This window comes from Dinoponera quadriceps, unplaced genomic scaffold (assembly GCF_001313825.1).
Source record: "Dinoponera quadriceps isolate SergipeBrazil2010 unplaced genomic scaffold, ASM131382v1 scaffold2364, whole genome shotgun sequence".
NCBI lineage: Eukaryota > Metazoa > Arthropoda > Insecta > Hymenoptera > Formicidae > Dinoponera > Dinoponera quadriceps.
This window is the reverse complement of record NW_014556401.1, coordinates 1-69,146: the sequence shown is the minus strand read 5'-3', so window position 1 is coordinate 69,146 and position 69,146 is coordinate 1. Positions and strand designations below refer to the sequence as shown.

General features: G+C 43.8%; 2 protein-coding genes across 2 annotated transcripts; one reads left to right on the top strand and one right to left on the bottom strand.

The window, feature by feature from the left end:
• Positions 1-11,416: 11,416 nt before the first annotated feature.
• On the bottom strand, positions 11,417-62,785 carry LOC106747298. The gene is made up of 5 exons (XM_014624693.1): positions 61,835-62,785; positions 42,638-42,825; positions 15,995-16,203; positions 15,516-15,710; positions 11,417-13,834 (listed from the first exon to the last, which is right to left on the bottom strand). Exons 2-5 carry the CDS (start codon positions 42,733-42,735, stop codon positions 11,568-11,570), a joined length of 2,769 nt encoding a protein of 922 aa, XP_014480179.1. The 5' UTR covers positions 42,736-42,825; positions 61,835-62,785; the 3' UTR covers positions 11,417-11,567.
• Positions 31,040-69,142, top strand: LOC106747296 (acyl-CoA Delta(11) desaturase-like; the record flags this gene model as incomplete). The annotated part of the gene is made up of 6 exons (XM_014624691.1): positions 31,040-31,195; positions 67,431-67,684; positions 67,784-67,914; positions 68,305-68,510; positions 68,714-68,896; positions 69,079-69,142. Coding segments are annotated over exons 2-6 (828 nt in total), but the record flags the coding sequence as incomplete, so codon positions are not given.
• Positions 69,143-69,146: the final 4 nt, after the last annotated feature.

Here is a 69,146-nt window from a genome sequence, read left to right as displayed (position 1 = left end):
GTTCTCGAATTCGCAAGCCGTACAATCGACGTGATGCTCTATTCGATCGCTAAATTTTAATATTAACAAATTAAAAGTAAAATTTATTTGAAATTTTAATACCATTATTTGTTACGCGCCGCTTTCCCGCGCGAAGAGATGGATTTTTATCGGAGGTGGATGTATGTTTGTCCCATCTGTTCGCTCAAATTGCCGGAAGAAAGTTTAAACGGTGCGTGTGCGAGTCTCTTAAAGCGCAATGTAGTAAATCGTAATTCACTCGGACGTATCGAGAGCGGTATCATTTTTAGACGAGATTATTACACCTGTGTAAAATTCGGAGCTTGCAGCTTTAGATGAGCTGAGTAAAGAAGCGCCTTTCTTGTCAGCTCGTTATATTCGCATCCAGACGTCCAAACTTATCTGAAAATAGAGAAATATTTCTCTCACGTACGACCGAACTTCACATCGAGATATCTCATCGCGCAATACAAAGATCTCCGGGAAATTTTTTATAGACACTTTGAAACAGAGAGAGAGAGAGAGAGAGAGAGAGAGAGAGAGAGAAATAGAGAGACGATGGTGAACGCTGCCTGATCACTTATACAAATCTGTAAAACTACTGAATATTCCGACAGGCGTATTAACGATAAATGTGGAGAAGTACGGCACTTATCAATTTCTCGGATTGGTATTTTGAACGAGACGGGACGAATAAATTCAATTGGTCTGTTGCGGCACGAAGGAATGATAGTGAGATTGAAAGCAAATAATTATATAACTTATATAAATTATAATTATAATTATATAAATAATATAACTTTTAATCGCCAACTAAAGTCAAATGAGCTTCAACAAGCTTGATCGATAATTTATTGATGATTTATTGATGATTTATTCATTTATTTATTAAGGTAATACCATTCATGGAATAAAGATCGCGAAAGAGCGAATAAATATTAATGATGTGAATACTGAATAACATCCGCTTTACTCGCTTATCAAAACCAGTATTGTTCGTTATTTATTTACTTGCGCGTGATTGGAGCTCTTAGAGAACGTAAACTTGCGGGAGCAAATTTTTGCTCAGCGAAATCATCCGGAAAATTTCAACTGGAGAGAAAATTATTCTAGTCCGACAGTACCGCTCGTCGTGTTTCCCGCGACTTCGTGTTACAAATAAAATGATCGCGCTTGATAAAATTGTTATATGTAAATATATATACAGGGTGTGCCAGACTAACAGGGTGTTTCAGACTAACAGAGATAAATTTCGTGAGAATGTAAAATAGATTGAGATGAACAAATAAGTCTTTTACCATTTTGCAAATAACACGCAAAATTTATTTTATTTATATAACACGCAAAATTTTGAGTTATTAATTATTGAAAATGGCCATGTATAGAGACTTTTTTGAATAATTTAAATTATCTAGCGACAAGTTCAAGATTCGATATACTAGTGTTTGCTGCTAGATACAACTCTCATACTTATAGATTAGGCCATTCTAAATAAAATGTTTTTTACTATTTTGTAAATTTTGAGTTATTAAAGAAGTCTCTATACACGGTCATTTTTAATAATTAATTACTTGAAGTTTTGGGTGTTGTTTGTAAAATGGTACAGGACTTTTTTGTTCACTTTAATCTATTTTAGATCCTCACGAAGTTTGTCTCTGTTAATCTGCGACATCCTGTATATATTCATTAATTGGTATAGACGTATGAAATATTTCGTTATCTTCCGATTTCATTGATTGCGTTAAATCCATCCTGCTTATTTACTCGTCACGCGCGCTACGTTTTTTCCGTACCTTCCGTAATGAAACGTTATCTGCGCGATAAATTCCATAATTTTTATAGACATAACGTTGCAAAAATTTCATTTTAAGCGGATTACAGAGACATACAGCAGGACGCTTCCATTATCGGCCATTGTTAACTGCATTTTACCTTCGTTAACTTTTTTCCTCGACGTAATATGATGAATAATGTGCCACTCAATAGACCGTCGGAAGAGATTTTTCACAGTTTTCACTTCCATCCTTGCTTAAGGTTCGGAGCTGTTATTGCAACCTGACAACGCCTACGGAAACGATTTCGCTCGAAAAAAGCGCGAAAAAAATGAAGTTAATATTTTCACAAAGCAGTTACAACAGTAAACGTTACAACAATTTGCGACTTTACGATGACACGGTGTGCTGTATGCGATTACGTATGGAGAATTATTTAACATTGTATTATTTATTTTCTCACGTCGAACATGACTGTGTAAATTTCCAAGTCGTGTAGAAATAACACATACCTTTCCCTGGAGTCGGAACACATCCATTTGCGCATATATAATGCATTGTTATTCACCAGACCCTTGGCATAGCCCCATATGTTTGTTAGGATGCCGTCTGTCTGTGATAAAATATCGTCGTTTCTTAATTATCGTACGGATCTCTTCGTGCCGCTGGTGCTGAGCAAGGGACGAAAGAGTTACGAGCAATGGGCGGAAAGAAAGTTTATTTTCGAAATTAGTCGGTCGCGCAGCCAAACACTTTTGAGGTGAATAGAAAGCATTTGAAGGTCCATTATCTTTGAATGCACACCGCTTGCGGGGAAAGTTATGTATTATTAGGGCGCAATCGATTATACAACTATTGAAGGGAACGAAATAGCGGTGGGTATAAATTTAAGATGATTGATCGAACATGATTAAAGAGAGGAGTAGAAGGACTATGACGACGACTCGACGGTCGTTGAAGGGTATGAACAATCTCGCATTTTTCGTTGCGAAATGTACGAAATATCTCAGAACGCGTGTAATAGATTTTGTTGAGTTTTACAGCTCTTACTTCGGGTTTCGTTATTTTATTCGTGGAAACAATGCACATTGCACCGAAGTTGCAATAAGAGCACAGCTTCATCCAAACTCAGATTAAACGCCGGTTTAACTTGACGGCGATCTTAGATAAATCGCAAGTTTAAATCAAGTTGTCACATTCTAAAATGTATAACTGGAACGTGCTTTGCCTTCTTATCATCTTGAGAACTTGTGGCGTTAGCATCACAAACCTGATGGTTCACTTGTCATTTTCTTTATTACATTCTATAATTATTTCAATTAAAATGTAAAGATAGGTAAATGTAGGATCAGAAAAAAAGAGAGATTTTTTAAAATAGATTTATATATATAATAAAATGTTGATATATATTAAGTATTAGAACATTAAATTTAACATAATATGTAAATTATTATTATATTAAATTTAATATGTCGGTATTAACATTCCGTTGGTCGCAATATCCATGAGATACATTTTCTAATTTCAAAATAGCGCTGCAGTCAAACAGCAAGCAGTTGAATTATGCCTCTTCTATTAATCCCCCTCTCTTAACCTATTTTATCTTTCAATACTGTTACGACTTCGACGTGGCGTATCTTCCGGACGGCTATTTGTATCTTACAGATGCTGCGCGCCCACATAAGTTTCATAATTTATTCCTTTCTCAATTTTTACTTTAATTGATTAAACTTAAATTTTTCATTTTTAAATATTCAAAAATGTATCCTTCTGATCATGGAAAGAAACTGTGCAAACCATAATTCAATTAACACTCCGACGGTCACAATCGAAAAGTCACGCCAATAGTCGCATGTATCTTTCAAATACTATTATATTCTAACCGAACTATTAATTTTAGAAGTTATATATTTAGAGGAATACTGCTACGGTATATCGTAGTGCCAAGTTGGGAGATTTGCGGTGACCGCAACATGAAATCTCACTTGAATTTGGCCCTTTACATGGGTTCTCTTTTCCTCATCTTGCAGTTGCCATTCATTTCGCGGCACGTAACATCGGACACGTACCACGTGTAATTAGACTGATGTTTAATTAAATTATTTTACCATTGATTCTGGTTACGAGCTTTCACACACAAATATTATAATTAGTTACAAATACGAGGCCACGTAATTTGTTGGGCCGACGTGAGAGAGATGCCGCTTTGCATTTCAAGAGCCCATTGAAAAGCTTGCATAATTACTGACCAATATAAATCGTTTCATGTATTACTGATATTAGAAATCATCATATAATTTTGTATATAAATTATGTTGATAATTATTCGTGAATTAATATTTCTCGCTGAATTCAAGATGCGGCAGCGTGAAAATTACTCGTTGAATACTTTGTACTTGCGTGCTTCTACCGGAAGATATATTTCATCAAGGCTTGGTTATGAAGTAACCTGAGTTATCGATTAGAATTTAACAACAGCGACGATACGAGAAGCGCAGCAGTTATTTACTAGTTCCACGGAGATTCACACCCTCGGCGAATACCTCGGGTAAGGGTTGCGGGGTGAACTCGTTCTTTCATCGTTACCGACTGAATTGCTCACTGAACTATCTAAAACTTATCGCGAGAAATTACGTCTCGTTAATTCGCTACAAATCTCAATAGCACGCGAAAGATAAATCGGCTTTTTCTTAAATCTCAATACTTGTTAATAACTTCTTCGCTCGACTTTCTTTATAGACTTATCTGTCGAGCAATTTTTATTCCGACACCAGTCTCCGTCGAAAACAAATCCGTAGACGAGTTTTGCCGGAGTTTTCAAGTGCTCGCTTTTCTTTCATTCTCTCTCTCTCCCTCTCCTCGTGTTTTCTCCCAGATTTGATACGCCGATTTTTTCCAATGGATATTTAACGCTTGCTCAACAATCCTTGTTGCACCCAAAACTTCCTTATTGATGCCAGAAAAATTGAATTTGCGAATGATTATAAAGCACGGAAATGCAGAGACATAACGAAAGATTGTAAAATTTATTTAACTGACTGTCGACATGCGACCTATTACGTGAACCTGGTCCGCTAGTTAATCGATATCTCCCTCAAGCGCGTACCGACTGATATATCCGGCGTATCCTACGTAGATACCAATCCTCAAGAGGAATAGGAGGAGGAGAGTACATTGCGGTATCAGGTGAAGTTTCGACGGAATATGACATCTCCGTTCTGGCGAACTATCGCAACAGCGATATACGCTGCGCCGCTATGCGGGCCGCATAAGTCCCGTTAATCAGCATTCTGCTCGAGATCTCGTCGAGTTATCGAAATGCAGATATAACTTCATCGCAAGCGGGTTAATGCCGTCCCTGGCATTGCAGATGTCGCTACTCTTACCGCTTCCTGTCTGCCCTCGAAGCTTTAGATATCGGAATCTTATCGCGCTCAAACACCGCCACTATCTACGACACATCATATTTCAGTTAGACTTTATCCGCCGATGTTGGTCGAGTGACGTAAATGAAATTTCTGAAAATATCGACACGTTGCGTTCATTTGCGCAACTCGGCGGTTAATGAGAGGGTGCCTTGCTTCGATGATCTTCCCTCTCGTTTTCAACGGGTAACACGAATGCGATGCGCGGAAGATGGGGTAGTTTTGATCGTGAACATCGTCAGCGTCTGATGTTTCAGTTTATTGTAGTCGCTTTTACTTACAGGTCCAGTAATTACGGTTATATCTATACTTATCCTGAAGCGCATCGTCAGGTTTATGCACGGCTCGCACAGATGCAATATGCCTAAAAACTGATTGCTACTCGATAACATCTATGTCACGACGCTTCTTCATTCGAGAGCTCATCTCATTCGCATTAACTTCAATGAAAGTCCGCAGGGAACGTTTGAACTTCACACGCGTGGCGGACGCATCAAATTTAAATATCGGTCTTGTTCGGAGAATGTCGCGTTATTCTCTCGGCTAGATTACAAAGCATTCTTGTGGTTCGCAGAGAACATGTACCATATAGTTTACAAACACTATATACTGTCCGATTTTTACAACGAAAATACCGGTAATCTTTTGCGATGTGTATTAATGCGATAAGAGATCAATCTCGCGAATTTGTCGCGAATAAAATCCGATCGATTTTCTCGGATTCGAAATGTCGGCGAAATAGATCTGCAAGTACGCAAATGTGGGAATTATTTTTTTTTATTTCTCGTTGAACGAAAACATATATAGTTGAAATGATATTTTCAGAGCTAAATGTAACATACACTGCATGGAATTGTATGTATACGATATCTCGTGTGTGTGTGTGTGTGTGTGTGTGTGTGTGTGTGTGTGTGTAGTATCAGATTTATTTATTACATTCTTCCCCCCGTTTTTCATTCTTAAAAAGCTAACTCAGATCTATCAAAGAAATAATTCGTAATCCTTCTATACAACGTTTCGTTTTTCGTACAATACAATGGCGAGTATCGGAAAAGGAATAGAGTCGCGAGAAGTGACACGATAAATAGAAAATAGAATGCGCACGTAGATGAACTCATAGTGAAACGTTATCTTTTCAGGATTCGTAGAAATCACGATTGTCGGACGAGCAAAGTGTGTTGCCCCCGATTCAATACAGCCTGTATTCCTTTATCTCGCGCTATGCAGCCCCCCGTTTAGAAAGCTGTTTACGAAACAATATCACGCAATTATCAAATCAGTTGTCCGCTTACTTTACGTATCATGCACGCTACGAGATATCGCGAGCGGTATCTCGCCGGCAAATACAAATACAAACGTTCCAGTTACTCGAGAGTCCGCCCCGTCTATTGACTTCCATCGTTTTCTCCGTCAGCGTCCCGGTGTGTCGTTCGATCTCGGCGAAATGATGATATACCGCGAAACCCGTCCGCGGAATTGCACGATTTGGGAGACGTGTCCCGATACGTTATATTCGCGGCGATCAAGCGCGAATCAAAGGGAATTATCATCTCGCACCGTGCGCGAGTTGATCGCGCGAGGCAGCGAGACGGCGAAAACCTCCACGACACAATTAAATCGCGATCCATCGGGCATCAAATATGCATCGATCGCGAGAGTTTTTTTTTTCCACTGCGACTTGCCGGCCACAATTTTCACCGTCCGTCCCGGCCGATTTACGACGAACAATCTACCTACGATACAGAAGCTCGGCCGCGGGAGGATAAATTGCAACGACGCGCATTTTCACCGCGATCGCGGATCTAGACAATACGCGCATCACGCGGCTCCATATAGGCTTCATGCGGCTATTTTTGTTACCTGCGCTTCTTTTAACCACGCTATCGCCTAGAACTAATTATACTTATTCGCTAGATATTGCATCGTCTACCGGCTCCTCGTTCTCCTCTTTTTCAGCCGCTACTGCCTTTACCTGTCTACCGATCACGCTATGTATATACATGCGTTTATGTATATATGTATACATCGCTACACGACACAAATGCCCGCTTGACAACTTCGTTATGTTCCCCTACAAAGTATATTATCTCTGTACAATAAGCGCACCGCGATTTGTACTCGCACACACACACACACTCGCACGCGCACACACTTTCTCTCCATTCATTCTCTCTCTTTTTTTCCTTTTTCTCTCTTATCGTTTATTGAAATCTAGATTAAATATTGTACAGAGAATTTCGCTATGTCAACTGCGACCGTGTCGTTTCCTTCTCGACCAGTTAGGCTGATCTTCGGGCTTACGTTCTAAGCGAAGTATCGTACATCGACATTATGTTATCGCGCCGATCGTGTCGAGGAGTGCGACGTTCGCAGAAACGTTTGCGAGACGCAACTCGATCGCCTACGAAGCACAATAATCACATTTACGCTGTTCGATCTTATTACTAAATCGTAATCGGCGCCATCACCGCGTTCCGGATATTCATCCAAGGATTCACAGAAGCCCGTACCGCGAAACGATTCTCCCCGGTATTCGATTGTTATCGACAACAAATTCCGCACCCCTTCTCGTTCTCTCACGTCCGCTCGTGTTTCCTCGCGAGAAATCGTTACCGTGTATCGCCCTGCTCTATCGCGTCACCGTTTGCAAAATCAAGAGCGATGGTAAAAATACGGTCGGTTTAGCGACGAATATCGCACTCGGAAATTTATTAGGAAAGCTCATTTTCGCCAGTGTAATCGTCACCGTAAGTCACGTTGGCGCGTGTATCTTGCGCGAGCGAACGAGATCCGCAACATCAGGAGCATAAATATTCGGTATCGAGACGCTCAATTAGCGAAAGACAGACAGAGAGAGAGAGAGAGAGAGAGAGACCGGATGAATAGGATATTTCGGTCAGGTCTGCGATGTCAAAGCGATCTCAGCGGCTGTCGCGCACGTAGCTCGTGATATTTACAAGCATGACGAAGAGACAGGATAACTCTCACCGTTGGCAGTGAATTTCGGAAGATACCCAAGGTGCCAAAATGTTCCCCGCGGCGAGAACTCCCAAATTCGGAGCGCTCGCACGGCGCGAATACAAAATATCGTCTCGCGCTCGAAAAGCGGGACGCTCTGTACTTTTTCATGGAAGAACATGAGGCGCTTTTAGCGGCGAGATGCTGCGGCGAGAATATCGGATGAGGTTCGCGAGCGAGGCGAATTACGTACGTACGTGCGAATCGATATCAAGGTAGAAAAGTGCACGACACGATCGGAGGAGCGCAATAAAAAGTTCGATTGCGACTATTCCCGCGTGGTCGCTCGCTGATTTGCGAGACAGATTAATATACAAGATAAATACACAATTTCGAACTTTTCGAAACAAAAGATTACCGCGAACTGTATGCTGACTTGTCCGCGTGTTATCAAGCTGATGCACTCGGAGATACACGGAAAAAATTAGTCTTAAATCAATGATACACGGGAAAAAAGTTATATTGACCAGAAAGGAAAGAACCAAATGCATTTTGGTTGAAGGAAACAGGATTTCTGATTATAAAAACCTCGATTAAGTCATAAGAACCAGCTTCCTGAAAATCCCGCCTCGTTCAACCAGAACACATCTGATTGGGGCGATCGGATTTGTTTTCCGTGTAAATATTCTCATATATATAAGTAAAAATATTATAATTTTCTTCGAAGACTTTTAATCTTGATTCGATTGAATTTGTATTGATGCGTTATTTGCGCTCAATTCAAGACTAAACATCTAAGAATATCATAATATTCTTGTACATGAAAATATCTATCGCTGATTTGAGATTATTTTTATTCTGTGCGCGAATATCGTTCTCCTTTCTTTCTTGGAAGATTTTTCAAACCGAGTGAACGAACAAAAACAAATACCCCGGAGTGGGTTACTTATTTTACGAATAATTGAGATGATTAAGTTGAAGTAGCAAAGGTGATACTTGGTTGGTTTGGGATGAATACTCCTCCTAATCACACGCGAATATTCACGAAGCGCAGAAATGCAAATGCGGCGGATGGAAGGAAAGCGCGTCTCACGAGAGTCGAACCGACATGGGCTCAAAGTCGACGCGACGCGCTCGATCGCGCACACCTTCCCTGTTCGCTTAACTTTTCGTCGTACAACCGGCGCGGTATAACGCTAAAGTTAAAACTGTTCAGGCTGATGAAGTACCTGAATTCGATTTAAGCGGCGTTTTATCGAAAAAAGCTGCGCTTAACGTATATAACCCGATGCCCGACTTTTAATATTTCTCCTATCTCAAATGTACATTCGAATGACGATTCAAGAGCAACTCGGTAAAGGAGATGTGTGTCACTCGATCCACTCGCTCGGTCGACTATCAATTGTAATCCAACGCGATCCGTGAAATGCAGACGTGTGAAGTATTCGAACATAACTCAACTATTTGTCATTTCTCTCTCGCGACGTTTAGAGACGTTACAACCTAGTCTTCGTTGCACGCACGTTTCTTTTTCTTTTTTTCGATAAATCGCTTCTAATAGTGATCATTTCAATCTGCCGAAATCGTTCGACTCAATCGCGTTTTGGATGCGACGCTAACGCAGCGCTTCTGCGCGCGTGTTGAAATCTGACGACGTACGAGAGCGTGGAATTTTCGCTACCGGCTTGTCGAATTTCGTTCTTCCGACGATCTGCAGTAATCGCGAGATACACACGTGTGCGTTTGCTGTAAAGTGGAATAAAAAAATTAGGCATCGCTGGTACCTTGAGAAATAAGCGATATTGAAATACATCGCCGGCCTTCGGACGCCGTGATTCATCACAGTCTGCTGCTAAACTTGAACTAATTGCTCACGCCGACGATACAATATAATTATTGCAATAAGTTTTTCTTCCTTTTAATAGCAAAAATCGCGCAAATATACCGAACGGTCAACGTCGTGCGAGAAACTTATAATACCTATAATACAAATACATTAATAATTTAGAATAATACAAATAATATACGAAGTAAAAGCGACGTTGTGTGATTATCCAGACGGAGACGTCTGGCCGACGCGTCGCACGCCGAATGATCGTTTTCAAATATCCATTGAACCGGAGAGCCTTTTTCCCTTTTCCTTATCTTTCTTTCACCGCACGAAACGCGACATCGATCGGACATCGACGGGAGCTCGTTAGCGGGGCATGAGTACCGAGTGTCGCAAAATTCGAAGAGAAGAGACCTTTGTTTTAGGCCATCTCAAGGCAGTGTACATTACGATCCACGATCGAGCCGTAGGTGAAACGTCAATTGTCCAATCGCTTCCACGAGGCGAGCTACCTCGAGCTGATTCGTTGCTCGTAAAAAAAAGGGAGTAACGCATTATTACTTAATATGTCCGAGACATACACACACACACGCACACACACATAATGGCGCACGTTATAATAAGCAGCGCGAGAAACGCTCCGCGATTATCGCGCGATTACACGCTAAAGGTGAGGAAGGGGACGCGCTCCTCTCTAATCGCAAAGCGCGGCAGAGTAGACTTTATGCGACATTACAGCGCGCTTGGTTTATACCTATGTATACACGTATATATATATATATATATATATATATATATATCTCGAGGTACCTTACACACCTAATATCTTCACTTTACGTCTTTCGTGCAACGAATCGATCGATCGATCGTCTCGTTCGAGGTTTACTACGGTAAGGCTTAACGGCAAAACGACGCTGTTACGAACACGACGCGGCGCTCCACGTGGCGTTATTTAACAACGTGACGAATGAATTAATAGTAACGCAACTATTAATAGACCCCGCGAGAGCCCTCCACGTACGTGGAGCTCTCTACGGACCGTTCCCGTTCGCGAATCGCTGCTTAGGATTAGGAATTGTCGGCATCGGTCCGGCAACGCGTCCGTCACCGTGGTACACATGATCGGCCTAAGACTCCCTACACGCACATACATTGCTGCCTACCTAAACCTACCCTAGCTACGCGTCCTAAGCACGTTTACACGAGGGATAACAAACATATTCACACGTGTGTACAGCATGTTATATACATACGCGCTGGCTCGAGCGCGCTGCGCCGATGATTGAATCACGGTTGATCGTGTGTTACTATGTATGTACAAAAAGCGCGTAACGCCGGGCGTCTCGCCGGCGCGTGTCTTAAAATATGATTCTCATTTGATTATTGTCCGAGTTCACCANGAGGGGGCGGGGGGAGGGAGAGAGAGAGACGCGAGTAAGTATATAATTCGGCAATTAAGTATGGAAGGCCATCTTATCCGCGCAAAGAAGCGAGTCCGCGTCGTCTAGAAGCTCTAGAAGCCTGGACGCTCAGCTCTACGAGGTGTCATCGAAAACGGCTATCCTTCGCTGTCTTCCTCTCTTACGTCATGTGCAAGTCGCCCCTCAGTATCCTGGTGAAGGTCTTCTTGAACTGCTGATTCGCCAATGCGTAGCAGAAGGGATTCATGGGGCTGTTGGCGTAACACAGGAAGTACGAGAACATGAAGAGGTGCTCGTTCGTGCAGGGCGGGTTCGCGCAGAAACCCTCGACGAGGGCGAGTATGTGGTAGGGCGTCCAACAGGCGACGAAGGCGCCCAGGATGAAGGATATCGTGCGGAAAGCCTTGCGCGCCCGGTTCTCCGTCCGCGACTTCTGCCGGCCTATCGTGAAGTCCTTCTTCTGCGTCTTCGCCTTGAGCCGCTTGCCGATGGACTTGACGAAGTCCCGCCTCGAGCCGCTCTGCTCCGCGTCGGACTGCGCGTCCTTCTTCTTGGACGACTGCCGCTTCACCTCCTGGCTGTTCGTGGTGGCCGACGCGGTCGGCACCGCGCTGCTTGACGACGAATTCTGCGCGGGGTTGCTCACCTTGACGAACTGGTCGGAGACGCGGTCGGTCGTGCTGTTGGACGACTCCATCGTCACGACGATCGTCGCCGGCGTCGCCGTCGCCTGCGGGCTCGCAACCACCGTCGTCACCGGCTGCCGTTTCTTCGCGCCCTCCGCGCTCACGGACACCTCGGTGTGCACCTTGCTGACTGTGGGCGACGTCTGCGACGCCGCGTTCGACTGATGAGTGATGAAGACGCGCGGCGGGTGCGTCTGGCTGGACGCGTTCGACATGGCGGGCTGCTTGCTCTGTACGACCGTCAGCTGACCGCTGCCAGCCTGCTGCGCGGTCGCCCTGATCAGAGCGGTCTGCAGCAGGCTGGTGCTGCCGGTAATCGCCGCGTTGCCCAGGATCGGCGAGGACGGTGCCGTCGAGAGCGGGTTCGCCAGGCTGCAGGAGAAGGAAGACGGTGGGCTCTCGTAAGAGGGACTCGGCACGATGATCGAGCTCTCGTCCATGTAGCGCAGGTCGCCGCCGTCCAGGCCGGTGAGGATGTCGTAGGTGCCTTGGCCGTGGGAGCAGACGATCAGCGACTTCGGCCGGTCGGTCGACGACGACGTGGCGGGGCTCTCCGAGACCAGCGGGCTGCTCTGGAACTGCGTCGGCGGCGGGATGATGTTCTGCTGAACGCTGTTGATCGACGCGTGCTTCGTCGTCTCGGCCGACTGTTGATTAGCCTCGCTCGATCTCAGAGACTGCTCCGGCGTCAGCGTCCGGCTGTTGTTGTCCGGCTCGACGGGATTGTCGGTGTCCAGGAGACTGAGCTCTTGGATCTTCGGCAGTGTTTGGGCCCGTTGCGTCGCCGTGCCGACGTCGCGCGTGGGACTGGCGGGCAGTAGTTTCCGCGCGGTCGGCACGCTCAGCTCCACCTTGACCGGCACGATGCCGTTGAGGCGGCCATTGGTGGCGAACACCTGCAGGGCGCCGGACTGGGCCATCAGACCCGCCAGCGACGAGCGTTTGCGGATGTTGCTCTGCTGCTGGCTGGTGCCCACAGTGCTCTCCTCGTCGGAGTCGAAGGCCGGGCTGCTCGACCGCTCGGACTTCTCGGTCTCGAGCACCGTCGCGTTCGCCGCGACGTTCTTGCACTCGGACACCGCGGTCGTCGAGTCGGCGCTCTTGGCGACGCTCTTCTGCGGGACGCTCGCGTCCGTGCCGCCTTCCTCCGCGGCCCCGCCGCTGACCTTCGGCTTGTCCTGGCTCAACAGGGTGCTCTGGGTCTTGGAAATGCCGATGCCGGCGGCGCGGCCGGCCATGCCGGACATCGCCCCGGCGCTCAGCGCGACCATCGACTGCATCTTCCGCTGCTTCGCCTCGCTCTTCTTCTGCATGTCGTACGCGGTCTTGTATATGCCGCCGTAGAGGATGAACAGTACGATCAGCGTCGTCCAGTAGTAACCGATGATCAGCGCGGTGTTGAACACCGGGTCCTTGAGGAACTGCACCGCGCACTGGCCCGGGTTCAAGTCCCTGTAGCCGATGAAGTGCTCCCAGCCGAAGATGCTGATGAAGAAGAGCAGCGCCGGTATGATCCAGGTGATGGTCACCATCCAGATCACCCGCTGCTTCGTCCGCCAGCTGCGGTACTGCGCGGCTATCTTCACCGAGCAGAAGCGGTCGATCGTGATCAGCAGCACGGTGTACTGGGACACCAGGCACACCGTGTAGTCCACCGACAGCCATAGATCGCAGAGCAGCGGGCCCAGGTTCCAATAGCCCATCAGCACGTAGACCGTGTAGAACGGCATCGACACGGTGCCTGCGCAACAATTACGTCGTTACTGCGTACCACCGATTTCCATTGACGCGCGTATTTCATTGTGCTCGCGCGCGCGCGTAATCTCGGACAACAACGCGCTGATCAAATAGCGTCCCCCCGCGCGATATCAGCATCCTTTCGCGATATTATAACGGATTTGCATTAGAAATACCACCGGTCCCGCGGCCGCGGATCGTCGCGCTAAACGTCGAGGGGCGTGAATCGTGTGTCGCGAATGTCGAGTTCAGTCGACGAGCGGCGGAAACCGGTTGAAACCGCCGTGACATTTTAATATTCCGTTCGTCGGAGTTGCGGTTAATCGCGGGAGGCATTAACATGCTCCGTAATAATTGATGACGGCGCGAGCGAAATCCATGCGAAGTCGCGTAAATGGTCGAAGTCGCGTCTAGAATGATTGCCTTCGTCGAGTGACTTCCATGAGTTACGAAGACTATGAGGCTTCTGAAAGCTTCTTTGTGAAAAGTTGAGAAAAGTTGCGAGATCACGTAGGATACCGGTGCTTCGCAATGGTATTTACATCTATCCGATATTGTTGAGAGGCCATTCAACAATTACATCACATTACGAGAGGAGGAGGGCTATTATTAGCTTACGTGATGGTCTGTGATGATGGAGTGGAGGGCAGCAAAGGCCATTGAATGTCACATTAGATGACATAATTTGCAAATATGGATGCGCGTGGTTATACATTTTGTTCGCATCCGTGATTTAGTTTCATTTAATGGACATTTTTCAATGTTTCTACACGATTTTGTGCTAATAATCAAAATGTGAATTTTTAAATATTTGTTTTTCCAAAAACGCAAATTTTATTAATCAATATTATAAAATAATCAACTTGCTATTATATGCCTAAAAATTATATGTATTTTGGGAAAAAAGAGTAGCACGTAGTGTAATCATTATTATCGACTGGTTATAAGCTATTGTTTTTATTCTATGTGTCGGTGGGGAGGGGGGTGGGTAATTCCACGCGTCACGTAATACTGGAAGGGAGCAAATACTTTGTGAGGAAGAAAGGAGGATGGAAAATACTCAAATTTAGCGTGACGTAATTGTTGAATAGCCCCTAGGTCGATGCAAAAGGTCGTGTTTGCTAAATGAAACAGAAGACGGAATTATCCACTTTTGAAGGACTAATCATTCTCGGTATTTCTTCAGACATCTAACGAGGACTTTCTGTTTTCCTTTCGATAGCCAAACTTCCGATGAGAATTTAACATGTTGACTGTCGCGTCACTCAGATATGAGTGACGGTTTTACTTTGTGACAAGGAAGGATTTTAAATTCTTAGAAGAATGTTTTTAATAGTACGAAGCGTCGCGCGAATATAAATTTTAACCCCGCAGGACTCGTGGCCAATTTAAGCGGGGCAGTCAACACGTTAATAGAAAAATGACGAATCTCTCGCACCGACCTCGAATACTTTACAAAATTAATTTACCTAATCCTCGAAAATGAGTCTTCCATCTTCGGAGACGCGCTTTACGAAGATACTCATAAAAGTATTCTCCGCCGGTGCAGGGCTGCTTACGATTTAACGGGGATGGATTTAGATTCCCGATAAAATGCCGTGTGTATCATTTTCTGCGCGACGTAACGCGACACTCGTCATCGTGGGTGCGAGGAAAGCGAAAGGCGGAAGCGGTGTGGGACTTACCGATAAGCATATCAGTGGCGGCTAATGATGCGATGAAGTAGTTACTCGGTTGCCTGATGGCCCTATCTACGATGAATGCCAGAAGAACGAGGATGTTACCGCCGACGGTTAACAGTATGCATATCGCCAGACAGATAGCGATCAGTACCGTCTGCCAGAGCGCGAACGGTGGCAAAACGGGCGTCAGAGATTCATCTGTTCGATGGACGTAAAGTTTTTATCAGCAAATGCCGCTTAAATCGTCAGTCAATGGCGACGTGACGGTTAAGATGGCTTCGACTATGGACGGCGCGATATTTCGCTGAATTCGCCCGCGCATTCTGCGGCATTCTGACTCGAAAGAAGCGATATGCGCTGGAAACCAAAAAAGAAGAAAGAAAGAGGGGGGAACGGGGGAGAGAAAGAAAAAGTGAGAAAACGATTTACGGTGGAAAGCTGTCCGGGGCGTCGCGGCTATAGCTTAATTTCAATTACATTACCCAACGTCGACGAAGTCGTCGCGTTTCCGAAAGTCGAGCTGTTCGTCGCGTTTGTTGGAAACCAGTCGGGCAGAAGTTCCGCGTATTCACCGCTGCTCCAGCGCGGGTCATCCGGGTCAGGCCATGTTCCATTTAACTGGGTACATTCCGCCGTCAAAATCTGGTTGTACACGAATCGACATAGGCGCTCCCGTTGTCTCTTCAGCTTCCTAGAAACGAAAGAGGTTTTCTCTTTTTGTTTACTGTTAGATGCGGAATGCGCGGAATGCAATCGTTCTGTGCACCGACACCGGTATGGAAAACATATGAAAAGCCGGCCCAACTCTTTCGTCGAGGTCGGTACAAAATTACAAAAATAAAAAAAGCAACAGAAAGAAACGAGATAAATCCTATCTCGTTCATCACCATCAATCGCTCTCGCTCGAAACCCGGCGAGATAATTCGACCTAACGAGACGGCCGAAATCCCAGCTAATAATAACACCCGACCGAAAATAGAGCACCAAGCGCGCTCGCGTAATTGCAGATCAAACGAAATTGCGAATCGGGTCTGCCTCCCCTCACCCCCCCTGCGTCATCGGATTAATTCCATTTACATTTGATGACTCTTCACCGCGCTGCGCACGTGTAAATTACATTTTACGACGGCGAGGGAAGTTCGATAGTTCGGTAAATCACAATGTTCCTATTCCTTCGTCGTGGCTGCGTGTTTCTGTTACCATCGAAGAAAATGTGACACCGGTATTTCCTGATTCTGTACACAGCGACATACACGGCCCTACTATCCTTCTCTCTCCCTCTCTCTCTTTCTCTCTGTTTCTCTCCTTCTCTCTCTCCCTCTCGCTCTCGCGGGAATGTTGCTGCAGTGGCAACACGAGAAGCGACTCAAAGGCTGAATACACCGGGCGCACAATGAGCTTGAAATAAGCATGAATGGAACCACATCCAACCCCCGCCGCCAGTCTCATCGCCGGTAGGCAAGAAACGACAGGGCACGCCTTAAAGAGGGTGAGCCCGTTTTTAAATCATTCAAGCGGTCGATCGGGATGCCGCGCAGTCGTGAAAATCGCGCGCGACGGCAACTCGCCTTCGCCGTAATTCGCGACAAAAGACCCACTTCGCGAATCACGGCCATCGGGTTTGCTATTCTTATCATACGTTCCGCCGCTTCACAAAGAAAAGCGCGCGTCCTTTCTCCGTCTCGCGCGCATCCGGAATACGATCGATTTACCATTTACCTATCAACATCGCGGATATTTACGCGAAAAAATCGAATGCCGAGCAGAAAGAAGCATGTGGCTGCTCGGAAGAAAAGCAGCACTTTGACCAAACGCAGTAATCGCCACTCGACGAAAATATTAACACGGTACCTGAGTCGAAATTTCAGTTCTACGTTAAATTTTCAAAAGTCTTCTATCGTATTCCCTTTGATGCTGCAATTGCAAAGTGATTTCCGTTTTTTCTACTTAAAGACTTATTGTAGAATTTAAAACTTCCCCCCGGTAGGTTTAAGTTCACTTTGTAGCATCAATGGAGCACTATTAGTGGGAAGTTATTTCTGTTTTCTCCACTTAAAGACTTGATATAGAACGAAATAGACTTCCCGTAGAACTAAAATTTCGATTCGGGAAGGACGTGACGATGAGGATTGACGCCGGCGGGAAATGGACGAGATTTCAAATCTTTCGACGCGCTGGTCTCACTTGGCGGCTCTGTCACAGTCTGATTATTTGCATAATGTTTCATAAATGTGCCCACGCATGCGTTTTAACTTGACACCGGGAAGTAAAGTAATGCAAACATTTCACGCATAAGGGCTGCCAATGCAGTTCCGGATACTTGCCAACCCCTTGTCACGTTATTACGAGGCTGAATGGAAGCTCCAACTCCGGCTTAGCGCGCCCGTTTCAGTGGGAATAGATAGATTATCGCGCCTGAAGTTCGACTGAATCGCGAGTTCTTGCGCGGGATAAAGCCGTTTGAGTATTCGACCCGCGATACGACCGCGATTCCGCCTGCTTTCTTCAGTGTCAGAGGTAAATCCTCCTTATTCAACGCCGACGAGCATTATGGGACCGTCAATGTGTAGCGCATTGGCACAATGGGCGAATGATTTTTCGCCAAGTCCCGGACATTTCCGGCTGCGAGTACCTTTGACTGCACGATGTTGCGATCTCTACTCGACGAATACGCGAACGGACCTGAAATGAAATTATATGCGCGTTCGCGTGTCTCGAAACGAGACGAATTATCGCCGTGCCAATCGAACTGTATTTCTGCTTTATTAATTTTATTAATACGAGAGAGAAAGAGAGAGAGAGAAAGAGAGATTTTCCAACATCGAATATAGCCACGTCAATCTGAGCGTTGTGCAGATGTGTGTTTCTCGAATTTATTTTCAGTTCCGTAAATATGTAATTTTACAACAATCGCGGCTCTCAATTTCCGCCGTGTATTAGTTGCCGTTCTCGGTAAACTTTATCAATTGACGAATTTCATGTTAACATTATAGCGACGGGTACCGGAGCGCGAGTGCCTGGACAAACTGCGAGAATAAAGAATGAAGCATGAGATCCTTTGTTTCAGCGTTCCCTAGAGTAAATACTTGCCCTCATTATTCGTGAGCATCCTCATTCTATAGCTCTACCGTAAAATCACTCGTAAATACTTGTCCTCGTTATTGTTGTACTTCTACTTTCGCGAGGCTATTGTGAAACTGTCCATGAAAGAGAACCGACTACCCGTAATTATCTGAGAATTCAATCATTCCGTTCGCGTGAAGAGAATCGGGTAAAAAAGCGACCAATTACCAGCGGCGAGCGAAATCTCCGCGAAATCATTCGATTGACATCTCCGTCGCGTCTCTTGGCGACATGCGAGACGGAGTGATTTCACATTTGATACGTAATACGCTCCTTCGATCGGTGTATTTTTCAAGCGTATGAGTTTCTTAAGAAAAAATTATTCATTTCAGTGCGAGGTATCGAGACCATTTTAATCTTCGAGTTATAAGTAATTGAAAGCCAAGAGCATCTCGAAAATTAAATTCAGGGATACGAAAAATAGCGAAATTTTTTAATGAGATGTTATTATCGTTTATTACTATATATCGCACGCTATTATTGTAGTATATTATCAATGCACACACAGTCGAATTTCTTGTTCTCAGAAAAAAAATTAATCCATTTAGTTAATAATTTAAACATCTTAATAAAAATAAGAGATTTAATTGCACCGGACAAAATTACAAAATACTTTACCGGCTTGAATTGGGCGATGCAAAGGAAAGACTTGTAACATGACGTGCACCACATTCATGGTCTACTCCTGTCTACAACGAGCTAACTCGACCTCGTGAAAATGACGTAAACTACCGTAGGAGCTTTAACGGCGGCAACTACTTCCTGTCATTTGCGCTAGCAAGGTGTCAGCATTTCAAAAAGAAATCTCCCCCTCCCCCCTTTTTATTACAGTAACAGAGAAAAACAACAAGAAAAAGGCAAAGGCTTCTGCAAATTGAGATATGTATAGGTGGAGGGTAAGACGTGGAGGGATGAAAAAAAAATGTGAAAGAAATCAGCTCGCTAGGAGGGTATGCCTCTTGAATCTTGGTATATGTAAGAGCTTCGCTATTAATGCTAAAATTATTATGTGTTTTGCTGACAATAGTACGCGATTGATACACAGTATTTTATAAAAGATGCATTTCAANATATATATATATATATATATTACACGCGTGCGGAAATTTGAAGACTCGCTTAAAACCAAATTTAAAATACACACAGAAATAAAGTGTTAAATTCAAGTAAATAATTACTTTAATTCTTCTTAGCAAATTTTTGCTTGGATTGAATAAGTTTTATTTTGCTTGGATTGAATAAATTTTATTTGGTATCAAGTAAATATATTTTGTATAGTTCGTTTGAAAAACATTTTACTTGGATCAAATAAAGATTACGTGGTGCAAGTAAAAATTTGCTAAGGAGTATTTGAGTAATTATTTAGTTGAATCTAGCCTCATTTTAGCACTTTTTTATCTCACCTCAACCCAGCACTTTCTGTAGATTAAAATATAACAATACATATTAAAATAGAAACAAAACGTCTGCCGCGTTGAAAAATTGTCGAGCCCAACGGAGATCGAAGTTCATAGAACGAAGAGAAACACTCGACGATAATTCGCACGCATGATTCTGAACGATTTCGGAGGATGTCGCGAGATCAAGATGCACAAGTCAGACTTCATGCGCGTGGTTCCCTCGCCGCGAATATTTCCCGGCGGAAAACAGCAAGACGACTCGTCCAAACAGCGCGCGAGCGAACACCTCGATGTTTTTACGTACTCTCGTATTCCCCGGGTGTCTGTATTTCGATAAACAAAAACAGAGAAGCATTCGTTCCATTTTGTTCGTGCGATTCATTGTCCCACGCGACATTCGTCGGTGTGACTTGTCAGCCGTACCGGCTACAAGCTAGTACCTTGCCAGTCCAATGGACACACCGAGCGGGTGTATCGAATCGCATGGACATTCGTTAACACCGTGGCGCAATAACGCCGCCGACGGCACAATGTGTGTACATGTCCCTTTTAAGGTGTGCAAGCGCGGGCGCCGCACTGTCGGTGTACGGTGAGAAAGAGAGAGGGTGGCGCAGGGTGGTGGAGGCTGTATAAGCCCTAGTGAGCAGAGGATCATCGCCGTGGAATGGCATGATCATACGGACGGATGGAAGGGCTGCTCCGGAGGGAGGCAGGCTGAGAGGGCGGGCAGGAAGAGAGGAGAGTGAATAAAAAGTTGGACCGACCGTGCAAGCGAGGAAAAATCGCGAGGAAGGAGACTGCGGAGCAGGCGGAATATGGAATGACGAGCTGTGGCAACAAGTACCGCCCGGCCCCGTTCCAGCGCGTCATAAATATCCGTTGGCGAGCCGAGGAACGCCGATGCGACGAACGAGACGAGGTTGTCAGGCCGAGACGACCCGCTGATAATATTTGAAAATTGCCACGATTTCGCCGGAGATTACGCGCGAGACGTTCGTGACGTTTTATAAACGTAGCTCTGGGGTGACGGGTAAACCGTCGGGGTCGTTCGGCTATTACTCCCATTCGATGAATCGCCGGAATCTGAAAATAATTCTTTCCGCTCATGAAAAATTAATTAGTATCAAGATTCAAGACTCGTATTCTCATATATAAGTAAGTGTGAATTTTTTATTTAGTCTAGTTGTATGACTTGTGTATATGATAATTTGTGATCGATACCAAGCGTATTTTACCGCAGCGTAACGCTGATTGGAAATATAATTACTAAAAAAGATTGTAAAAAAGATTGACTCGTAAAGAGGGAACAACGATCGGTGAGATTTTCATCGGGATCGAGCCCGGGACCATTCCGTAGAGCTTGGCGCGTCCTCGCGCTACCGTAATTTTCCTGAAAATTATTCCCCGGTCGGCGGGATCGTTACTTTCTTTCGCTCACGCGATTCCCAATTCGCTATTGACAATTCAAGCCGGGGAATCGACGAAACCGCCGCGATTTGTCGTGTCACGCCTGTAGCCATTCTTCACCGCACGTTCGCGATCCCCTCCGGGGGAAGCTTATTTTTATTTTCTGGCCCAGTTGCTGGATAGAACCTTTCAAAAGGCACCCTCCACCCGTCGTGCGCGAAATACGTAACCCATAGCCGCCGGCTGATATTGAGGCAGCCAGCATCGTTCCTTCTCGGCGATGCATCTTCGGGTGACATGGTTTCCCTTAAATTCCCTTATACGTCCTCTTCGGCGCTGAGACAGCCGAAAATCGACTTTGACGGCAGCAAGTCGACGTCTACGGGGATAAAATCGCGTGTTACGCACGGTACATAAAAAGGATGATCATCAGACGCACTCGAAGGAGACGTTAATCCGCCTGTACATCGCGTTTCTTTCCTTCTCCCTCGAGGAAACATTTTCTCACCTCTTTCCCCTCTCAAAAGTCGCGATCTCTTCCCACGTACATCCTACTCGCGTGTCTGTGAAAGTGTACAACTCGCGGGGTTAAATTGAAGAATAAAAGTTTCGTTCTTCCGTGCGGACGCAATCGCATTACATTATCTGTGTCGCGTAACGAAAACTAGACCGCCGAGCATAATTTATAGCGGCGAAAACATTCACGTCATTAAGAAAATTATCCGCCCTCCTGCCGTCGCTCATCCTTCTCGCGCTCCCTCGTAATTTTTAAGACACGTGCACTCGCACGATATAATATCTCCCGCAATATCGCGGAATTCATCTTCGTGCGCGCGTCTATCTCTTATTTTTTCCCCATTTCGTCCTCCCTTGCACTCTACTTTCTCGTCACCCCGCGGTAACAGAAGGCACCGTATCCAAGTTCGCGGATTAAAGTGCTGGAAGTGCCGGTGTGTACAGCTCGGCCGAAATTACGCTTCGCGGCGGCGGGGAAAAGCAGATCTTCAAGAGGTGCCGCGGCGAAGAACTCGTCGCGCAAACTTTCGTAATACGCAGATAAACGAAACTTCTGACAGAACGCGCCGCGTACGACGCGATAAGGATTCACTCTCGAGGGCGTGAAGAGTCTCGGGGATTCGAGTGTCTGAAATATCGACGACCATGGGACAGATAAATCTCATGATCGTTCCGGAATCATCCCTTAAAGTCGTATCATCCCACCGCGAGCGTACCGTTCAACTTTTACAGTCCACCGTCGCGCATCGAGCCAGACAAAGATGAGACACCGGGTTCGTGGGTCGTGGCCGCCGCTCGATCATCGTCGAGGGACGATGACAGGGCTCGCTTAGCTTAATATAGGTAGTAGAGATCAAATCGGATTTGCACTTTCGCGGAGAGGGCGAACATAAATATACACGGCTCCATAAATATAAACGGGATCCGCGTTACGGTGCGGAAACGGAGAGGAGACGACGGGGAGGGTCGTTGTCGCGAGGGATGAGAGACGTAAAGGCCCACGAAAAGGGAGAATCTCGATCGCCGCGGGGGAATTGTGAACGAATCTATTTAATAACTTGGCTGACGTACGATCGCCCTCGGCGTGACACTGAAACCATCCGGCGGGTAACCCGACTCGACCCAACCCAGATCAACTCGACGCGTCTCCAGAGCGAATTGCGGTTACACCGCCGCAGCAACGATCGCGCTTACATGACGGCACTTACAAATATTGCTTGTATGGAGTCAAGTGTAATTTCGTGCCGGGTGAAAACGCGATTGCTCTCGTCTCACGTGATACTCATGACGCCGGTTCCAATGAAGCGGACGTTGACTATTAATACGGAGCGTAAGCTTCGAATTTCGTCCGTGATGACGATTATGAATGAAACACGAGCGGTGCGAGGTCTCTTAAACGATTTCAGAGGCGAGCTTCGTCTTACGACGAAGTTGCTCGAAATGCTAGCAGCAGCTCGTTTCCCGAGTCCCGCTCCGATGAATCTCATCGCTCTATCTACACCGGCTAGATAAACAAAGGACGCCATTACCTACATAATAGGATTCTGATAAGAACTTTAATACGCTGGTATTATGAACTACCGGAGCCTGTAAAATGCGGACTACGACGACGACGGTGGAATAAAACGGTAGGGCAGGGACGACGGACATTGGGCAGAGCGGCAGGAGACGACCGAGGGGGTCGTGGGTTTAAGCAGGCACGACCTTGGGCCGGTTTCGAAACGCTACATCTAGATCGAGCCTTCTATCTAGGGTCATCTCATCTACCTCCGATAGGATCGTTACACGGGCCATATTAATCGCGTTTGCATACATTTCGATGGCGAATCTTTACTGCCTGCACGATGACACGAAACCCGGCGCACACGTTCGCGAAAATCGACCGGGGCGAAAGGTCAGCCTCGCGGAGGGAGCTCTTCCCGAGTATTTGCCGAAGGGAGAGCTGTAACAAAGACATATCCTTTAAGTTGTATCTTCTCTATTATTAATCGGCAAAAAAAAGCTAAGTTCACATGTGGCATCAAGTGGTTCCACGTGTTTAATTTTGTAATGATTAATATTAATAAAATTTAAAGTTTCAAAAGTTATTTGAGCAGAAAGACAGTGAGGATTTATGTTACAATTGACACCAACGCGGTGAACGGGTGTCAAATCAATTTTAGCTCTTGCCAATCATTCAAAAAGCAATATCACATAAAGTTAAATGATTGAAACAAGACTCTCGGGCCGAGTCTAATAAGTATTCCATATCGTGCGTTTGCCTCTTTTATACGAGTTAAAGGAAATCTTTGTGATTAAATGCGAATTTTCTGATGTGCATTATGATCAACGTTGGTCACAATTGATGAGCAGTTTCCGGTCATGGCGCAACGTTAATATGTCGTTTGCCGACTTGACGATATCAACGGTCGGGTTCCGCCAATTTTCCAAAATTTACGGACGCAGCTAACGGATCCCCTCGACTTTCACTGCGACGTGAAGCGTAATTGACCGCCGTACGTACAAAGACGTTTCCGGGAAGCGATATTACGACGCTACGTTGCTAAGGTGTGCCGCGTCGCGTTTCATCGATACACGCAGCAAGTACGCTTTACAAGGCCGATGAGACGTACAAGGGAGTGTGTATCAATTTCCACCAATTACACGCCACCCGGTCAGTCTCGTCCCTTCAGATGGAGGATCGCAAGGTGCGTTCGACTGTACGCCACCGTCGACACGCACGAGAATTTTCAAGCCGCCCTGCCGGACTCCCGGAGCTACGCGTCGAGAATTATACTTGCCGCTAATCTCCAGTCGTGTATCCGTCGTTCTTTTTCCGCCCCGATTTTTTTCTCGATTCGGAATCTGTAGATAAGAAATTATACAACTCTTAAATGCGATTCGTCACGCGATCGAATGTGTTATCTGGATGAGGCCGCGATAACTCGAAGTGAGTTAATACATCATCGTCGACGCGATGTACATTTTCAGAACACAATAGGGGAGAAATGGTCAGCCTGGAGGAGTACATAAAAAAAATCAAGTGACATCAGCCCGTCGGACGTGCATTCGACATCCTCTTCAGCGTGATTGATAAGGTCGATGGGAGGCAGAATTGGCTGCGCGGTGCAAAGGGATCGCAAAATATTTATCGTACTTGAATTATCTATATATATATAGCTCGAGTTATATTTATATTCCGAAGAAAGAGACGTCTCTTCGACACACTCGAGATTGGAATCTGTAAAAAGAATTATTGCAATAAGAAGCTATACTAACATATGGATAATGAATATTTTTTATTGCAGCTACCGAATTTGTATATATGTTTTTGATAAGAGCCACGTTTAGAGATGCATTAAATATAATCATGTTACGTTCTGGAAGAGGATGTACGCAACAAACATCGCATATTCGCGCACTCGCGAGGCCTAAACCGGCAGACCGGAGAGGCCCATTTACTCCGACTACGCAGTACGTTAGGTGGTCCTTTATTCAGGTCAAAGAACTTAATTTCTTTACCTGGGATAGGACCATATGAGAGTGTTGAAAGGGGAATTCTGATTGAAGCAATTGAAAGGAAATGAATGAATAAATATAACAACTTAGTTAAATTTAGGGCATTTTGAATAAAACAGTTTATTAATTATACTAATAACATAATTTGGTTCTCATATGGATTAATAATAGTGACAAATTGATGAGAAAAGTCATTGTAAAAGATACAATATTTAAAAGATGAAACAGTTAGCTAAAATTAAACAATGAGATGGCTTAACATTAAACAAACTTTTATAAATCAGCATTATTGGAATAATGCAAATAAAAGATGAAGATTAAAGTAAGATTATATGAAAAGTAATCCGTGTAACTTAATGTAATACAATCGGATTTAACGTGACAAGAATGTTTAACATCGGTATGGCGAGAAAACCAACATTATATAATATTAGGTTGGTGCGTATGAAATGTCGCATTCTCTTTACATGCGGACGTTTTCCTCCTTGTTTTCGTTATACTTTTGTATTTGGCATAACCTCATTCATACTCGTATTGTCCATTGCCAGAGACTCATTTCAACAAAATAGGTTTTCTCGAAGGTCTTCCCTTTTTTATTTCTTTTGAGTTTATTACCGATATGAATTCTGCCGACATTCGCGTCATTTTCTTATATGAGTACAAACTTGGTAATAGTGCTGCAAAAGCTGCACGCAACATAAACCAAGCGTTTGGGGAGAATACGGTTAACAATCGGAAAGTGCAGCGTTGGTTCGAAAAATTTCGGACTGGCGATTTTTCACTGCAAAATGAGCCGCGCGGAAGACCCAAAACGTCTGTGAATAATGATGACCTGAAGGCTCTAGTGGAAGCGGATCCAGCCGTATCCACGAGGGAACTTGCTATCAGGATGAAAGTTGACCATACAACGATATTGAGACACCAAATTGTACTCCCATCGCTTGTGAATCGGCATGGCCCGCTACTGCTCCATGACAACGCTCGGCCGCACACATCGCACAAAACAATTGCGAAACTGAACGAACTGGAATATGAAGTTTTGCAGCATCCACCATATTCACCGGATCTCTCGCCGACCGATTTTCATTTTTTCAAGCATTTAGAGCTGTTTTTAAGAGGCAAACACCATGAAAATGAAGACAGTCTAAAAAACTCGATATCAGAGTTTATTAATTCTAAAGACCAAAATTTTTTTAAGACAGGCATCTACGCTTTAAAATCTCGTTGGGAGAAGTGTATTGAAGCGAATGGAGCATACTTTGATTGAATAAACAGCTTTTGAAGAAAGATATACAGTTTTATACAATCACTTAAGAATCCGACATTTCATATGCACCAACCTAATACAAGGAAGATAATAATTACGCAGTGTATGTGCGTGTTTTAAGGAGTGAAGTGGGATTGGAGATTGGCTTGAAATGATTAAAAGTCATGTTTAAATATGAAATAGAGACTTACGATTTAGGCGAATCGACTGTGGTGAATGGTACGTAGAACATGGGTTCGTTGATCGTGGTGTATCGGATTTCTGGGATCCCGGAATACCGAGAGAAATAGTTCACTTAAGAGATCCCGACTTGGACAGCGCGTTACTCATCAGAAGAAGAAGAAAATGACTCTGGAGTGGCCAGAGAGTAAGGTTTATTTTAGGGAAGATTTTGTGGGGAGTGGCAGATGACGATCGCCAATGAAGGCTGTTACGTAGCACAAGCGAAGTCGTGCACGACATAGGATTAAGTAGGCAGATAATCAAAGACGGGCGATATGCACACATATATGCACACATATATACGCACGGCAGACTCATATTGCTACACATATGTAGATATAACAGTCGAACGTTATACTTAACCGCGCTTATTCTTAAGAAACATACGATATGCGCGAAGGGACTCGAACGAGCCGACTCCTCTGATCTTTAGCCGCGGTCGACGCCGCGGCTAGAGCGCCGAAACCTCAAAGGCGCGTTATCGCATAGGGACGAAACAATAACCCGCCCATAAGCGTTCTTCTTCCAGCTATACTCGCTATGAACGCGGTGACGAAGTCGGTTCGAGTCCGTCCGCCTCAGCGAACATATGATTCTTTCACGAACTTGTGCAAACGTGCGTATAACATCGAGTCGTGATCCAAGAATCTTTAGGCGTCATTGCGACCCGAGAAGATATCTCGAGACGTAGTCGCGATCAAGGATCTCTCGAGGCGTTATCACAACACATGCGTTAAATAAATATCACATACCATTTAGCGACCACAGCTACCTACCAGACGACAACGATTCATACAAACAACAAATAAACGAAACCACAGAGTGAATTGTAAGAAGTTCATTCTGATCCACAAAACAAGGGCAGTTTTCGTGGAAAACGGATATGGAAGGTTGGGAAACGGATAGCCTGGAAAATTCCTAACATTATCAGGATGTCATAAACGATCCCAAGATCCTAATCCCATCGAAAGGCCTGAGTCCGGCCGATCACGTGTGAAAGCGGAAAAGGTGATAGACGCGTTGGGGAACACATGACGCATTTGGCGGCGTTTAATCTTATCCTTTTTACAATAGCGCTTGCCCAAATCCGTCTGTTTCCCAATCATAAAAAGAAGGAATTCGTTGTTCCCGAGGTATCCAGGACGTAACATTTGAAAAACCAAACAATCCTGTTTGCTGAATCAGTTATTCGTTCGTTTGCTCCATCCCAAAAGACAAATTTCGTTTAATTAAAGAGATTTTATTAAACCCAAAAAAGTATCTCTGTGTAAACGAAGACGCGGCGGGTATAATTTTAACAGAGACTTGTACGCGACATACACGCCCGCAAAAACGTATGTAGAACATTCAATTATAAGTTGTCCAATATTAATTAATCGTAGGCGCAGTGGGCAAGGCGAGCTTAGATTTAATTTTGCGAGAAACTACGATGCGCCACGCATTCGCGCGCGTGCGATGAATGCGCGGAAAGGTTGTAGGGAGCGCTCGTTAATTGAGTTAATGAGAAACGAGCGCACTCTGCCCGGCAAACTCATTTAATTTTCTATATGTCAACGATGATATATCGCGCGATGCCTTCCCGGAGGCTGGTTTTTTTTCTGTCATTAGACGGCGCTAATTAAAATTTCGGTAAACGTTCCGCGTAACCTCGCGATTTCCAGCAAAGAGGGTTCGTACTAAATTGACTGTGAAAGAAGCATATTATCAACGAAACGTTCGTACATTGTGTCCTTTCACTGCGTAAAATTCGAGATGACGTCTCTCGCAACACGAGGACGTTCAAAACGCTACATCCGTCGTTTGCGTAGAACGCATACGTGATGGCTTGAAAATAGTTGAGCTATTAATATTCGCGCTCACGCCAATATAACGACGACGCTTTTCTATATTTTTCCTTTTTCTCTAATAACATCGGAATTCCTTCAGCATTAACATTCTAATATTATATACGTTCGTATAACATTGGAATGTTAGAAAAGTGTTATAAAAGTAGCGCGTGCCACTTTTATAATACACTCGATGGTGTCATGTATGACGCGAAAATTTGCTGGTCACCCTGGCGAAAATTATGCACGCGATTTATACGCGCGATTAATCGTTTTCTTCGTGTTAAAACACAATCTTCGCACATTCTACCTCGATTTTGTTTGTTCAACGGACTCGACACTAAATATACCGGCGAGACGAGAAGAGTGTGTTCCCATCTCTAAAAATATTATAAAAGGTTACCTTTGAGGACAGTTTTTCACATAGGCCGGACGCGTTATCGATTTCCCATTACATTCCGCGGATGTGTACGATACACATATCTAATATCGCGCATGATACTATGGCGCGCCGAGTGTTTGTGAATTTCACCGGAAAATTTTCAGCGTGCTTGCGAAATAAAATAAACGACTTCTTGTTTTTCACTACGGCTGTATCTCGTTATCGGGTCGTGGCACCGGTAATGGAATTCTCATTCCGCTATGCTAATCACATCAATTCAGGTTACGGACTGTTGCTTGTAGGTCACGGATACGAGGTTACCTGTCCGTGTCAGACAGAAAGAAAAAGCCGAAGAATAAGCGACTTTATTCCTCAAAAGGACCCGTCGAGCACTGTGCTCGAGTCAATCGCCATCCCCTATACGTCCCCCGGAAGTTAGTTCATGCTTGAGTAAAGGGAGAAAACAGTTATGTTTTGTTTCTTAATAACTATGAAGTCATATCTCATGTGTGCCTGAATGTTGTACGCACCTACACACACCACATTTGCACATACACGCTCCTATACATGTGCCTGTACTTATATAACTAACTATATTTCTGCATTCAATCATTCATCGTGATATTTCGTTATTGGAGATACACTTTTTTCTTTATAATGTTTCTGACTTATTGACTCGTCTCAGGCAATGTTCCGATAATCGTTGCAGTACTGCAATATATTGTTCATAAAGTATATTATAGTTTAAAATATTGCAGCGATTATCGGAATGCTGCCAGAGTCGGGTTGAATGAGTAAATCGAAAACATTCATGGGTGCTTGCCGCTCGGTGACACAAGTCGACACAAGCATCATCCTATCTTTGTTGCTCATGGAATATGGAACAAAAACAACATGATGCATTTATCATTTTGCGCCACTAAATGGAAAACGCCCGTTATATATGTGCATAGAATCACTTCACATCGTGATTAGTAAATTCGTGACTAGTAAATGTAAACTACAACTATCCAATATGGCTACTCGGTGAGTAGCACGGACCTAATAATCTAAGGACGGAGTATAAAGTTTTTGGCAATGGGATTGGCTAATTCGCGGATAATGGGAGTGAGAGCGATCTCCTTCTTCATTCGCTGATCGTCTCTTTCTATCATGAGGCACTGTTGATTACACAGCTCCACAAAAAAAATTCACAAAATTACCCCTGGGATCTGACTATGTCTATCATATGTTNTTTTTTTGGGGGGGGGGGGGGGTCGCTGAATCCAAATTCGGGGTCCATTTAACCCCATCACGTCAGGATTTTTCATAACTTCAAAAAAGAGTCCCGAAATCACAATAAATCCTCTATCCATTGATCACTTAATCCCAATAACTCCAGAACCCCTTAACATCTTAATCCCTTCATCTCTTAATTCCTTAAACCCATAACCTCTTAACCCCATACACCCATACGCTACATAATTATGTAACGAATGTAGCCGAAGATAATCGAATTTTGCGTGGTATACAGTCTAGCGTAACAATTTCTCGAAAACGTTAAAAAGGATCGCATTTTGAGTTTTCGACCATCGAATGTCGTTTTACTGAGTTTCATGATTATTTCAAGGAGTTCTGTGCCAACTTTTACAGAAATGCTGTCCTGTATAATTTTGGGCTGCGCTAATCTACTTTAATTCGGAGGTTACAGAATATAAAATATATCTTTCAGAAATTATCGAATATGCGGCGGAAACATCCGACACCGTGCCCTATTGTAGAAAGAGACAGCACTACACCCCTCCTCTTATCGCGAATTTGTCTTACACTCCGCCTCTAGATTCTTAGGTATATAATAAATAGCAGTGAGGGATTGATTGTGCTGCACTCTGCGGCTTTACCCGACCCAAGGCGAACTGTCAACAAGTAACTGCCGTTACTAATAAAATAGAAGAGTTAAGCTACTCCACGCACATTTTCGGCCGAGACATTTATGTGTTATTGAGACTGCTGACGAGCAAGAAGTATTTAATCGCGTTCAGAAATACACACAGCGGAGTCAAGTGAGTAATTGTAACATATAGACACCTAAAACTTCAAGCAACTTGAGCAGTTTAAACAATTTTAATTGCTGCAGTAGCAAACTTTTTTACTGCTGCGACAAACATTATTGTAAATTAAATTATATATCGTATTATTATAAATGACATTTACAATAGTTAAATCTAGAATCTGAAGCTGATTTTTTTTTCCGTATAGTACCGATAGACCGATATATTGATTAGCAATGCATTGATATTAGAGCCCATAAAGCACAGAGGCTTGCAATAATATTGCTGCAACGCTGTAACATTATATATTGTAATTTGCAATATTGAAAAGACATTATTTCGCAATATTGCAAAGATATTATTTCGCAATATTACTTCAACAACATTTTAACAATATTTCAAAGCATTGTTAAAATAACATAATATTGTAATGTGTGATCGGCACGTGTAATACGAACTATATTCCGATATTCGCTATTAGTACTGAAAATTTATAGTTAATATCACATACATTGAATTTTAAATGCAACTTTTAATGCAATTCTTTGCTCTCATTCTCCCTAGCTGTTTTGAATTTTTTTCGTAGCACACTTTGCAAAATCGTCTTACACTTCTTGGTTTCTTTTAAAAGGTTTTTTAATTCAGATTGATCATCGATTACATTCCAAACTGCATTAAAAAAGAGCTAAGTATTTTAAAATTCGAGATATATAATGTAAACTGTAAATTTACAATATTAAGACTGGAACATTGAAAGACCTTTGCACATAACAAATTTTTAGTCGTAACCATAAGTCCGTAAGAAAACTGGTCAATCACAATTGATTATTCTTCGACCGCAAGGAGTGATTGATCAATTTTACGGACTCACGGTTACGATTAAAAATTTCTTATAGGCTCTCTATAATAATCTGTTAATCACAATGCTTAACACATTGCATGCGGGTATATTTCGCCGCGGACTTACGCGTGTAGCGGGCGTTTTTTCGTGAATTTCGCGGGAGTATTCAGTATAATCGCAATAAATCTCTAACTACTTCGTTTTTCTCAACAAAACTTTTCTTAGTTTACACTTAAACATATGCTCTACGATTATTTAAAAAAAAAACGTACACACTTGCCCATCGTATTTATACGATACCCGCTCTCCAGCACAAATCTACTAAATACATACTTTTACGTGATCCGCGCTCTAGTGACAAATTGCAAAAAACGTAAAAGTACGTTTCCCGCATGCAATGTGTTAATAAATAACATATAAGGCATAAAAAAACCACCAATCAGATTCCTTCATTTCTTTAAGATTCTGATTGATAGATTCTTTCATACTTTACGCGTCATGACTAACGGCTTATTGTAAAAAGCTTATTTACGCAAAAACCTTAAGAGCTAGAAGTTTATTAGCTACCGTCGATCTTTGCCGGCAAGCGTTCCTATATACAGAAGACATATGTCGGTATTTGTAGTCGGATGTTATATATAAGGTCGTTTTAAGTTTACTTTCAGATACAGTAAAAGTTCCTTATTCGCGGGGGATATGTTCCATAAATTTGCCGCGAATACAGAAACCGTGGATATGGAATGGTAATTTGTATAGAATTATAGGGGATACGTTCCATGGTTCCAAGATATAAAAAAAATATCAGAATAAAATAAATTTAATAAGTGATTTTTAACAATATCTGTTACTAATTATTGTCAGGCTTAGGCAAGGGTTTAAAGAACTTAGTAATTTTTTCTTGTTTTGCCGCTTTTAAAAAAGGTTTTTTAATTCAGATTGATATTCAGCTGTGGCATTCATAATTTGCCTTTTAAATATGAGACTTCTTTCCATAGACGGATCAATTTTCATAAAAAAATCACAAAGCTCATTTGCCATCCGTAAGCCTTCACTCAGATTTTTCAAGTTAACACATTGACTGCCGTGGGGACTACCGGTGGCCGGCGCTCGACTTGGCTACAACGCCATGGGGACCACCGGTGACGGGCGACGCGACAAATAGTAAAAATACATAATTAGAGTAAATATCGATACTGATAAATTTTTTAATAATACCATTGTTACTCTAATGGTTTGAAGAAATTAATGCCATACAGAACATGCAAAAATAATTTTATTAATACAAGGAGAATATACATATTATTTTTTTTCCACACTGCGATGAGTTACATTGAAACACTGTAGGCAAAGAAAAGGTGAACCAAAACAGTCGGCACAATATGTAGCCACTTTTTAATGCAATTCTTTGCTCTTATTCTCCCTAGCTGTTTTGAATTTTTTTCGTAGCACACTTTGCAAAATCGCCTTACACTTCCTGGTTTCTTTTTAACTCGTGATGAGGTTTTTTCTGTACGTAATTGCTTGATAAAATGCAATCTTCATCATCAGAACATTTCACTAAATATCGCTAACTTCATCCTAAAATCGCAAAAATTGTCTACAGCGCCTCACCGGTGACCCCCACCACGAAATATGCATTAAACACGATTATATAACTCACCTTATCTGCTGTAAATAATATTTCAACATAATATACATCGCATAATAAGAAATTCATGTTGGCGCCATGGGCAAACCACGTAAAATGCACGCGGCAGTCAACGTGTTAAAGACCACCTTTTCAGAACTCGTTGAAGCCTCTTCTTCAATGGGATGCGGAGTTAACATTTCCTCTAAGTCGGTTTCTGTCAAATCTTCATCTTGCGATTCAAGCAACTCTTGAATGTCATTTGATTCTATCTGTTCAAAGTCATCTCATCCTATTCCATTCGCAACTTCAGCAATGTTTGCAGTTAAAGTTTGAATTTGCACGGATTCTTCATCATTTTCGACAGTCAGAACGGGCTACAGTTTTTTCCAGCACGATTTCAATGTCTCTGGCTTCAGTTCTCCCAACGATTCTTTTATGTTAACAATGCATTTCGCTATGTCAAATTTTTTCCAACATTGCATAACGTTCATATCAGGATCGACTTCCATGGCGTCCAGTATGATTTTGAAGGTTCGCTTAATGTAATAAAGCTTAAAGGCCTGGATTATTCCTTGATCCATGGGTTGAAGTAAAGCCGTCGTATTAGGTGACAAAAATATCACCTTTACATTTGGATACCGATTATATACCGATTGGATCCGCGAATAAAGAAATTTTTAGCTGCGAATACAGGAACTGTGTCGCAATTTTTTTAACCCGCGAATAGTGAAAACGCGAATAAGGAAACTTTCACTGTACTGTATGGCTCATTTCATTGGCTGTGAACATCTGAAGATGAACTTAAGGTCTTAAATATAAGATCTAATTATGAATACCGTCTATAGACCGGGTATATAATAGGTGTAGCCTCAAACCGTAAGAAATTGACTAATTCCAATCGATTATTCTTTTCATATTCGATTGTGATTAGTTTCTTAAGGTTCGTTTCTTAAGGTTACATTTATTTCTACGCTTATTGAAGATCCGACTATCGAAACTTCGAAAAACTTATTGCACATTCTACTTCTAAAGAGAATTATTTATCACATTTCTTATATTTTGTTCAACCAAAGATAAAATAATTTTGAATGATTTAACTTTATATGATAAGACTATTATATAAACACACACACACACACACACGCACACGCACACACACACACACACAAAGTATTTGATTTAACTTCGGAGTTAATTCCGTACTGTTTCCGTATATATGTCGCAGGGAAATGATGAAAATGGAGATTTCATCAAATCTCCATTTTCTACCTTAGGGATTTGATGAAATCTTCATTTTTATCATTTCTCTGCTACATATACATGAACACCACGCTCACCGTGTCGTCATTTCCGCTGCGCAAAACCGAATGAACAACAACGATAATTTTGCCGTACATCGGAGTAAAACAGCGCGAAACAGCCAGGACGTGTAATAAAATAACCATGAAATAATTGAGGCAAAATATTACAATTTTGCAATCTACTCGACATAGGGACGCTCAAAGCGAACATCCCTACGCTTGCTATCTGCCGCGGAGTTGAATTTGTACATCTCGATTCAACAGCGTCAACGCGCAAGACAGGGGGGGAAAAGTTTTTAATTGAGATTCTCCAAGTTGAGCTGGAATGAAGGTGGATAAAAATCCGCTCGGAAGTGCCGGGGAATCAGTAACGATTTTGAATAATCAAGAAGGAGGGTAAACTCGATCGTTTATCCGGTGCCGTATTTTCAAGCGTTATTCGAAGATAGAACGCGGAAAATTTATCACAGAAAATAAATATGCATGCATACGTGTATGTGCAGAATTAAGAGAGAATACGACGGGAGGAAAAATAGACGCTGAACGAGCGGGACAAGGAGCCCTCAGAAGCGCGAGCAGAAAGTAATACGACAGTTGATCGCCGCGTTATAATGGCGTTACGCTAATCGCGTGCATCATCTGACTAGACGCTTTACGCCGCGGCGTTCTCGCTTTTACAGTGTCATTCACACAGTTGAACGAAACAATAGCAACCGCCTCGTGTTGGACGCGCGCAACAGTCGATCCATTTAATGGCTCTGCTCCCGTTTTAACATGTAATGTCGTCGCGCTGAAACATGGAAATACCGAATGCATTGACTCGCCGCGGCGACACGCATCGCCCATCGCGTCTCTCAAAACCGATCCTGTTTTTCTTTCATTTCCCCTCTCTTCCCCTCCTACGCTTTCCTTTTTCCTTTTTATCCCCCTTCCTTCGCCGAAAATTTCCCGCGTATATTTTCGATATATACCGGATACGTCTCTTTGTTATTCACTCGGAAATATACGTTTCGACACATTATTTTAATGCGTTTGAACCGAGCCGCGGAGATAACGCGGCGGGGCTGCAAAGCGATACAAAGTATCTCGCGTGGATTATCGTTTCCTCGTTCAAGTATGCGAACGCTCGCGTTTTCAACCGAATTATACCGTTCTATCAGGCTGCGATTGTACCATTATTTATTCCGGAGCGAAATTCGCGGTAATCTTCCGCTCATTGAAAACGTGTCGTTTCAAAACTGGAATATTGCCGATAAAAACACGCAATAAAGAGAATCGTTGATCGGGACTGGCGTAAATATGAAAAAATATCTTTAAAAGCCCGGACAGGTGCGGCAACGTGACACGTGTAACGACCGCAAAGAGGTGTGCGGGTTATTAGATTATCTTAGCAAACGCTTTAAAACAATGGGGCAGCGGCTGAATTTTACCGTCAACGAGCGTGTACACGCGTGGAAAAATTGTTTTACGTCGCGTTAGATTTCGCTCTGCTTGTAAAAGTAGAATATCGAATCGTCATTTCGAATGATTCATCATGAAAATCGATATTTCCAGCAAGTATAACCGGACGTGACATTAGCTTTGTATGTTGTATGTAATATGCATGTCTAAGCGCAGCTTCAACTTTGACTTATGATCGGGTCATTTGAATAATATGAACGTGACTTATGTTAATGTGTATAAGTCGTCAACTTTAAGTCGGATAATATATATGTTAATCCGACGACTCGCGACATTTTTTTTTCGATTTTCTCAACTCGTCGATTTTCTCACCGCTGCGCCACACAGTGGCGGATTCCAGCGAATCCTAATTAAAATCTCTCCTAGTATAAATAGCGAGAGAAAGCAGCCAAAATGCTATTTACAGATAATAGAGAAGATTTTACTTCTAATCTTAGTTAATATTTCACTTTCGATTATAACATTTATTAGGGGATTGCATTATTCGTGCCGTTTTTTTTTTTACTTGGAATATTTATTATTTTCATAATATGTCACAATCGGACATCAATAAAAGTGATCACCATCGTTCTCGACTACTTTTTGCTATTTTTCTAGTAAAAGCTGGGTCCCTCGTCGAAAGAAAAATTTGTCTTTTGAGGCGGTCCAATCTTCGACTCATTGTCGGAGTTCGCTGAGGTTGGCGAAGTCCATATCTTCCAGGACGTGTTGAGAGGAACAGGTGAAAATCGGAAGAAAAAAGATTGGGGGAATATGCTGGATGCGGAAGAACTTCCCATTCCAGGTCTATCAATGTTTCTTCAACCGTTTTTGCCACATGCGGCCTAGCGTTGTCATGTTGATCACTTTCCGCCTATTACTGGCTATTGACAGGCATGTAGCCGCCTCGAAACGGTTGATTTGTCGACTCCGAGAGCTACTTACAACTCTTTCAGCAGCTGTGCCCGATTTTCATCCAATAACTCCTGCAGTTCCTCGTCGTCAAATTTTTTCGGCTGCTCTGAGCGTTTCTTGTCTTGAACTTCAATAGGTCTGTTCGTTTTCGCTGCACCGCTGAACTAGTGCAATAAGTTGAAGCGAGACAAGTATATGTTTTTTCACTTCAACTTATTGCACTAGTTCAGTGGTGCAGCGAAAACGAACAGACCTAATATCACCTTCTTTAAAACGTTGCATCCAAACGACCTTTGTTGACTGGATGTTATTTACAAATGACATGTATAATTTAATAATAACATAATTTTAATGTACATAATTTGCACTTTTCAGGTTTTGGCTAGAATTTCATTGAAATTCGCTGCTGTATGCCTATCGACGTAAAGCTATCGACTTCGCCACGGTCGGTCCGCGCGATGCGGTCGAAGTTTGGAGCGATCTTCAAGTGAAAATTAGAAAAATTTTTTTCAAGGTTAACCTCAGTAAAGAAATATAAATATGGTAAAAACAATAAAATTGTGCAAAATGTATTAATATTAACACATTAACGGCGGGCGATCTCGACGAAAGTATGCTAGGTAGCGCGGCGGCCGCCCGCCTCGTTTTTCGGCCTAGAGCAGGCGATATTTTGTGTGATCATAAAAACTTTAAGGTACAGTCGAGCTAAATCGTATTACTACGACTCCCGTCTTTAAGCCGCAGTCGAGCTAAATCGTATTACTACGACTCCCGCCTTTAAGCCGCAGTCGAGATAAATCGTAGTACTACGACTCCCGCCCTTAATGTGTTAACATAAACAGACAAGAAAAACGAAAAAGATTGCGCGTCCGCGAAAATTCACACAAATTAAAATTCCTATCGAGAGTTCCGATGGCAAACAAATGACAGTCAATTATGGAGATCTTAGCATTCGTTTTCAATAAATTATTTTTTTTTTCTAATGTGTATCGTTCCAAAAAATGTAAAACTACTGTCATCAGTTTGCCCAAATTATCGGGGTGGTAGATATTTTAATTTGTATAAATGTTGGCGCGCGTGTAATCTTCTTCCATTTTTCTCGCCTGTTTATCTTAATATTGACACGATTTTATCGTTTCAATATTAAGATAAACAGGCGTTTTATCTTAATATTTTGCACGATTTTATCGTTTCTTTCATATTTTTTTTTACCGAGATTAAGCTAGAAACAAAATGTTTAATTTTCGGACGCTTCAAACTCCACCGACATCAGCGCGACGTTTCTCTTTTCATCTCGCGGCAGCCGCTGCGTTTTCTCCGTATGCGTGCGTGCGTGCATGCCAGGCGACGCTGGAAATGAACCTCGCGCGCATAATATGCAACGATCGCGGCACACATCGATACGTTCCATCGGGCGACTTTTGCGCTCGGCACTTGGCGTTGTTGACTTTCTCACGCAACATTCGAAATTTTCACCTGAATCGCGTGCGCGTCGACAGTCCCCCAGTTCGACGTGGCGCTCGCGTGATTCCGCCCCTTGGCACGACACCGGCCTTTTCCTTTTTGTTAAATAACCGCCGAGCGTATCCGGCCGAGCGGAGAGTCCATCAACCACAAGCCGCCAACTCGACCGCGTGCTTCTCACCCCCGGATCGCCAGATTATTACCGTGGCCCCCGCTAGGTCAAGGATGCTATTCGGCCCTGGATTAGCTTACCGCGAGTTTTATCCTCGCGAATATCCTCGCTGTCGCGCAGGTATTGCGAGCATTCCCGGACAAAAGAAAGCATTGTACAAACAATCCGTACGCGATACCAAAGGGAGCGGTACGGATCGTGTAAATGCGATTTACATGAAACGGCCGATTACATAATAGTCGCGCCACGTTACGTATTGTCCGTCGCAAAATGTCATCGCGATAAACGGTTTATTCGCAAATGCGGACGCACCGTCAGTAAACAGCGGTTCATATAATATATCCCAGGTTGAATCATACTTCCAGCGGAATACGTTCAGTATTTATAACTTGCATCATACAATATTTATAACTGCAACTCGTGGAAAACGCGAACTTGTCGAACAGGCCGCGGAGTGGGGTCACTTATGTATTACCCGCCTATGTGTATGTTTTCGCAGTATCGGATACGCAAGTCACACTTGTCACAGGATTTCGAATTGAGACAGGCGCATGGAATACCTGCTGAACTACATCTACATCTCGCGATACGAGTGGTCTTTTCGTTGGTTTCCTTCAAAGCCGAGGCCTTCGCCTTCCTAAATGGAACGATTATCTCGAAAACGCTAAGCAGACCGAGTGAATTATATTACGCGATCTCGAAGATAGGAGGAAGAAATATAAAATAATTACAGGGGCTCGTAGAACCGGCGACACTCGTGCGGATTTATTATTCGGCGGGATTAAGGCGCGGTGAGACCAAACGAGAGCGTATTTTCAGAAAAAGAGAGAGAAAGGGCGGTTCTCGGGGTGGACATTTTTCTTTTCTTCACTTCAATTTTGTCCCCGGTGAAAGTTCATTTCCTTTAGCCTTGATGTTCCCGGAGGCAGGGGGGGAGGGAGGGGTACAAACGGGGACTGTTGGCTGTATAAGACGCGCGACGTGATGTTATTACTCCCCGATAATGAACAGTCCCAGAGAGGTAACTCGGCGGAGCCGCTCGGAATTCAAGAGGATCATTCCGCCAAATGACGAATCGCTTATCTAGACCCTTTTACTACGGCAGGGCTCTCGGCAGCCTTCGGTCTTTGCAACGCGAGCTGCGAATACGTATTCGCGAAACTAATCGGACAGCCGGGCGTATTTTCGTCGTGCCGCGTTATCGTTATCGTTACGGATCTCGATTACAGTGTAATGAGGATACGGCGACGAGAGTCGGGAGGGATCGCGTTTCGGCGGTGTGAACGTGGCGAAATTTATTTACCTTTGTAATCCGTCGGGCTACGTTCAATTTAACATTACGACCGTCGCTCGCGCCGCGAACGAGTAACACGCTTTTACCGACGCGAATTTCCGCCGCGCCGCGTTATCTGACGTATTCGTTAGCGAAATTACGCGACGTGAATGCGAGACGCGGCCGAAATTAATTTCTATAAATATCTCAGAAATCTCCGGGACAGTACGCGCAACAGGAAGGAACGTAATTGAATTAACGATACGTTCGGTGAGATATATCGCCTTCCCCGTTTTATTCTCTTCTGCATCTCTAAATGAGCCGCGTTTGCTCGGTGATTCATGATGTAAATCGTCCTCGTCAGATGATTCACGATAACCAAAAGCCAGATAATATTGATTGGTAACACGGAATAAAGGAATTAGCTGTCCATATAATACAGCCAAGATTTACCAGAGCTAGTTTTTAGCTATGCATGGAAGCTAAACAGAATTAGAATTAATATATAATTTAATAGAATTATATTATATTATATTATAATAAGATTATATTATAATATATTATAATACGATTTCTAGCTGCGGAAGTTAATTCTTCTCTGTAGATGCGTCTCCCTCTGTCAGACTCCTCGTATAAACAATCACGCGTAAGTTTCGGGAATTCTGAAAGATAAACCGGCCATGAAAATACGATGCCTCTTCCGTAGAACGTAATGTAGAACAGTCCGCGTATTAATGAACAACGTCAATCACTATTATCTTATTAGCGTGAGTTTGCCATCGATCTGTCCTCCCCGAATTTCCCACAGCGCGAAATCCTTCGGGGATGCCGGAAATCGATGGAACGAGGGCTGGAAAGCGCAAGTACGCGCTAGCGAGGAATGATTCGCTGCAATCCGTGACAAAAACGGCGCACGGGAGAAATGCAAAAAGCCCCATAGCTCTCAATACAATATCTCTCAGGAAGTATTTTACGGAAATAAATTCTTTGATAAATAAGACACAGAGCCGATATAGTCTTCCACGGTATCTCGTGCCGACGTTATTCCTCGCGCGGATATGTCGCGCGGGACTCTCATTGCGATTTATGGCACCCCCGAGAGATCAACAAAACGCGACTGTTCTAAACACCGGCGATACCGCGGCGAAACTTTCGAATTCGAGCGATCCAAAGTTGCGACGACACGCCGAAGTTACAACGGCACACTCGCGCGGAACGTTCTCGGGATTCCCGGCGCGACATTCGTGTCAATCGTGTACAACAATACTGGCGTTACTGTAATGGAAGCAGCAACAAGCACGGCCAGAAACGGCGCGAATAGACGCGGTGTGGACGTTAAAATTGCCGAAGAGCTCATGGGATTGTATCACCGCGGTGGTTTCCAAAAGTTGCAATCTGCGCTCGCTCCCCTTCCACTCCGCCCGATAATCCCGCTCTCCGTGGCATTCCGAACAAGAGGCATGTCCTTTTTAACTGAACTACCTGCACTAGTTCAAGAAGTGTACACTGAAGCGTTCTTTTTGACGGGAATAGCTGTTCTTTTTAATAATAGAGAAGTACTCGGTGCTATAGCTCACTGAGCTGGCTGCCTAGATTTCACCTAGGTTTTGAACCAGTACAAAAGACTCCACGAGGCCATTGAACAATTACGTCTTATCATGGAGAAGAAGGGAGGATCTATTAGCTTGGGTGACGGTCTGTGATAGCAGAGAAGGGGGAGTAAAAGTTACGGAAAGCCACATTAGACAGCATAATTTGTAAAATGGATAGCCTGATTATCCACTTTATTTACATTCGGTGAACATTTTTAAGTTTTGACATGGTTTTGTGTTAATAAACAAAATGTTAATTCTTAAATATTTATTCTCTTAAAAACCCTTTTACTAATTAAAATTATAAAATAAAGCAATTAATTTGAGATATTATATATCTAAAAGTTATTTGTATTTTAGAAAAAGAGTATAATAACGGGCAATCTAATAATTATTATTCGCAATATGTTTATAACCATCTTTTGGTTCTGTATAGGCGGAAGGGAGAGAGGTGTTATTCCATACATCACGTAATATTGGAAGAAGGCAAATATTTTATGACAAAGGCAAGGATAAATATTCAAATTTAGCGTGATGTAATTGTTGAATGTCCCACTAATGCTCTCCTATTTCCTATGCATAATAACATTGAAAATGTCTAATTAGGCGCGTTATTTTTCAGTATTTATACTGTTGCTTTGGAATATTGTTGTCGATTCATCAAATTATCAACAGATCACTGTACCGGTTTTTAAATCTTTTTCTGTACACTTGCACTGGCAGAACTCTATGCTGTCATCAACAGTTCGAGTTCAGTTCGGTGCAATCCCAGTTGAGAGAAAAAGAATAAACGTAAAGGGCACTGTGTGAATGCGCTCGCGCTCACCATTGCGTGATAAAATCCGTCCCAATGGTGAAGACCGGCGCGGAAGTGCGATTGACCTCGGTGCCATTCAGGCTGCTTTCGGTGCCGTTCATCTCCATTCCACCAGAAGTGGCAGCCGAGGTGGCAGCAACCTTCGATGCCACTGCGCCCTCTCCTCCTCCTCAGCACCCAGTCACCTCTCGGACATCCTGGAAGCACGCGAGCCATAATAGAAACACATCATTCGAGCATCTCGAGGTGCGTAACGAGTTTCGAGAGACACTCGCGCGTCTTACCGACGTGCATATTTGGAAAACGGGCTATTCTTCGCGACGAAAAATTGATTCGAGACTCGTTGGTTGTGGGAACGTTTAGGCCAACAGGAGCCAACGCAGGATTTGGGACACGATAATTTAATCTGCTGTAGGATAATAGTGTTCAACGGGAAGGCGATACGCGCCGAGGTCTTCTCTCTCGGACTTCCTTAACGTCGCTTTTTCTCCACAGGAAGCCTCGCGAACGTTTGCTGTTATTTATTTTATTTATGCCAATGTTTCTCTCCCCCCCCTCCCCTCCCCTTTGATTCTCGATATCAAGAGTCTTCGCGATTAAACGTCGATAAGCCTTCCCTTTTTATCTTTTGTTTACTTGTCCTACGTATTTCTTTATCGAAGCAAACGAGTCGGTTAACAAATGCAGAAAAAGCCGCGAATGCGAAAAATGAGACTTCCTATCCTGGCACGTAATAACGATTGAGAATTATTGTTGCAAATAGAATTGCGCAGCAAGCAGGCTTAAGTCTGACTGCTATTAAACACGAATTAAGATAACTCGAAGTGCTGCTGTCGATAATAGATATCTTACAAATTGCTGAGATGGAATTGCCAAGGTCAAGCAAATAAAACGCAAAAACTTTGCGTGTGGCACGACGGGTCGCGCTTTATATTTATGGTTACGTCTCAGAAAAAGTGGCCATTGTAGAGGCTTAACCCTGACGCTACAAGCGTACGCCTCCCAAACGTATTTCCACAGTTTCCTTCTTTCCCTTCTTCTTCCAGCAACTACGGTCGCCGAATCACGCGTGTATTCTTCCGCTGATCAATTGGCCTCAAAACTAGGTCAGTGGCGGACCTAACAAAATTGCTTACCTTATAGATAATTCATACCTCGAGCGATAAGCGTTGATTTTTTATGTCAATAATTGAGATCAAAACGACAGAAAGTCAAATCGTAAAAAGTCAAAGAATAAATCAAGTCAGAAATATGGTATAAAATAATTGGTATAAAATCGGCCAGTCTGTGCTATATTAATGTATATATTATCGTCATGCTAAAGGATTGATAATTTCATAATTTTATGTAGACAGAAACGCGAGAATAGCTCGCTTAAAGAATTCTAGTGAAATTCTGGCACTTCGATATCCCCTTAAGTATAACGCTGCTTGTAAAAAAAATATAAAAGAAAGGGGGAAAGAGAAAATGCCGTCGATAGAAGGCATCTGTCGTCGCTTAATTGCTCGCGTGTGACCCCACGAATAAATTTCTATGTCTATAATTTAAAGGTACATATATACTTCATTTCGACTCGTCGCTGTAACGCGAGCTACGACACGATAAAATTGATTGTGACCTCCGGCGCGAGATGTATCGCGTTTTCCCCCCGATTACGAATATAATGTGAATTTTTTCGCGAACGCAATAGGAATTACCTTATAATACAGAATTATGCGAGCTGACTCGACTGAACTGCCACATAAGCTCTCGTTCCGCGGCTGTACCTCATGTAATACATATTAAGATCCTATAAAAAAGGGGGAGGAAAAAAATTAATTTCTCCCAGTCATGCCTCGTGTATTCGGTCAATGGTATTCCGACGTCAATCGTATGACGATATTATCACACGTCGCCAATGCGGACCCGATGATGTTAATGCCGCCGAAAGGCGAGCGCGGTAATACTCGTTCGCAATTCGTTCAAATCTATTAAGGCCTTTACGCGTGACTAAATTGATAACCGGCAGGTTATCAATTTGCTGAACTCTTTGACTCGGTCTAGGTGTTGATTCCAGACGCTTCTTGGTTCGAAACGCGCGTCGTTCTCGTTATTAAACGTATATATAAGAACATTATAAAATTTCAGGATTTACCATCAAAGCCTTTCCGTGAGAATAGACAAACTACGTTAATATGTTTTAAGTTTATGAACATTTTATAATCGCTAAATAATTGCGCGTTCGTGGTATCGGGGACATTTTGGAAATATTCAGTTTCTCGCGCCCGCAACTGCACGAGCTAGTCGCGACCAGGTCTGCGAAATTAATAATAACAGCGTCGCGATTCTGTGCATTTTTTATGTTTTTTAAATTCGTGAAAAATTCGAGTTGTATGATTGTGGAAAAGCGCACGTTGGAGGCGCGACCGTACTAACGTGCGTCGAAGTGAAAGAAAAAATTTCTCGCACAAGATCGCCCGAACCTTCGGCTGATTGCACGCGGATATAAATTTAGAAATAATGTAACGCATTCCTACGCCCGTCAAACCTATATCATTTCTGAGTCTGTTGCATATGAATTTTCGTTGAATTCTAATCGGGAGGTCAAACGCGCTGCTTGTCGCGTTACGTTTACGTGTTAACGCCGTAATACGTCGGCGAAAGCCCGGCATTAGCTGTGCAAAGTCTTCGTCAAAGAGCGCCGGCATCGTAATTACATTTCATACTTGGCAATTTTCCCCTTTGCCGGCCCGTTGTTTAAAGATGACGAGCGACGCGCCCGATTGCCGCCGCGCTGCGAGATTCATTATCGCTATCCCCCGCCGATTTTCTACCCCGGCGAAACGCGGCTCATTCGTTTGTACACACACGCGTATGTAAACGCGATCGATGGCGTTACATATTTTCCGTATAGTAACGCAATTCAACGGAGTGTACGTTGCAACGCAGCCCGATACATATTTATGAGTTTGGAGAAGTGACACGCAATATTTATCAGATTGACAAGCACTTCTTTCAGCACATTATTTTCTTCGTTCCGTGATCAGTGATAACGTATCTGTATGATAATATCGTTATCTCTCGACAATCTCGCGACGACGACAACGACGACGATGAGTGCAAGAGACGCTCCCTGAAAACGTTCGTTTCTTCCCAATGTAAGAACCGCTAATGCGTTTATCGATTTGCCAACGGGAGAAAATATGACAAACTTTACGCAGGACGCAGTCGAGTAGACCTTAAAGGCTGTGGAATAGAAAAACGCAATAAGACTCAGGCAGTAAGGAAGTTGGCCAACCAATCATCAAATATATTTCTTTAGGTTTACATACTCCAAAAGACGATCAAAGTGACGACAAGTTTGGCCTTAAGCATTTAAATTTGTCGAAATTTACTAACTACTTCTGCTTAAAAAACAAGCTCAAACTTATCGTCACTTCCCGAGTTGAAATTTTGGTTCCACATTAAATCTTCAAGTGGAGAAGACGGAAATAACTTCTCATTTGTAGCATCAAAGGAGCACCAATAGTGCTTTTTTAACGCTACTAAAGGGAATTTAGACCTCTCGGGGGGAATTTTAAATTCTACATTGAGTCTTCAAGTAGAGAGAATGAAAGTAACTTCGCATTTGTAGCATCAAAGAGAGTACAATAGAAGACTTTTGAAGACTTAATGCAGAATTAAATAGATTTAACGTATAACTGAAATTTCAGGCTTGTTTGGCTACACAGATATACGCTACGCATGTGGTAGTGGCATCTCGACAGTGATGGAGATTCCCACGTCCCATGCTCAGTGAACCCTTAGATCTGATTGGTATATACTTTTGGATTTGGAAGTACAAACAAATCACAACTGAAAAGAAACGAATGAACAACGAGCGCCAAAGCGAACATTCGAATATTCGCTTTCGATGTTCGTTCGCTTTTCGTTCGTTAGGTATTTACGCACCTTGACAGCGCGCAGTCAGTAACGCGTCGAAAACGGAAAGAATATTTCATGCAAACGAAACCGATCGAACCGATATGCGGCTGCATAAAAGAAAGAAATTTATCTCCGTCGCTTAACGAGAACCCAATTAGCATGAGCTATTATTACATTATCCTAGAATATCAGAGATCCCTTCCTGTCCCTCTTTCTTTTTTCTCTCTCTGTCTCTCTCTTTCTCTCTCTCTTCTGCTCATGAAATGAAAGCTCGGCGTCTCTTCAGCCGGTAACACATTGGTGGTAACTGTAACATATTTTATTCCGGTCTAGATTATAAAGCGCGCATAAATGCATTACTACGGAAAATGAGATATTACGTTGAAGTCTCCCGACGTGTATTATGTTTAATAAAAGAAATCTGCACACGCGCACGCATCACGCGCCCGCAAATGGAACGCGTGTGATATACGTCCCAAATTTAGATGTAACCTTAGCATATTCGGTACCCAGATCCCAGATAGTTAAAATAATTAAAGGATTGCGTGCGCGGGGCACATTTTTCAGAGGACGACACCGCCAGCCATTTGTCCCCGACGTGGAAATCGCACAGATCATACTTCCTCGTTCACTAATCCCAGATATCAAGATGTAGACAGCGTGCACGTTATCTCGCCCTTGAGTGAAAACAAAAAACTAGCCCGGTAATTATACGGGGCATACGTAGATAGCCACATCCGCGCCGCTCTATTTGAATAATTGCCTAATGTTATGCGTGCATTGGTGTAGTTGACGTAGTCTCGATCCCGTTATCTTTCTCGTGGGTTGGTCCCGCACTTCACGAGTTACCGGGGAGTTAGCTTTTTATTTAACTTAGCCTGGCTAATTAATTTAGCCCGGCTAAATACGAATAAGAGTAACGTCGCTCACGTGAAGCGAGCGACGCGCGCGACGGGTTAAATTGGTGGAACGCTCGACACGGCGAGCGAGAGAGCGAGCGAGTGAGTGAGCAAACATTAGACTGGAATCTCGGATGCGCCCCCTTTACATTGTCGCGAAACATTTGCTCGGCAGGATCGCGGAATTACGATTACAAGCGGTTACGCCATTCCGCGGGACCGGAGATCGGCCGTGACACATTTTATCGTTCTCATCTTCTCCGGGGCTTCTGTCCCGCCGAACGCTCGTTCTCGCCGGCGCGGAGGGAGGATAAATTTGGACGAGGAACGAGTAACGCGCTACCTCGAGCTTTATCAGTCCGCAAATTTATGCAATCTCCCAGCCCTCCCCCACCCTCTCCGGCAGCCTCCCTTTCTTTCATCTTACAGGCGTGAACGCTTTGTTTCCGCCCACTTCCCGACTTCCCTGTTCGCCGTGATTTCCACACGGTGGCGAGAAATATAGCGAAACTTTCCCGTCAATCCTGTTTCCTCGTGCTTATCGCCGTGGAGTCGCGCGCGCGAGAAAGAGAGAGGGAGGGAGAGAGCGCTCGCATTCATTCACTCGTGCGGATAGGAATCGGCGATATTTTCTTTTTTTCCTTTTCCAAGCATTACTACGCGCGGTGATTTCGCCGGCGGTTTTCCATTCGGCAGATTCGCAGCACCGGCCGCGGCTCGCGCACGCAACAGCAAGCGTGGGAGATGCTTGGCGCACGGAACAGAAAAAGGGGGAATCACAGAAACGAGGCCGAAGGTGGAGATTGCGTCGTATTTTCGCGTTGCCGAATGCTCGAGGGGAAGAAACGAGGTGAAATTGCGACTCGCTCACCCTCTCTCTCTCTCTCTCTCTTTCCCTCTTTCTCTCATTTGGAGGAAACGCGCGTGACGAGACATCGCGATTGACATTTGCTCGCGAATGGCCTACTTCTCTTCGATATCGCTCGAAAAAAAAAAAGAAGAAACTTCAATCCGCATAAACACGTTACACACTGAAGTAGACAATTTTCAGGTGTAAACAGCTTCTCGTCCAGAGGAGTGGGAGGGGGCGGTTCTTTCTTATATTCGTCTTCAAGAAAGCAGCCGGACCACTCGAGAACGCGCGGCACTGCAACTCGTGACTTATTTCCGTAACGAAAAAGCAGCTGTGCGAATGCAGCTTTCTCGATGTGTTTACTTTCGTGTAGTACACACTCCAATTATCGTCGTAAACTGCGCCGGTCCTCTGTTACCTGCTTTCGTGTAAGGATTTGTCAGCAAATTGAGAAGCGTAAGCAAATTGAATTTCTCGGGCTGCTCCTTCCTCCACTTCGAAATCCCCCCGAGTCCTACAGGTACGTCCACCCAATTAAGTTCTACAATAAATTTCGAATATATTCGGCCAGCCTGTCTCGTTCTTGAAAGTCATGAGTTGACGCTGACGATTGCCACGGCCGGGAACAACAATCCCGAGACAACGGATCTGGATGCAAGCCATCCGGGCGAAAGCCCTCATCCGCCCGAAATTGACCACCGTCGTATTTCTGCTAGGCGCAAATTGTCGGCCTCGCCGTTCGTAGTGGAACTACAATGAATAACTACGATGTAACGATGGAGACGTGATATGCACCTTTGTTCCGGTAATCGAGAACTTCTTGCGCTCCATCCGCTGATGACAGTCGGAAATGTTTTTCCTCGGCTTTGATTCACGATTCGCGACCGTCGTCCGTCGGCCGGACAATTTACGCGAAAACTTAGCCGGGGGTCTCATTAATCATTTTTATTGATACAGCGCAATTAACGCTCATTTATTCGTACCCAGGCACGTACACGCTGCAAAAAATGAAAAGTGCTGGGCGATTTATCACCGCGATGTATCCCCGCGAATAATTCATCAGGCGTCGAAAAATGCGCGGCTCTGTTGCCGCTCACGTGAAATAGCTTACTAATCAATTTTAGTCAGCGAGCCCCAGTTGCGCGCGATCGATTAATGATTCATTCGCGAAACACTTATTAACAGCAGCCTCGTAATGCGTGTACACGTACGTTGAACGGGGGGAAAAATAGGAAGCGCAGGAAAGAGAGAAGAAACGAGAATGATGTATAATTTAAACCCCCGCGAAATGTGTTACGTCACGTCGTAATGCAGAGGAAGCTCCCCAAGGCTCGCCGCGCCGCGCGCCTCCTTTCACCTATTCATTCGACGTCGATCCTCTCGCAGCGAAAGTTTGATTGCACCCTACCTTCCCTCCTGAGTTTTTAACACGCGGCCTTCGACGGTTTTACGAAAGTTAAACCCACCTGAGATTGAATTGGGAATAAAGCTTTGTTTTTATTTACAGCTGCAAGACTTCGTTCGATTTGTTCTTTCGCGCTCCCACGGTACATTTCTCCGCGTTCCCTCTATTCACTGCCGTGTTTTGTCCGCGTAAACCAAGTCCGAGGAATTTCAATCTTGGGTCCCCCTTTGTTTTTCGGAAATTCATAAAATTCGCGAATGTGTCGGTGATCGAGAATTTCTCTCGAATCTTTAAGAGTATTATAATCTGTTGATCCTCGCATTGCATTTTATTCGATTAACGTCAGTCCGCTTTGCTTTCGCCGGCGGAATTACGACGTAACGCCATTTGGAAACGCGCGGCTGTTTCGACGTAACATTATAACAAGCGCCGATTCGCTACGGTAAAAGTTTCCGACGGTAACAAATTTATGTCACCCCGTTTTCACAGCCGGCGACATTATTGCGCTGCATCGATAAAAATACGTTGAAGCGAAATAGCGTTTCTGATATCGCGGAACGCGACAACTCGCCCAAAGCGACGAAATACTTGCGCTTGAATTGCAAAAATCTGCCGTGTAAAACGGATTTCGTATTAGGTATGTGCACACGTGCACTCCGGCGACGTCCTTTTTCGTGTTCAATGGCCGTAAAATAAACAATCCAATAATAGAAGTAATAGAAAATGATTTGATAGCGATCGGCTGGTGAGTAGTAATTTGGCGAGAACTGAACTATCGGAATAATACAGCAAAGGCGCGTGTGTTACAAAATCTGATTAGCTCGTAAAAAAGTCCGAGAGAATTCGCTCAAAACGAAACTCCGCTGAACGTGGAGGTAACGTCGACTCTATAAGACGTGACTTATCTTGCAAAACAAGTGCAGCATTCGGTATGCATTTCTACAAGTCGACAATTCTTTCTTAGTCGACGTAATCGATAATGGGATATATATATATATATATATATATATATATATAGATTGACCTACCGACGAGATCTATTGAGTCGCGTTTTATCTATGAATTCATCCGTTGCTTCTAAATTGGCCTCTTTCAATGAAAGAACTATTGAAGGATCGACGATTTCTGAACCATAAATAATTGTTAATAAAGGGAACTGTAAGAGGGAATAAAACTTCAAAGATGTTACGAAGTAACGCGGTGAAGTATTATTCTTGATTTAATTCCAAAGAAAATAACGCCTCAGCGAGTCTGGTTCTCGAAAACAAGTCGACGGAACATGCAAAGTAAGTCCTTATTAATAGTCGTTACTTGAAACTCGTCTCAAGCGAGACGTTCCTTCGAATTCAAAGTTAGACGCGAGTTTTTCACTTGATTCGCGGTTACAAATGCAGCGTCACACGCATCATATGATTCAAATGAGAAACTCGCGTCTGACTCTAAATATAGATCTACGTATCTTACACGTGAGACTAAAGTCTCAAGTAACGATTATCGATACCGACCGAAAAATCAAAACTCGAAACGAACGACGATCTGTCTCAACGTTCTCGTTGAAAGGGCGACCGAGCGCGTTGAAGGAGACACGTGTGGTGATGAAGAGCCAGCGGCTTTAGTTGGTTCTGAAACAGTCTGTAGGCTTTTATCTCGACAATTACCCAGCGTAGTGGGACCCGTGCGATAAATGCGCGCGATTAACCGATCGGGTATCATGCGGAGAACCGTCTATCAGCTCGCGATAGAGCCTGCATGCGGACACACGGCTAATAATGAGTGTGGTGGCGACTGTTGGGGAAGTTAATCCTCGACTACTCTGGGATGGTGCTTACTAATCAGTAATTTACGCCCGACCGACATAGATTTCCGACTGCGAATCATCTTCGCCGCGCGGGCGCGACTCCGGCGCGCCGGTCTTCGGCTCCGACTTGCAAATAATTCCCGGCTGCGAAAGCCGGAGCTTTCTATTTAGTTTCAGCGAAGGAAGTTGCCGCCACCAGTCGGCTGATTGAATATCCAGAGGCGGAGATGGAGCCGCTCCCGCTCGGTTGGTAGATTAGGTCGATTTATACGCGCAGAAATGTGTTAATTCTTGCCGATTGACTCTCACCGCGGGAGGGAGAATCCGTGTAGTTTGCGAATCGAACGAGGCGATCCGAATGAATTTTTCAACGTGCCGTGTCGCATCATGAGAGAGATACGAGTAGATTCGTGTTAACAACGTCGGGGTTCGTTTATAGATTCGACTTGGTTTATGGTTCTCTTTGGGGGATGAGCAACGTCGCGCGGGCGATAGTCGTCGTTAGTTGATTAATTGCACGCGTGTGTTGAATTATATCTTGAGATGGCGAAATATTAGATATATTGGAAAATATAGGAATGGGGAGAAGTTACGGGAAGATCACTCGCGGAAATGTTCAAGCGGCCGAAGTAAAGTGAACGATAAATTGGTTGAAAAAGCTGCACACGAGAGAAATGGAAATGGTAATGAGAGAGATCTGCCTTCGCGAAGCGCATAAATGTGAGCATGTGTAAACGAATAAAATTGGGAATACATCGCACACACGATCGTTCGTACGATCCAATATCCGGCGGTGGATTAACAAAGTAGAGGTGAAATCATTTTCTCCGTAGAAGCCGCGAAATACTTTTCTGAGGGAGCGAAATGATATCAACGGACGAGGAAATGGTTTCAACTCACTTGAACTCGATAGAATTCGCAGTCCAAACACTCTTCGAGCGACTCGCGTAGATTGCCGAGCCGGGGTGACGTGGAACAATGTCGGCACACACGTATCCCCGTATTTCGATCAATCAATCGAGTGTCCGTTTCAGTAATTGGCGCGTTGGTCCGCATGCCAAACTCGTCGTCGTTTATACGCGAAACTTAATTATCGGAGATTATAAACGTTTCCTCGGGATCATGATCGCCGCGCAGCCTTTCTCATCCGCCAGCGAAAATATTTGCGTGGCTCTTCCTTCTCGCCTGCCGGACGATTAACAATCTCTCGATGAAAGGGTCTCTTGAATTTCCCTCGAAACACTTCTTTGTCCTTTTACATCTGTCGAGTCGAGCGAGTAAACATTAATACTCGCTTAAAGTATTCGGTATTCAAAGGGGGATTTTCTTCATGTATTTGGGAAATAATTTCAAGATATCATCGTGAACGTCTCGTCGTGCTTGCGAGTGAAATTCTTGCGGTTCTTTGTTTCCGTGTCCTTCAGTTTCTTTCGAAAGATACCAAAATCGAAATTTTAGCCTTGTATTAAAGATTTAGTTCTACAAAGTAGTAGGTGTATAGTTCAGATAGCAAAATAGGTTCAACTTTACAATTCTAACAATATAATTTTCTCCTACTTTGACAATAGATTGTTCGAAATAGCATTAACTTAAATTTGTTGAATTAAAGGTTTAAAAGAGAAGTTGATAAGTGACAATATCGACAAAGTAGGTTTTTATTAGTTTACAGGTCATCTCCAAATAGGCGCAAATTATCTTTAAAAGTAGGGTGGCCAACTTTTGTTTATTCACTTTCAGGATGTCGACCTTAAAAAATCGGGACATGGTAGAAAAATCACGATTTTCTTATTTGTACATTACATTATAAAATACCTTGTGATTCAATTGAATATAATTTTCTATCACATGTTAATATAATAATTGTTAAATCGAAAATTAGAATAATAAAATGCTGGAAATAAAATCAAAGTACAACCAAGGAAACATAAAATATGTAATTGCATTTAGATAATTAAATAATTTCAGTAAAAGAAAACTAGGATTTCTCTAATTAAATAAAAACTAAAGTAATCTCTTCTTTAATTAATTATAAAAGTAAGTATGTAAAATATTTTAAAGCTTTAAATTACATTTTTTTGTGACTGCATATTCATATTTTTATTTCTCAGGATATCGGTGACACTTTTCATAAATAAATTGATAATTTACCTTAACATGGCTCTTCCATAACATTTTCTATAAATAATCTGTTTCTTTTACCTCTCCAGAGGTATTATTACAGAGTGAAAATATACGCTCTGCTGAAACATTTGAAGCTGGAATTGAAGCTACAAATTGAAATACTCTGAGAAAGTTTTTTAAACTCTTATTCCGGCTGAAAGACTTGTGACATATTTTATATAAAAATTATATTCGATTTTTATAAAGTTTTCTTTTCCGGAAATCGTAATACTCAAACCTTTGTTTATTTGGAAGTATTCTTCGTAAAGTTCATCAATATTTATTACTCTATTAAAAGATAATTTAATCAATTCCACGTCAATGATCGCGGTCTGAAGGTTAATGGATTTCGGCACAATCAATGATTATACTTTGTATTATCCATTTTTCATCATGTGATAAATCGGGGCAAATAGCGTATCGTCTAGGATTTTTTTCTCGGGACGCTATAATGAGAATGAAAAGTCAGAATGCGTCCCGCAAAATTCGAGATAATCAGCCGCTCTACTCAAGAACGTCAAAGTGTCATGAAAATTTCCACGCGGACATTTCGACCCGGGTGTATCCAGTTCGAACTCTTTAGCATGATTTCGACAAACCTTACGGGACGCATACGGGGTTACGCAACGTGCGCTCGAATAAGCGAACAACGCGACATCATTTGCCTTATGGTAAAAGCATTCTATTAAATCCGTTGTACTTGCAAATCAGTCTCGCTGCCACTCGCAGATTCGCGCGTCACGCGTGTACTACCGCGGGTTTTCGCGTTACGACCGGTGAATTGAATTCCTATGAACGTTACATGGATCAATGGAAATCAGGTAAACACGATAGGTACAGGCGGTACCAACAATGAACGCCGAACGCGCGCCGTTAATCCGACGTTTCTAGTTCCCGCTCATCGTAGACAATGCCGAGCGAGCGCAAATCCGTCAGTTAATCGGTCCAGAATCGTTTTGCGAGGACCGCGTGCGTTTGAGCCGGCTAGCCGCATGATATTTCCACACCGCCGTACGTACGTACGCGCGTGCATTCCCGCGGTGTGATGTTCCAGCGAAATTAATAATGCGAACAATTGCGTTGTGTGTCTTGGCTAAATCCGGCCTGAGCCCGAACGACCGGACCGTTCTCCGCATTTTTCGCGTGTTCTCGCGCACGCTTTCCAAAAACAATCCCGCTAATTTGCTGGATTCGTTCCCGCATATTCGCCGTGAGAGAGAACCGCAAGGAAAAATATACATGCCCGGTGATAATAACAATACGTGTGCCGGTTATATTCGGTTATTCCGCATATATATTCCGCATATTGATATATGAGTAATTAGGTTAATGTTGTCAACTCTCGCGTAGGGCATTTCGATACGGAAATCAAATGTGACGTGGTTGTCCCTTTGCCCTTAATTGTGCCCTCGTTATCCGGCTGCGTAATTCACGGTCTGGAGGTACCAGCGAGAAACGAAGGTGTGTGTATGTGTCCGTTCTTAAATAAAGAAAAGATAAAAGGAAAGTGCCAATCGTGACTGCTGGTAGAGAAACGCGAAAATTCGAATTTTCTGGTTCTGCGGATACGATAATCAGAACGGCGTGTCGGGGATATTGCGGTGCCCCGTAATATTACGTCGCTTTGAACTCAAAAGATACATTGCTAGCTGGCGGCGCTAATTACATGAATCTTCCCTCGAGAACCAGCCATAAATCGGTCAGTATCGACGTGTTGCTGGAGAAAACACGTACTATAATAATGCGTATCGCACGGCGCACATGAACTATAATTAAGTGCATTAACGAGACCTACGCGAGATTCCGGATCGAAGCCGGTGTTCTCGACTTGTGCCGCTTTGACGACATAGAAATAACCAATGAACGGCGCGATCTTCCACATCCGCCGACATCGTGTGGATATCGCGGATATGCGTGGGATCACCTTTCCAGGAGACAACGCGGCCCGATGATGAATCGCGACGTGCTCGATCGCGTGAAAATAATACGTCACGTGATGCACGAACCGACTTCTCCGCGACTCGTTGCCGCGTTTCAAGAAGCCGATGTCCACCGGCGATATACAGCGTATTCTAGTAACCCCGTGCCTAATCGACCACATCGCGAATGGGAGGAAAAGAAAGAAGGAGACCTCCGTAATTAGGCAACCATCGTGCTCATTTCCGGGGAATACGCAAAGAGTAATGAACGTTTGGCCATTCCCTAAATTGCGAGTAAACAATTTTTGACCCTATATTTATACGTGCAAGACTGAACATCGCACAAGCAATTATAATTATAATTGTAATAAGTATAATGTCGAATATATGATTTTTAACCATACACTGGTAGAAAATTATAGATAGTTTGGCGCCGAAACTAATTGTAAATTTCTATCGGTATAGAATGTAGAAAAATCGTATATTCTCGATCTAAGGAATGACCAGATACCTGTAACTTTTTGGGTACCCCAGATACGAACGATAACGAAAAGCGAGGAGTATTTCCGTCATCGCAGTTGCATCGACGAAATAGCTCTCCTCTTCTGCTCACGTATCCGTTGATCCGTTAATCGTCCGTTTCATCGTTCGATCGTCGTCTCTTTGTTGCGTTTCGAGCAACAGCTCGCGTACGTTATCCGTATTTTAATGTGTACCTGACGCTTATGACGAGGGCGCATTATTTATCGTCACGCAGGAAAAGAGAGCGAGGGAGGGAGAATCGGTAGATAGAGAGCTTATGTGAAATATAATCCTCTGTCTTTCCCTTAGGATACCGTCACGATCGTCGAATCTCGTTTTTCCCGCCGGTATGCGGAATACAATAGAGACACGGTAATACGTATGGAATACCTTCTACAGAGGCATGAGACGTCACCTTTCCGCCACGAGGCTGGAAGGACGTTGGCGTCGGGGGCGTTCTTTCTTTCTTTCCAGGACACGTCCCGTACGTTGTTATACCGGGGCAACCGCGAGACATTCGTGACGCGCTTTTCCCGTATTGGGTTAAACGCGATTCACGAAGGGTGGCGTGTGCCCGACGCCTCTCGTGCTCGTTATCGTTCAGTTCGCGAAATGTGCCCCGCCGCTGTGCCACGAACGAGCGCGCCCGCGCGCAAGGGGGTGTATATCGGGGTAATCGTAATTATTTCCTTCGATTTTTCTCAACGGCAATAACGCGAAACGAATTCGTCCGGCTACGCTCGATAGAGGAGCCGCTACTCGTTGTTCCGTTAATTGCGTCTCGGCGTCCGTCCGAGTTTGCTCACGTGCTTCTCGCCGATGTCTTTCCCCGCTCGTACGATCGCCCAGGGACACCTCGGCCGAGACACGGAGACTTTTGCCCGTACACATCGATTTTCGTGTCCCCCTCGCGTCCCGCGCGCCTGTAGTTAATCCTATCAAGAGCACCTTCGATTTACGAGGGCGAACATTGAATCCTCCCGCGAAAATGTAGGTGAGACAGATAGATAGGCGGATAAGCAGACAGCTGTATACTTGCGACTTGATAATCGCAATTGTCTGATAGGCCTGAAACATTTTCAGTTCCTCTTCCTCAATTCCCGTTACTTTCTACTCGCACCCCGCTGCCGCTGATAACGGAATATTGAGGAGCTTATTTATAGCGCGGAAGAAGGGTTGTGATAGGGTCTGTTTAATCGCTCGTGAGGAGTAGAAAGTTTATATGCACGTAATAAACACACGGTAAAAGTCGATAATTTAGTTATACGCGGAAACGCGTTAATTCTGTTCAACCCGCCCACTGAGATTGAATTTTCGAGAATGAAATCATTCAATTTGCACGGTGTTGTCAGTTTTAGCGGGGTTCTCCCGGAGAGCTCTCGAATGTTTACGAAGAATTAAAATTCTATCCGTAATGGACAATCTATACGTCGTATCGTTATCTGTGTACGCGGTTCTATTCGCACACATGATTCGGGTTACGGGAAACATACATATTAAACTCGTGGCTAATCGTCATTTTTGAATTCTGCACGCTTAACAAAAGGAGGGGCTGTTATATTACACCGTCCTTATTATTACCCACGTCCACCCTCAGTTTGAAGACATCGCCAAGTATTTATTCGCAGGCTTACGTGCCTCGCGCGCAGGGAGCACGCGACGTTAAACGTTAATCAACTCGCGAAATTAGCAGCTGACGATTATTCGTTCTCCTCGCATGATTTCGCGGCGAAGACACTCATTCTACGTACGTATCACGGTGCCAGGGGGCATTTTGTACTACGACGTACCGATAAATATTTAAACCGTCAGTTACCCGCCACGTACAATATTAACAGTCCTGTCAGTGCGAGGCTCGATTAAGCCGAAGCGCAAATAGCGTTTTAATATTTCACGCGCACGGCGCGTTAACATCAGCGGTAGCGGCGTGTGACAGCAGCGGCCGCCATCCAGCGGAAGCTATTCATCGGTAAGAAACATTCGTTTGGGATCAAATCTACGTCCGAGAGCGCGCGACCGTGAATATCCGCCGTGATATTTATCGCCAGGATGACGGCGTGACACGGCCTGCGGAATACGCTCTCGCGATGGATTCCGTACCGAAGCGAGTGCGCTTTCACGCTTCTCACTCACGCGCGATTCGGACGCGTTTTCCGCCGACGACACGACGAGAGCTTCGAGAACCGGGAAAAGCGTCGCGTATAATTGTCGCAATAAGTCCGCTGACGTTTACAAATGGGCATACGAAGCCTTTGCAGATCGCCGCCTTGGCTCCGATGATTAATTCGAAGTAACAAAAATCCCGCGGCAGGTACATAGCCGGCTGTTTCGCTCGCGCGTCACTTAAATTTTCAGCGGTCGACACTCCGCGACGATTACCGCGCGCCAAAGTGAGGTCTGCCGTCAAGGTGGAAGTCTAATTGTTTCGTCGCGACAAGTTTCTCGGGCATTCGTTGACGGTCGTCCTTGCAATGTACAATCTGTTCTGGTTCTTTAATACAGGATGAGACAATAATTTCCACTATCTTAAATATCTTCAAAGAGGAAATAAATATTATATCATTTATTTCAGTATCCAGACGAAGGTAAAGAAAGTTTATATGTACAGAAGTTGTTCGAAGTGATGATTAACATTGCTATATATATATATATATGTGTGTGTGTATCGATGCAATTTCTGTTAAATAAATTTTTCTTCTACACGAAGAAAAATAATGCGCTGGCGCAGCAAATTTTACGCTGTCGCAGCAAAATCTGTCAGTTACTATATCGACAGAAAAACGATTTGTTAAGAATACCAGTTGCCGTTCGCTGGATTATTTTGCTGAATTTTGCTGTAAGAACAAATCAGTAAATGTAGGAAAACACTGTTTTATTCTAACAGCAAATTAACGTATTCTAAGGACAAATTCACTCGGCAGAGTATTTTCTATCCTGGCAACAAAACTGCTTCTGCTGTAATTACCAATAATTCGCTAATTTGGTTATACCAAACAAATTTTATTATTGTCGCAACAAATGTATCAGCAATAATATGATTTCGCTACAACAGCAAAATCATTTTTCTTTGTGTATTTTCGTATTTTTCGAAGGTATTTAAGCGATATAATAGTTATTGCCTCACCTGCGTACATTTAAACAAATTGATATCTTGCACGGAAAAAGGGAAGAAAGAAATGTACATGTCTCGATGTCTTAATGCCTACGTATTTTACATAATGTCTACGTATTTTACATAATACCATTATCAGGAATCACGTGAGGTGGGCGCACGAGCGCCGGATAGGACGCATGAAAACTCTCCTGATATCATAAATCACCCGAATACTCGAAATAAAATGCGGAGGTCGCCGATGGGGCAGTTCGAAGCGAATTTTATCGAATCACCTCGAATACGCGACGAGCACACGCGAGTGTGTTCCCAGACTTTCGGATTTTTTGTCCATAATATATCTCGCAATACGCACACTTATCTCCCGATATTATGACAAATAAAATATTGAACGTTACACATCGATTTTCGTGATAGATAGATAGATAGAGAGAGAGAGAGAGAGCCGTGTACAGCGCGGTTTTATCGCCGAGCACAGCCGAGTAAATTCGGCATGACATATTTTTTTACCAAAAACAATTACAAACAAGCGCGCGCGCACGTCTCTATTCTCTTTTTCCTCCGTCTCTCCTTTTTGCCGATGCCACCGAATGCGATGTCACTGATTGCTCGTAGTCCCGTCGTATTATCGGAAAAATTGCTCCTCTCGAGACACGAGCACTCGTCGCGCGAAACGGCCGTGACAAGAAAATATAGGTGTAGGTTTATGTACCCACACGAAGTACACGGAGCTAATCGATATTTATCGACCGGCCTGGCAAAGGCGAGCAAAGGACACGCTAACGAGAATCCTTCGGCACTCGTGATCAGTCTTCGATAAACCCTCGTGCGTGCGCCTTTCTTTTTTAATCAGCCCCCGGCGTGCGCGGCGGCTGATTAAACAAACTAGAAAATACAACGTGTCCGAGACTCGGAGAAGAATGTCGTCCGGCGATAATATTCATCCGCTCGCGTTCGCATTCGAGCGCAATTTCATCGTGAATTAAACGCGCCGTCTCCACCGACGCGCAGAGTCGGAAGCTTCCGTTCGAGCGGCTTGAGATAATCGCCGTTTCGCACCCGGCTTTATCAACGCATCCGTAAATAAATTACAAAAGTACCCCGATCGCGATCCGACGCACCCAGCTGTGCACACAACGTGTCCTGTCGCGATCGGACACATGCAAATCGCGACGTATCTCTTGGGGGGTGACTTCGCGTAAACGATGACGGACGATACGCCGCGACGGACGAGCCGCTCGATTATCGCTCGCGTTTCGTCGGTTCTGCCGATCGTAGGTCAGGGCCACCAGTATCGCGGCAACGGGGGGGGGAGGGGGAGGAAGAGCGGGGAAAAAGACCCGATAATGCAAGCCTCCTGTTCGCAGGACGATCGCGCGCGACGGCCGTATTTTTGCCGGCGATTCTCTCCGTTTTTTTCCCTTCCCTTTTTTCCTCCGCTCACTCGAAACCCGCTCACGGCCTGTCACTCGCGACCTCGATGCCGCCTCGCTGAGCGGAATAAAGCGATCGAGAGTTCGTTTACATCCGGGGGGTAGTCGCGATCGCGCGAGGCTGGCCTCGCAGATCGTCGTCGGAGCGGTCCATATTCTCGTCGCGCTAATCGCCTCCGTCGAACGGCAGATATTTAGTTTGCAATCCCGAAGTTGGTCGCTCGGAGTCGACCGGAGAATCGCACCGTGGTTCTTTTCGTCATGCCTCGGAGGGAGAAATCGCGAAATCGAGACACGGGGATCCCCGACGACGACCGGAGTGGTTGCCGCGAGCGCGTTCGCTTCTCACATCTTGCGTGCCCCGTCGTAAGGCGAACTCGATTACGGCCTGTCACGTGTCATATTATATTGGTAGCCTGTTTATATTTTATGACGTGACGTGCAGTACGGCGTATATACGGACGAAATGTACGCGGCAACACGGCCAACCGCGATGTGTGCGGCGCGAACTGGAAGCTCGATCGCGAGCGGAGCGCCGGTTGGACTCGGCACTTATTAAGCTCGATGTTGTGTGCTTCAAATAATTGTTCGCAATTTAATTACGAACCCGTCTCCGTGGTTTTATTCGCGCGACACGACGCTCGATGCCCACTCGACCAGCGGTAAGCCATCCGGTTTTCTTCATTGTTTCTGCGCGTCCGATTGATAATCTCGACTGATAACTTACAGAACGATCTCCAATGACAAGAATCTCTACTCGCCAAAGAGGAATTTATATAAGCAGATCTCGCTCGACCATCCGCTTCCACCCTCAGACGAGGAGCGTCGAGTACACAAGACTCGATCTTTTCGTCAAAATTCACGATGAAATTACAAAGCTGTGCAGTTTAGGAGAGAGTCTGTCTGAATTTCCCTCTCGTCTTAGACTTAAATTCGAGACGCTCGGTGTCAATTACGCTACCCTGCGTTTACCGTGGAACGATGGGAACGCGGTCTCAGAATAACACCCTCTCTCTCTCGAAAGAGTGAGAAATTTCGAGGGGAACGCCACCGTCCGCAAACGTCCCACGATCGCGCGATCGCTTTGGGGCGATCGCGAGCATCTCTACGTGGCGGACGGGACTCGCCAGTTGGCGTGATCGGCCAATCAGATTTCGCCCGCGGAATGCACGGCAACAAGTAACCAAGTGATAGCCTCTCACCTCCGCGCGCTCTCCGGCCGGAGGACAGAGCCGAAGTAGGCCAGCGGAACTCCGAAACTTCAGCCCTTAGTGCTCCACGCGGACGCACGAACGCGAGTTCTTACTTCCATCTTCCGTGCACGCATCGAGCACGGGGGCGAGTTTCACGCGACGGCACGCGACGGCACTGTCACCTCACGGCGCGACGACCGACGGCCGTGGACGATGGGCGGTTCGCGGGGTTGGTGCATCGATGACGATCGCCGGCGAAGTCGAGCGGCACGGTCGGGGCTGCGAGCACGTCGGGGGAAGCGGAGGAAAAGGATAAGAGTTCAGGAGGGAGCGTCACACCGGCCCCGCCGCTCGAGCTCGTCCACGAGCCGGCTCACACACTCCGGAGATCGTCCTCTCGATCGCAGGATCCCGCGCACACACTCCGATCGATCCGATCGTCCTAGACCGTAATCGAGCGACGGGCAGGTGCGATCGTCCTTGGCGATAAGTCGCACGTCGGCCCGATGGCGTCCGGCGCGAAATCGAGTACGAAGGGGGTGACCTTCGTCGGAGCCGTTAAATCGCGAACCCCCGAGACATTTTCGCACACGCGCGCGCGCGCGCGCGCCCTACGTCCCCTCGGCGGGTTATCTCCTGCGGCTGGCCCAGGATCGTCCGTTTTCACTTATGCGCCGTGTCCTCCCGCACGCCGGTTTACTCTGGCTCGCGCGAGACACGCTCCCGGGAGCGTTCGGAAGGAAGAGAGAGGGCGAAAGTCACGTGTGCGTCCCGAACGTCGGATCCTCCGCGAGACCGTCGAGATCCGCGATCGAACGACGGAGCCGGCCGGACTAATTAACGTCTCCTCGGGCGGTCGCTCACGTCGACGCGCTCTCTTTCAAGGCGAATCGCCCGACGAACACGCGGCGAGGATTCAAGTGAGCGCCCGTGAGCGTCGCGACGCCGTGCACCGTCGTCGTCAACCCCGTTCCGACGGACGCGTGCGCATGAGCGTTCGGCACCCTTCGATGCCCGTACAGGGGGATGAATCGTTTCTCATGGAGTTATTATCAATTCACCTACTTTCCCCTCGCGATCGCGGGCGACCAGCGAGCGCGGCGCCGCTAAAATATTTCAATTAACAACCGGCCGCTCGGTCGCTACGCGCGGAGCCGCCGGTTTTTACTCGGAATGTTTGTCAATTCGATGTACACTGTGCGCCGATACGGTAAGTATGGGGGAACGCGCGCCCACACGTGTATACGTGTTCGAGTGTGCGTGTGTCGCTTCGGCGTTTTCGCGAAAAATGCGTGCGCGTTGGGATCTGACGAATTCTTCGCTTCCGCTTTCCGCGCCAATTTTAATTTAACTCGGGACGTGTGAAGTGTAATATCATTAATGCACCGTCCCCGATTATCCGGGATTATCCATTATGCCGACGGTGTTCGATTATCGCGTTCCGCGCGACCGAAGGGTCGCGTTGTGCGCAAATTCGTTTCGCACGCTGGAAAGTTCAACTGTAATCTTCTTTCTTCCACTCTGTTTCTTCGAATAATGTAGGAATAATGTAATTAGTGGAGAAAATACGGCCGCACAGAGGGATTCGATGTATTATTATTGTTCGACGATTAATAGCAACTTAATGTTCAAGGTTTGACCGTTTGAGATTTTATCGAGATTCGACAGCGGACTCATAAATAAAACAAAGAGATATATTGATTACATTAATTATTCGCTAGGAAATATTCCCGTGACAATACACTGCGATGTCCTGCATGCATATCGCCTGAATGATCTTTTGTTTGATTTCGGTGTCGCGTAACGCGCGACACGAGGTAAATGTAACGTACATAATTGAAAAACACGGAGATTGACGGGGATTGATTTCGAGCGAAATTTGAAATTCTCATCTCGACGTGGTGCGATCGACGTGTTCACCTTCAAGAGGATCGGCTGGTACGCGCGTCGTCATTAGTTCGTCATTAGTTCGACCTTTATATATATATATATATATATATATATATAAAAGTCGCGATCGCACCAGCTGTCTCGAGGATATATATATATATATATCTTCCCGAGACAGATTTTTCTCGAGCCACAGGTGTCGCGCATCTTCCTCCGCTGTTAACAACTTGGCGGTTACAGTGGCGTTGTAAAGTTATTCATTGCGGACATAGTGAGCACGATCGAGCAACTGTTTACAATGAAGATTTCGTTATATGGGAGGTCATTATCGAGTTATATTGCGAGCTTCTTCATTAAACCAACAGTGCAATAACCGCGAAAGAGTTGCGTGAACTTGCGCAGTCAATGAACAATCAACAGCACGTACGCTGTTTTTCTTAGAAAACTAGATTTTTTTTAAATTATAAATACAGTCCTCAAGTATATTATATATAATATAATAAAATATAATAAAATGCGTTTGCTTAGTGCAGCGTCCAATCCCCTCTATTGTCGAGTATACCTTGATAGTGTCGAGGCATGTTCTCAACCAAATGTTTTGCTAATGTCTCGGATAACGATTTCCATGTCTGCGAAGCTGATGATAATTGTTTCAAAATGAAAAATCTCTTTTCTCTCGAAGCTTCATCTCTTCATGGTCGCCCATATATCTTCAATTGTATTGGTGTCGAGGGACTATGAAAACCAATCTTTTGTGATGATACCGTTTCCACGTTTTCACGTTTCTATCTTGCGCATCTCCGGCCTTTTGTATTTCGTGTAGACATTAACGAAACTGAGATCTAGCTTGCAAAGCATTTTAACCTGATATATTACCAGGATTTGGAAGCAACACGCTATTTGTAACATCGTTATCGTTACAGTTATTTTTCTCAGTAATAATTTCGTCACGATCTTACATTTTTTCATTAATAATGATAACAGTAATGCAGCTACATTTTTTTGGTAACGTTTACGTATATAATCGTTATTTTTATCGTTGTATATGTACAATGCATGTGTATATGAAACGAGCAGAAGCGAATCCTAAGAAAAGACAGTCAAAACTCGATGAGAAAATAACGTAAAATTATAACGACTCGCTTCTTGAGTAACGATAACGAGTTGCTTCTTTCAGTGAATAACGAGTAACACGTTATTTTTTTAACGATTAATGAGTAACGGTAACGAGTTACTTTTCAAACGTAACTTTTCCAACTGTGTATTACCAACTTCGCCGCAAAACAATTTCACGTGCTAGATGTTATACCCACTGTTTGAATTATTGCGTACACGCTTTTGCGACACTAACTGTATGTACCTCCATACGCAGCCGCTTGTCCTCTTCTCCGTTCGAATTATGCGGCGTATTGACCGCTGATGCTCTTCGGTTCATCAAAGGTGAGTTTGCATCGGGATACTTCCGTTACAAATGAGCTAAGCTGGCAACTAACTTCGCATACGCGGAGCGGAAGTACAACAGGAGAGCGAACAAGCGATTAGATAAGGCGGCTGGAACTATCGTTAAAACAGATCAATTAGAATTTCGTACTTTGTCCTTGCCTAACTGTGCGGCATTCCCTAATTAATATTCACGTGCTCGTACTAATGAGGTTCTCGATAATACTGTAATTCTGTATGCCATTAGTGCCCGATTATGAGATTTTTTGTTAAATGTCAACGGGATTTCCGACAGCGCAACACGCTGAGTGTGATAAAATATTAGAAATGCGAACGTACAGAAAAGAGAAGAAAAAAAGATTTGAGGATAAAAGAGAGAAACAACGAGAAGCGAGCGCAATAACGTGGAAATGATAATATTTCACGGGTGTTAAATAAACCTAGTGTTATCGTTGTACTCCTTATCGGCCGCTTTGCCGCATGTTTACGATCGTACAGTTTGCACGGTGCCATATACTTCCTGAACAGGCAAATTTAGTTCGCGGTTAGCTTGTTCTTGTATCGATCCGCTTGATGAACGGCTTTGGAAAATGCGTTCCACGTATCCGGTGCAGTCGCAACAACCGTACCTGACAGCGGCCACTGTACACAAAGCCGGCGGTGCCCTTTCCTTCGCTTTGACGTGGATGTGCGACAGAGCCTTAGTCCAAAATTAACCCCATTACACGAAGTAATGAGTAGAATATCGCGACGTCGCGAACATCACAAGGTTAATTAAGATGAGGACACAAGTCGAGCCATTGACTGACAAATTACGTCTTTGTTACTCACTCTCCTAAAATTTGTGTGTCTGCAATTGTTTCCTTTGTACTTAATATATGGGAAAGTATATAGAATAAGAACGGCAACTAAGATAGAAACAATTCTATCTTATATTTGCTAATTGTCAGAATAAGGGAAGCTAAAAGAGTAAATTGGCTAGTCAATTATTTCGGCTGTTTTCCAACAGATTACAGAATCGAGCAAGCGGAGATTTCAAACATGCCAAAAATGGTTATGAAATCTCTACTTACTCGATTCTGTAAGCAAACAACAGAAATAATCAATTAGCCAACTTACCCTTTTAGCCAGCTAACCCTGGTCTCTTCTATACATTGTCACATGTATACATCCGTAATCGATAATATCCACGCACGTACGTACTACACACACATACACATACAGCCGGCTGATAAAAGGTTGCAACGTTTTACCTCGATGAATTTCGTAAAGCATTCCGTATGCAATAGGAAAGAATGTTTTTTTCTTTTTTTCAGAAATTTTCAGGAAATAAATTTTCCTACTGGACACGAAGCGTTTTGCAAAACTCATCGTGGAAAAGTGTTGTAAATTTTAATCTGCCGGTCGTGTGCAATGCATGAAAAATAACGAGCGCATTCGTGCGTAGCGCGAAACCAGATTCTCTCGCGCGTCACCGAAATGTTCATTGCGGCCAAATCGAGTTGTCCTTGAGTGGCGATGACTGAACGAACAATCGACGCGCCGGTGTGCTCGCGTTAAGGCACGAGAGTGTGTTTCTATTCGACCTACCTGAAACGAGGAGCCACTCTACAGTACCAGTCCTACGTCGTTCGTGACGTCACTATAACGTATTCCGTACTTTCCGTGCATCGGGGTTAATTTTGGACCACAGTACTCAATCGCGCGATCTTCATCAATATTGAACGCTTTTCGTGAAACGAGTATACTCGTGGGGACAGGTTAGGCATGTTTCGTGCAGTCTAATGAGCGAAATAGCACACACGGCCAAGACAAAACTGATGCTATTAACGTTCCGGTGCCTACGCTAATAAAAGACTATCACTATACTGAATTTTGCATATAAATTTTGAGCAAGCAAGAAACAAAATTAAATAATCGATCAGAAAGCGAGTTGTATTAGTTATTCTTATTTATCTCTTGAAATATTAATTTCTGCTACTTAATAGTATTCTACAAATACTATTTAATGTGTGCCCGTAGTTATAACAAGTTCACAAGATATCAATTTTCCTTAATGTACAAATCATGCAACCAACCTAACCTTTATCTTTATATTTATATGTATATAACATTTGTATTTATATTACAAACATTTATATTTCTTTTTTGTTTACATACTTATCTTTAGAACTAAAGACTTAGCGCTTGAGTAAATTTTTGTGTGATTTTTCTCTGTTGAAATTTATAATAATGTTAGATAATGGAAAATAATATGGTTTTCTTAAATTTCCAGGAAAACGGCGATGAATAAGTACACTTCACATATTGATGCACATCTTGAAATAAAAAAGAAGAATTTTTCGGAAATGATGGATAAAATTTTTGCGCAGAACAAACATAAATTCCTTACTAACATTAAAGAATGGAAAAATGTTCTGTCTAAGCTGAAGTTGCTCAATATTATAGTAATATCTGCGATACATTTGGGTGCATTATACAGTCTCTTTTCTCTCGACTTAACAATAAATATAAAGACGATCCTTTGGTGTGAGTTCTTTTATAAGATCACAAACATATTATTAGGTCGATTTTAAGTATTTTTTCGTAACAATGTTATTTAATAGATTCCATATATTTTATTTCAAGGCCTCTTCATTTGCTTAGTTCAAGCGATAGGTGTCACCGCTGGCGCTCATCGTTTATGGACTCATCGAACTTATAAGGCGAAACTCCCACTCAAAATTATACTTCTCATTTGCTACGCCGTAGGCAATCAGGTAAAATAAATAACTGTTTAGCTTTTCCACTCTAAGAGAAAGTGCTGGGAAGAAGAATAAGGAAGGATAGATAAATAGATAAAATCATTTATTGAACATTCAAAGCTAAACTGTTTAATAATGTCTGTACTTTGAGTAATTGACGAAGTACTAAATGAAAAGATACAGAGAAAAAAGAAGAAAGAAATAATAGAAAATACAAAAGAGAAAGGAAAATAATATAGAAGCTCAAGCAGCACAGATCTCCTCGAGAGGTCCTGAGGATGTATTGAGAATGTCCCGATGTCCTAAGGATTCCCACAAAACGTCCATGACATATTGTGTGCTGTTTGTGAAGAGATAGAAATAGGGAACACATATTTTTACAATGATTTTCTTTCCTCTTCGAAGATACCTCTTCACTCTTGGGTGCGGGATCATAGGATACATCACAAATGTATGGACACGGATGCGGATCCCCACAACAGCAATCGAGGATTCTTCTTTTCTCATGTCGGGTGGCTATTGGTAAAAAAAAAATCGGAAGTTATTAATGAAGGTCGGCAAATTGATCTAACCGATCTTGATACGGATCCTATCCTCGTGTTCTATGATAAGTAAGTCCACATCGATTTGAATCATTTGTTGCCAGACATTGAATAGTAGTTCCTCGTCTAACGCACACAAGACAGTAAATTCTAAACTATTGAGCTTCGTCGCGTTTTTTAGAATGTTTTTCGGACACAATATTTGTCGAACGAAAAGAGTAATTCGATATCAATGAAAATTCACCTCTGATGTTATCTAATTTTTTTCGTAGGTATTTCTGGATATTTTCCACAACTTTCTGCCACATAATACCGATCACGATTCCCGTTTACATGTGGCACGAAGCCTGGACTAATTCGATCAAAATAGATCTGTTTCGCATCGCATTTGGTTTGAACGCCGTGTGGAGTGTCAATAGTTTTGCTCACATGTGGGGCACAAAACCGTACAACATGTAAGAATTCTATATCCACTTAATATATCATACCTATTTTCTAATATCTACTTATTGTATAAATTAATCGCGAACATACATTAAGTATAATGGATTATGTGATATCATGAATCCCCGTCGATTAATGAGACCAAGCTAACGACCAAAGCAACAGTGAAAAATCATATTTATCTGAATCACAGGAACATAAACCCGACGGATAACAGCGTGGTATCATTTTTTTCTTACGGCGAGGGCTGGCACAATTACC

Coding starts and splice junctions, on each gene's coding strand:
- LOC106747298 (XM_014624693.1), bottom strand. CDS start 42,735: ATGGAGATGAACGGCACCGAAAGCAGCCTGAATGGCACCGAGGTCAAT. Junction 15,711..15,994: donor GACGACTTCGTCGACGTTGG/GTAATGTAATTG, acceptor TCCATCGAACAG/ATGAATCTCTGACGCCCGTT. Junction 13,835..15,515: donor CGCCACTGATATGCTTATCG/GTAAGTCCCACA, acceptor ATTGTTGCGCAG/GCACCGTGTCGATGCCGTTC.